The following is a 72,089-nucleotide window of genomic DNA, read 5'->3' as shown; positions in this document are numbered from 1 at the left end:
ATGAAACCCTAGATATTGGCACTTATTTTGTATGGTCTGGTGAATATTTACATTTTCAGAGAATAAAAATATCTTGTAAGGGTTCTAGCTCATAATCTATTATTATTAATGCAAAATCCTTAAACATTTCTTTAAAAAAAAACGTGTTCCTTTATTTCACATGGGGATTTGGATTGGTAGTGAATGGGTGTTTTGTTAAGGCACTCCATACAAAAAGGTCTCTGACTCAAATCCCCCATGGGCTTTTTCCCCACAAAAAAATAATGATGTTCCTTTATTTGAAAAAAAAACTCTAGCAATTGTAATTACTATTTAGTATTACTGCTATAATGCCCAATGCAATGGCTACACATTATATAAATGATGCATATACACTCATAATGCAACTAGTAGATCACACAATTTCATGAAATGGATATTCAAATTATTCCATAGATGTTTATTTGGAAATTGACTAATATTTATTCCACTATGAAAGAATTTATCACAAAATTCGTTATTTATTAATAATTATGCATCACACAAATATTATTTATTTAAGATATGAAAATATAAATTTCACAAAATAAAATAATATATGACCTAAAATGTTTAGCATTTCAAGTTGGAAAATGAATTATTCACATCAAAAAACACCTATAAAATAATGAGTTGGACAAAAGATTGCAGTAGCTATAATAATTGGGGAACTTTATCTTATGATGCATTTCTAAGGTTTTTCCTAACATTAGTTGTTTCTTAGATCAATAACATGTGAATATTCAACCTTACAGTTGATCTATTATATAAATTACAACGTCGAGCATAAGAAAATATTTCAATTCATTTCAAACCCGTTCCACTTGGCAATCTAGGTGTAAAGATACTAAATATATACTAATAAGTTCTAACCCTTAGGGTACATTTTTACAAGAAAAAATCATATATGAAATTACTTCCATTACTACAAATTTACAGTAATAACCTTTCATTATTATCTCCAATGCGTTTTTCAGATATTTGAACAATCTTCGCTCTTCATATGTTAAATCGACATGAACAATAAGTGTAGGAAATTACCTATTTAAGAAGACAATGGAAGTAGAAAAAATAAAATATAAAACAATATAAGTAACTTCATATGTGTGTGTGTGTGTGTAATAATGGGAAACATGTACATATTTCAACTTTATCATAAAGCTATTATAATATTTCAAGCTCTCTAAAACCCTAGCTACACTAGTGTTGTAGCAACTACAACCCCCTCCAAATTTTTCCTACTTTCAAAATTCTTAACCTCCTATTGTAATTTGAAAGATTGTCACAATTTATTTAAGATGTTCCATTCATGATTATTATTCATTTTTTTCTAGCTGTTGAAGTTACTTTTCAAAAAAACTCGAAGTGCCATCTTTTCTTAGAAGTAGTCTCAGCACACCTTTAAGAGGTAGTTCTAGTGAAATATATTGCATAAGTTCATCTCATATCTCATAAAAGCATGCATTGGGTACACTTCCATGGCATAAAACACTTTCTCATTGTATTTGACACTTGTGTTGTAAAGTCATGTACTGTAACTCTCACACTTCGAGATAAGTGTCGTTTTATTTTGTTTCAATGAATACATGTTGATTTTGGGTATTGGGAATTTTTATTTCATGTGTTTGAGGGTGTATGTGTGTGTGATAATGTTAAGTACTTTTTGTATGCTCTTACTCTTACACACTTGTCTCACTGGTCTCACACTTAGTGAAATCATTGGAGCTTTTCCCTGTCCTCTCATCTTGTGCAAGTTGGAAGCACACATATTTCTCACAGGTAATGAGCGCACTGTGCACTCCTAATATTTAGTGATGACACCCTTACCTCCTAGAATTTCATACTATTTCATCTTGAGGATAACCTCCTTGTGCATTGAGAAACATTAGAGCATAGACACTCAAACCTTACCTTCTACACTTGCACACTATGCAACCCTTGATCAACTTTGTCTTGTATTTTTCATTGTGCATTATTAATGTACAATAGGGTCATATATATATGCTTCAAGTGTTAACCTACACAATCCCTAGATGTTCCTCCTTAGTCATTGTGCATTGTGCAGTTACAATGCCTAATATTATCACTCTTACTACTTGTAATCGCCCTATCTGCAATGCCTTGACTAACCTTGCCTTCACTATGAACTACACAATTTTAGTGGATAGTAGGGCCATCCTTCAACCCTTGTGTTGGTAAACTACATAGTACCTAGATCCTCCTCCTCAAGAACTATGCATTGTGCATTCCTAGTGGGAAACCCTATCATCCCTGCATCCTGAAACTATGTACTATGCCTAAGCATGGATCCTCCTCCCTTGCCATTGTGCACTGCACACTCGTAGTGCCTAATCCTTCACTTCTTTCCTTTAGATCCTATGCATTCTGCACTAGAAATCCTATTTCTCTTAGACCTTGCACATTTTCCCATCACATCCAATATCTTGCATGAACATAAGGTAGAATAGGTGATTTTAGGACTGATATTCTCTTTCCATGAGTGAGCTCCATTTTTAGTTACTTTCATCCTAACATGGTAGATAATGTTCAAGGAGGTCATCAAGGAAATATGCTAATACAACACTTAGGGAGTTGAAACATAAATATAACATCATACAAAAGATAGAGGAACTCTAAACTACGACAGATGTATAGTGACTCATGATGATGTAGAATGTCTCAATACCATGCCGAGACCCTTTGAGGGTGAAGATAAAATAAATTTTAGATCCATCATGAGGATTCAAAGACACATCAATCGAGAAGATAACTTGACATCGACACATTACAACAAAGTCTCATGTCACATGTCACCAAATGACCATTGACATAAACCACATTTTAGTGGAATGTAATTTTGTAATTATCAAAATAAGAAAAGTTTAAATGTCTGGAAACCCAAGGGTCACACATGGAATGTAAAGAGTTATTAGGAAGTCCAAGATTCATGTAGGAACTCAAAAGTCACATGGGAACTCAAGAGTCATGAGGGAGGTCAAGAGTCATAAGGGAGATAAAAGGTCACCTCATTTGTTATAAATAAACCCTCATAGCTCAAGCAAAGGACTTTTCACCTTGGATTCTCAAGGTAGGCATAAGTGAGAAGATTATCCTTAGTTTGAAGGAAGTAGTGGCTTAACATTCCACTCTTGGGGGTAGTGATGCATCGCTGTAATTGTGTATCTTGGAAATTTCAGTTAATGGTTTGAAGCTCTTAAAGCTGACACACTTTCATGCATATATTGTGAATGTTCTAAGACTATTGTTTCATTGTTTGTGGTGTATTTTTGTGTTTATATATACTAAGGGAAATGAAATATTTCATTGGCTTTAGTATACATCTTTGAATTGTGTATTTCTTTCTTTCATGGTCATTATTTCTTTGTGAACTATTTTACAAGATAATTAATGCTTTTTTTAGATAAATGTTTGTATATTTATTAGGATAGTACTATTACTCTTCTTCTAAATACTCACTATTACTATTACTATTACTATTGAAATTGGGTGCTTCACAAGGCTAACTTACCTGGCTATCTCAAAAGTATATGCATACTCATGTATGTTGTTTATTGTAGCAAAGACAAATATTTAAGATTATGGCAGTCAAGACTATGTCCTAAATGGGGCACCTACTCCAAATGGTGTCAGGTCCACTTGGGACTTCATATTAGTGAGACCACCTGTATGTTGGTGGTTTCCAATGATGTCAACATTTTGGCACTAGAAGGAGGGTCAATATTTGTATGGCTAATAACTCAACTCATTCACATGAATAAATTTCGATTCAAGGTAGTAATTCTCTGAACCTGACTCCAACCTATATATTTGAGAAAGCAAAGTCATCTCACTAAGGTCCAAAGCATGCTTATAGGGTTAATTACAAGAAATTTTGGAGGATTTGGCCTATCACCCGTCACTTTAATACAGTTTAATTAGATTACTCCTTGTTATGTATGTTCTTCCTCATAAGAAATATTCGAAAGAGACCACCCATTGTGATGTTCTAGTTTCTTTAGTTTCGGATTTGGTTACTGCTACCCTTGATGATTTAGCTAACTCACCTTAAGAATATAATCATCAAGGGGATATTCCACCACCTATTGGGGAAAATATAGAAGGAGATAGGGAGAACATTCATTTTTCATATGATGAACTGACGAGGGACAATTTTTCATATGATGAATTGAATAGTAAAGAGGAAGAGTCTTCATAATCAGATAGTGAGGAGGAAGAGAATGAAGACATGGCTAAGGACCAATCGAGAATATGATGACATGTCGTTGCCAACTTAGAAAAGGACAACAACTCATAGTAAGTAACAAAAGGCACATATTTCTTTTACATAATGAATGAAATTAATGGACATAATTTCCACTTACCTCGAGAAGACTGCACAAATCACACACCATAATACTCCACAACCACCATAAGCCTATGATGTGATCTACACCATCAGCCTATGATTTCATTATCCTAATTAAAATAATCCACCCCCAATGAACTATTCATTCAAACTTGTACCTAGTAAACTATATGAAATCTGAGCAAGAACAATGGGAGGTTCATTGAATCACATAAAGTCCATAAAATCCCTCTTTCTATAATATTACGACAATATTTCGGAAAATTTTCAGGCCATGGGATGGAGTAGGTATGTTGAGAGATTATAAGGGTATGTTGATGTTATTTCCCTTGAAATTGTGCTCAATTTGTAACATTCTAGGTCTATGGTAGTGGGAATAGTGGTCCAGGAAGATGAAGAAACCAGAGAAACAATATCTAGGCTACAACAAGTCAGAGAATGATGGAATTTTAGGAAGAATTTGAAGCCATAATTGATGGAGTAGTTTCTCATGTCAGAAGAGGGGTTGGTAAATAACTAGAGTGGATTGGACAAAAGATATCTACCAACACCCTAGATGTAGCTCTCATCATGTAGAGATAATTTACACATCAGGAGTTCCATGGGGTCATCTATTAGCACTGCTTGAGGCTATTAGATCACTTGAGGGATTAACAACTAGTTAACATACCCTTCTTCCTATGGAAGACACTCCAATATATGGCCACAAAAATTTAAAACTCTAGATGGCTAAAGGGCTCCCTTTCACATCATGGCTCAATCAAATTAATTATGGAGCATGCACTCCAAAGAGAATGTTTCATATGGAATGATGTTTTGGAAGCACCAAGGTTGGAATTTGAAGCATCACTAGCAGAAGAAAAAGTTGTTGCAACTCCATTAGAAGTTGCAACTATTACAACTCCACTAAAATATGCAGCTACTACAATCCCTAAGGAGGTACCTACTGCAACTCTTAAAGTAGGAGAAGTTGCTAAGTTGCAAGCACAGGAAGAAAAATTCAAAGGAGGTCATGATAGTGATCTAGAGATTATTAGAAGCCAACCTCCAACAAGGAGACTAAGTAGAATGACTAAGAGACCTACACTTAGCAAAAAATACCAAAAAATAAGAGTATAAGGTAAAAAAAGGACATGGAACTAGCTTCTATAAAATAGGTCGAAACCATTGTTGCAACACAAGAAGAAGCACCAGAGGAAACATAAGAAGAGATACCTCCTACAACACAAATATATTTAGAAGAGGTGCATGTTGTAGCATGGCTTGAAGAAAACAATCTTGTCCCACAAAAGACTAAAGAAGAAGTGTACGTGGTTACACAGATTGATAAAGTAGTAACCCTTGCTAAAACAAAAGAGCTTGTAGGGGAAATTGAAAAATCCAAAGATTGTATTGAGCCACAAAAGGTAGTAGGGATGGAGGAAGGAGAAAGTGAAGACTCCACTACAAGGCAAGAACCAACATATGAAAAATGTAGGGATTTTTTTCTAAAACATAAGAGGGAGGAAGGGTTATAACACTAAGTGTGGACGAAAAAATATAAGAAGAAATAATAACTCCCTAGGCCACTAATATTTTTTAGAGCTCGGGGAAGATATAAAGGACCAAAAAGAAGAATAAACCTGTAGGTACTCTATACTTCACTTCTTTACATTCATTTATTTTCTAGAACAATAAATATTGTTGGAATAAGGAATTGCTGAGAGGGGGGATGAATCAGTAATTTACCATATTCTTTTATTTTTCTAGTATTCTTATAGTTGTTGGAAACAAAAGATAATACTGAGAGGGGAGCTGAATTAGTAATTTATGAGATTATTTTATTTTTATAGTATTCTTACAGCTGCTGGAAACAAATGATAATACTGAGAGGGGGGGTGAATCAGTATTAAGGCTAATTTTAAATTTTTATGCCAATTTACTTTTCTGATTCATACTTGGAAACCATCCATATAATGAGCAGCAATATAAAATCAACATACAAACACACACCATGAACATCACACACATGGTTTTACATGGAAACGCTTTCAGGAAAAAACCACCAAAGCTTGTTGTTTTTATTGATGTAAATAAGAGCACCTACTCTATTACATCAATCTGTTTTGTGAGCACCCACTCACAAGAAGCACAAACTCCCTTTGATTGTTTGCTAGCACTGACTAGCAGAAAGCACCAACTCCCTCTTTTTGTAGACACTTGTCGAGCTTACCAGAAAACCATGTGAGGCACTAACCTCAATGATTTTTTGCAAGAACCAAATTGTAGCTCCTTGGATTTTTGCAAGCAAAATTGCAGGGGGCACAAAACCCCAAGCCTTCTTAAGCACCCACTAGAGATGTGTCAGGCGGAAAGAGTCGATAGTGCGGACACAACCAACCTCCCTAGGAGCCTAAGACTCTCTAGTGACAAACAAGACAAACAAGAGAAATCCTTCTCTACACATGCATTTACTATATAAGAAATCAAGTGTTTAGATCCTACCTGTAATCCAACGTTGTTGTAGTAGTCCAGCCTCACTGATCCAGATGAGCTCCTCCTTCACTTTGAAACCTGCATCCACTAACAATCAAACGATTAAATAGCACTTGATAATCTCATAGAATAAAACATATTTAACACATAGAGCAAGGAGTACATGAAACAACTCATAAAGAACAAGTTATTGAGAAGAATGGACTCATTTGCATTAATAGGAAACAAAAGGAACAATTACAACCTGAGCCTTGGTGTTGTGCAAGTCCCTCCCAGGGTCCATCAAGAGTTCTCCTTTACTTTGACAAAGCTCACCCACTTCCAAATAGAACAAGCAAAGATGGCAATCTCTCCTCACAAGCTTCTAAATGGGAGTCCTAATTCCTGCAGCATCTACCCTTAGAAATGTTTAGCTTCCAACCTCCCCTCCTTCTGGCCCAATGCCTGTATTTATAGTGCTCAAGAGGAAGTTAATCAGGTCCACCATCAATGGGATAATCCCCTCTTTGGATGGGATAGCTCCCTCATTGATGGGATAAGTTCCTCTTTGGTAGGGGTACATGAACCATCTGGAGGCGCTCAATACATGTCGAACAACCTTCTAGAATGCTCTAGAAATGACTACAAGTAACTTTTTAAAGATGAAACTTGTGCATTTTGACCTTTACAGGGGGACGCACCTGCCCCTTTACATACAGAGCGTACAAGTACGCAGTTTTTGTGAAAATTGGGTGCGTACCTGCAGGTAAGGTTGAGAGAACCTGCGTACCCAGAGATAAATACATTTATAAAGACTTTCTCTCTTTTTGGAGTTTGACATGGAGAGCAGAGGCATAAGACTTGCCTAAGAGGATAGCATGACTGTTGATAGAGCCATACTAACTGTAAATAGTCATGGTGACATTTTTTAGTGTAACAGATTGCCCCCTAAAGTGCGAAGCCTGTAATAGATTAGGGTTTTGTATTATCTAGGAAGGGTGAAGCGCTTTATCATTTCAAGGATTATCTCGTGGAGAGCCTGGTCAGAACCTGCAATTTTCAACACAAAATACATGTATAAGATTATATCATTACTGAGGTAGGCATTCCCATACTCAGATCAAAACTTTAACTAACTAACTAACTACTCTGATACAGGAATGATCTTGCAGTACATCATAATTATAGACTTTTGTAGACACAGTATGGGCGCAACCATCTATTTATGATTAGTCTACTTAGATAATGAATACAAAACTCCTTGCAGCCTGGATGGTGGAAACTAGATCCAGGGTCTTCATTTCTACTTCCCGAAATGGTACGATTCTAGCCATGTGAATAAATGAGTTGATTTCGAACATGGTAGAAACCACTTGATTACCAGTCGATGATGTAAACTATTAACAAGTGTGAGAGAGACCTCCAGTAATGTCAATGGTTCTCAAAGTACCCAGTACAATCCATGAGATGTGAATGAATGAGTTGATGTCGAACATTTCACGGAATCCTTTGATCGAAAGTCAATGATGTAAACTGACCTCAAAGGCGAGAAACCTGCCATTGATGCATGCAGACTTCAAGGTACTGACGATTTCTAAGTCATCTCTCTAGATAATGTGTTGATGTCGATAGAAAGCGTCCCGTTGTAGGCAAGCCCACAACACGAAATCATTTGTTCAAGTTGAAGAAATATTGTTGTAAGGACTGACTCAGGGATGGTCAAATGGATGACAAGTATTTTGCAGATGAAAGTTTTGTTTGCAGACCTCTTGAACACATAACGACACGACAGATGGCTTGGTGATGAATGACTCAAAGTTAATCCCCGGAACCCGGCGGAAGTCTTTCAAAGTGGTTTGATCAACTGTGAGGTAAAGGATTTCCCAACCCAGGTGAATGAAAAGTGTCGTGTCCAACCGTGGTAATAAAGTTTCTTCTGAGACAAAAGATAACAAATAGGCTCATTCTTCTCTCTTTTCCCCCACCATTTCTGGCACGTACCTCTTTATTTTTAACAAGCTTGAGGAGGATAACATATGCTTGATTATAAGCTCATCCTTCCGATGAGTCCAACCTAGTTTTGATTCGAACCCTAGGAAGGAGTGGTTCGTTCCTGTTTGTAATTGAACAGGTCCTTTACTGTGAAATGTTTAACGAGCCCAGTATAGGAGAAACTCGGCGTTTTTCAATTTTAGAGGGTCTGAAAAACTTAAGAAGACTCCAAGTTGAACTTTTTCGTAGATTTGTGTCCCTCAAGCCCGAAAAAGTATAAAATAATACCTGGGGGAACCGCTTGATCTTGCGACCAAGGAGTACTTTCATAATTAGTGTCACTGACCTGAAAAGTAAAAAGCGATCAAGGACACATCGTTTTATTTCCAGTATCGAGTTTGAAACGACAAAAACCCGGCAACCTTTTCCTGTTTTTATGGTCAGAAAAGGGCTATAAGGGGACCGTCTTTTAATTCCATTTTAACGAGTGTAAAAGAAACGCTCGGAAATCTTTTCATATTTTAGGAGTCAGAAAAGAGCTTAAAAGATGACTCTGATATTTTGGTTCGTGAAAAAATGACAATTTTCCCTCTAAATCCCTTTGTCCTGCACAAAAAACGACACATTACTCATACCTGTTTAAGATAGGCAAAAATACATTGAAAAATATCCTCCCATGGTGAAAAATAAACAAACCTAGCATTCATTCATCCAAAAAACCTATAAAAAGACTTTTTACCATGTCATTTTTACCATTTTACTGTTGAGGTTGAGAAAAGGGCTTTTGGCAAGAAACTTCCCGTGGTCATTGCGGAGAATCCGACCGTCAGAATCGAACGCCGTCTCTTCTAGGTATTTCACAACATCCTCCTCTTCAATTTCATCCGATTAAAATTTTGTTTTAGGTTTTAGTTTTGGTTTTTGGGGGGTTTTAGGTTTTAAAATCCGCTCTGCGGGGTACGCAGGTGCCCTAAGGGTGACCTGCGTCCCCCGACCTTTTCCCACACAGGAAAAAGGTCGGGGTACGCAGCCCACCTTCAGGCCAGCTGCGTCCCGGCGCTCTGTGTCCTAAACGCGGGGTGCGTCTCCCGCGAAGGGCGGAATTTGAAACCCCAAACCCCAAAAATAACCATTTAAAGTTTCCCAAACTAATTCTAATCTTTATTTCTTGGTGTGTAGGGCACTCACCATGTTGGATTGGAGAGAAAGAGAGCACGAGGACATTGATTTAGCCGCAATTAATCATCAACCTTCCATTGATGCCCTAAAAGCATGCAGACTATATAAATACTGGGCCATACCTGGCATGAGGGCTCAGGTGAGATTCTTGGAGTGGCTGGTTGAGAGATGGAACATTCATGAGCAATGCTTTTACATCGGAGGGCACCAGCTCGAGATAGAGCCCTCTGACATATACTTTCTCACTGGCTTGCCAAATAGGGGCGAGCAACTCAATCTAGCCGGGACTAGGCCGGGTGGCCAATCCCTTGCTAGTCTCCAGGCAGACTGGTGCATACCCAATCAAAACCATGCGAAAGGCGTAGAAATAAAATACATCTCTCGGCGTGAACTCAAGGTTATAGCTTTCACGGTTACCAGAATTTGCGGTGCAGCCGCTTTACATATTGCCACCGGGTCCCAAATGCGGATGGCGATTGACTGTTTCCGAGGCACCATCTTCAACTGGTGCGATGCTGTGTCGGCCAATATGAAGGGCCAACTGACTAGGGCAAAGAACGGACAACTGAAGACCTTTGGATATGGGCCTCTAGTTGTGAGCTTTGCCTTAGAGAGAGTTCCGATGCTGATCCCTCAGCAACTCAATGTTGATATCTTGGGTCCTCGGGAGCCAAAGTTGATACGATGGGTTACGGTGATGGCCCGGCATCCTAACGAGGGCGCAGCAGTTGTTCGATTCCCTGATGGTTATTTTCACTGGTTAGAGGACCAGGTCTTTGCTATTCAGGACTTTCTGTATGCCGGATTAGATTTTCGAGGTGATCCGGACATGGTTCTTCCACAGGGAGAACAATGGGACGACAGAGGTACTTTATTTTTCAAAAGTTTTCAAATTATATATTTTTTTTTGTTTTTTATATATATCGTCTCAAAACTGACAGTAAAAATTTTCAAAATGCAGATGTTGGTCCACAGCGCCCAGCCAACCTCCGGCCTTTTGAGACGAGAGTACCAGTTGTACCAGCACCACCCCCACAGGATGCGGCCGCAGAGACCTTAGCCGAGCTGGAACAGGATCTAGAGCGTCTGACGGCGGATATACCAGAGACCACCATAGATGACATTCCCATTCGACTTCAGCGCTATGTGGTCGCAGTCCCAGGACCTTTTAGGAGGTTCTTGTGTAGGGTAGCGCGGGCAGTGGTTTCGTATAGAGAGCACCACCAGTGATTGGCTAGTCACTTTTGTAGACACATATGACATTTTTGGCTTTTTGTACTTATCATTTTTGCCGATCATAAGGTGTTTTTCAACCTATGATCGAGGACGATGTATATTTTTTGACACACTCCTATCTATATATATATCATTATTACCGGCTTATCTTGTTTAACATATGTGATGAAATGTTTTTAAATTTACTTGCATGATTATCGTAAATGTCTGTCCAACATTCGAGAAGCAATTGTATCTGCTAATGTATTTAAAGACCTTGGAATATGTTGATATTCAATGTAATCAAATTCACGTTCCAAGAGACGCACTCTCAAAAACAACCTTAATAACACAGGATTTCTAATGGCATATACTCTATTAAGATGTAATACAACAAGTTCAGAATCTAACCTCACTATCAAACGTCGAATTCCAAATGAAATAGATTCAGATAATAATTCAACCACTGCACTGTATTCTGCAATGTTGTTCGTTGTTTGACCGAGGCTTACCCCATGCATAGAAACTAACTCGTCAGAGGGCGAATAGATAACCCAAGCTGCGGAAGAGATATTCCGTGTACTACGACAAGCACCATCAGCAAATCCGATGTATGTTTGGAGAGGCATCGTCATCTGCAATATCAAGAGTAAAACCAAGATAAGCTAGAATAACGACGAAAAACACACTCTCTAAGCTAAGCACACTAACTAAACTAACAAACATACTAGCTAGAAAGAAAACCTAACCTAACTAAAAATTCTCCATACCCACCATTTAAGCATAATACCTCTTTTAGGTAAAGTCCATTTATGGGTTTACCAAAAGAGTCCCCATCAAAATCTACCAGCTCATAAGCCCCTTTTGCTAGCTTTCGCTTTACAATGTAGGGTCCATGCCACATAGGAACGAATTTTCCAGCACCTAGCTTATCGTTAGCTTGATCATATAATAGCACTAGGTCTCCCTCCGAAAAACTTCGAGGGGTCACATTTCTATCATACTGAGCTTTCATTCGCTTCGCGTGAGTCTCGATTGCCAATGTAGTGTCACGTCGAGTCTCATCTAGTTTAGCTAAGTATAATAAACGCTTCTCCTCTTCGGAAGTAGCTGGAAGTAATTCGACAGCCATTTGAAGTGATGGGATTTCGCATTCAATGGGTAACACAGCTTCCAAGCCATAAACTAGCTGGAAAGGAGTGAACCCTGTTGAAGTTTTCACTGACGTTCGGTATGCCCATAGCGCTGAAAATAACATGTTGTGCCAATTCAACCGATGAATACCAATGGTTCGTCGGATCATGATAACCAGAACTTTGTTGATAGACTCAACCAAACCGTTGGCTTGCGGATAATAAGGAGTAGAGCTATCGTGGCACAAACCAAGCTGGCTTGTAAGCTCAGTCATCATGATGTTTCGAAAATGGCTCCCATGGTCAGTGATGATTTCTTGTGGGACACCAAACCTAGTTATAATATGATTGAATACGAAAACTGCAGCGGTTTTGCCGCTTGCGTCGAATGTAGGCATCGCCTCGGCCCATTTAGTAAAATAATCAACCGCAAGGATGATATACGCATGCCCCCCGGCCGAGTGAGGGTTACAAGTAATAAAATCGATACCCCATTTGGCGAATGGACCAACGACAATTATAGGGTGGAGAGGAGCAGGTGGTGTGCGCATCTTGCGATCAAACACTTGACAGTTGTGGCACTTCCGGACTGCAATGATACAATCTTTAAACATAGACGGCCAGAAATAGCCAGCGCGCAACACCTTCTGAGCTGTGGCATACCCAGACATATGACCGCCACATGCTCCAGAGTGACAATCATTCAAAACCCTCTCAGCCTCTTCGTGAGTTAAACAACGTCGAAAAACTAAGTCTGCCCCCTGGCGATAAAGTGTATCTCCAATAATCTTGTATTGCTGGGATTGAAACCGAATTTTTCGACGTTTCGACTTTGAAGCTTCAGGCCGAAAGGTTTGGGTTTGGAGATAGATGATTATATCCCCGTACCACGGATCTAAAGTACTGATAAGAAACAAAGATTCGTCCGCAATGGACTCCTCTGCCACAGTTTCTGTGTCAGCATGCGGGAAATCACACATCAAATCCGCAAAAACTAAGGATTTCTTAGACTTGGACTTCTCAAACTCCAAGTCGAACTCTTGCAGGATAACGATCCATTTAGAGTACTTGCCCCCTAGCAATTGTTTTGTCAAAATATAAATCATAGGGTTGCAATCCGAAATGACTGTAGTTTTACGGAGAAGAATGTAGTGACGAAAACGCTGGACAGCTTGAACGGCTACCAGGGCCAATTTCTCCACATGCGAATATTTTAGCTCAGTGGGATTTAAGGTCCTACTAAGATAATATATCACATGTTCCGCTCCGAATTCATCTTCTTGAACTAACACCATTCCAATAGTGGAATGCGATGCTGCAAGGTATAAGAAGTAGTCCTGGTTGTAGTTGGGAGGATGCAACAACGGTGCATGGGTCAACGCGTGTTTAAGTGCATCAAAAGATTGTTGGGCAATCTCATCCCAAAAGAATTGAGCGTTCTGTTTCAACAACCGTGTAAAACCTTTAGTGACCTCGGCGTAGTTTGGAATGAATCGGCGTAAAAAGTTCGCTTTCCCTTGCAAACTTTGGAGTTGGCGCAAACTCGAAGGAGGAGGCAATTTGATGATAGCTTCGACCTTCGAGGGATCGATGCGAATGCCGGCTTTTGAAACAACAAATCCCAGCAATCGACCCGTCTCTATACAGAACACACACTTGTGGGGATTCAACCGAATTCGATAATGCCTACACCTCATAAAGATTGCTCGTAAGTGGACAAGGTGATCAGCTCGGTGTAAAGAATGAGCAGGAAAATCATCGAGGTACGGTTGCACAATGTGCTTGATGTCATGAAATGCGTAAGACATCGCCCGTTGAAAAGTGGCTCCGACATTCTTAAGTCCAAAAGGTAATTTGCAATAAGCAAATGTCCCCCATGGGCAAATGAATGCCGTTTTTGGTTGGTCGGCAGGTAGAATATTGATTTGATTATAGCCCGAAAAACCATCCATGAAGGAAAACATTTCACTTCCGACACAATCATCAATAATTTGATCGATATAAGGCGTAGGATAGTTGTCTTTTGGACAAGCTCAATTTATATCCCTATAGTCGATACAGATTCTTATTGTTCCTTGTTTCTTGTTGACCGGAACAATATTCGATACCCAATCCGTTAACGGGATTGGATAAATGAAACCTACTTTCAACAGCTTCTCGACTTCTGCTTTAATCGCAACCGCTTTCCGAGGGTGAATCTGACGCAACCGTTGCCTGACGGGTTTAGCATCCGGGTAGGTCTTTATTTCATGAACAACAATGGCAGGGCCGATTCCTGGCATTTCCTCGTAAGACCAGGCAAACACATCACGGAATTCTTGGAATAGGGCCTTGTAAGTTTGGATTTCATCTTCTGTACATGAGGCACCTATATGAATGTTTTCCTCAATTCCGGGCTTCACTGAAATATCAATGGGAATAGTGCGAGAAATATTCCCTAAATTCAACTCTGAATCAGAATGTTTCGTTGGATTCTGAGCGTCTTTGACATATTCAGCGGTAAAGATAGATGAAAAATCATTTTCAAAAGCATCATCCTTAGGTAAAAACGAAGATCTGTGATGGAGATCTTCCCATGGTAGATCGTCTACACTTAGGATTTCGCGAAGTTGTTCGTCAGATGACATGACTTCAGGAAACGCTATCCGTTCTAAGGTTGATGTGAAAAGTGATTCTTCACTGACCACATTCATTTGGTCGATTTGGGTTGAACGCGAGTCGGTAAAAGACATGACGGCTTCATAAGCAATCTCATATGGACTCAAAGGCATAGCATCACCGAATGAGTCTATCTCAGATTCAGATGGGACAATCCAAGGATCATCATAAATAATGTTGTCTGATGTAATCATATGAATTGATGCAAATGAAGGGTCTGCTTTGATTGGAGGGAAAGGAAAAGTTCCCAGTAAACCAGAATCTTTAACTAAACCTACGCCAACGTCCCTATAAGGGATTGTCGTCTTACCGACATGTTGGATACTTTCTGAAGAGGCTGGGTCGGATGAAAAGTATGTCAACTGATCAATAGTCACGATCTTACCGTTATATGGAAACTTAATTACTCTGAAGACCGATGAAACGACCGCTGTCATAGCATATGACCAACTTCGACCCAAAAGAAGGTTGTAGTCTAGAGGGGCATCAACCACCTCCACATCCAGACTAACGGTTTTACCTTCTGCCCCTATAGGCAATTCCTGTAGAATACCAAACGGACGGAACCCACGGCCATCAAAGGCCTTAAGGATGGTCGGGGATTGGTTCAACGAAGGAGAACCAAGCGATCTCCAACATTGAATCGACATAATACACGTAGAAGCTCCCTCATCAATCACAGTCCGATGAATAGGCATGTTTTTTACTATCACTGGAATTTGGAAAGCCATTTGATGGGGTAGACGCGGTGTACTATTTTCTAGATCGAAGATTATCAGATTCGGGTCCTGAACATCAACAGCTCCGATAGCCGACAAAAGTAATTTTCGTTGTGCTGGGCATGATTGCAGCACTTCTAAAGCCGACATTGCTGAGGGTGAAACAGCTAAGTCCTCAACAATGTTGTAATTCTGGGCTGCTCTCGCATGTGGATTGAAAGCAGACCTTCGAAGTACACCCTTGGCGGGCGGTTTGATTACTAAGTCCGGGTTAGGTTTTTCGATCTGTAGTGGATCAGAACCAGGAGCTTAGGTTGATGGATTAGAATGAGAAGATTCTGCTTCCTTACCATCAACAAGATTCTTACTACCATAATCTTGCGATCGAGTCACAATCCTCACATGAAACATCATCAAAATGGGTTCTTCGCTGGCACTCGAGGAAGAACCTATCATCTTACTCTCCTGCTTTGGAAATGGATCTTTTAACACAGCAGGAGTGGGAGAACCTTTGACTATTTTCACAACCTCGGCCCAATGAGGGCAATCTCTCGTAAAATGATCCTCTTCACAAATAAGACAAGGATATCGAGGTTTGCGCTTTTCGTCATTGGTTTCCGACTTTTCCGTTTTCTCCTTCGGAGCCTTGTCTGCTTTAGCCTTCTTCTTTCCACCATTTTTTGATTTGGCCGTAGATGACTCTACAGCGTGAATATCGGCGGAAAGTTCAGGAGAAGACTCTCCTGTAGGGGAATCGGGCAAAGTGATTATAGGAGTAGTTGAAGCCTTGGAAGACTTCTTCTTGCTCTTTGTATTCACGATACCAATCATACCATCAGCGGCATGAGATCCCGAAGGAGCAGCAGCGATTTGATTCGACTTTGGAAGATCTGGAATCTTCTCGTGTAATGTACCCGACTGAGTATAAACTAAGTCAAGGTGTTGCGCCTGAGCAATGACTTGCTCCTTAGTAACTACTCCGGCCTTAGCTACATCTTCAGTAATCTTCGGTAATAATGATTTAACAAACCATTCAGCTAAGATTTGGTCCGGGATAAAAACTTTCACTAACCTTCTTCGACGTCTCCACTCATGAATGTGATCAGAAATATACGTGGACGTTGATTGTTTTAGTGAAGTTAATAGTTCCGTGCCGTTATCGTATCTGACCGGCAACTGAAAATGAGTTAAGAACGAGGTAGCTAACTGGCTGAAATTGTAAAAAGAGGCACGTGGTAACTCAATGTACCACTTAGCCGCGAGACCAATGAGTGTACGCTGGAAAAGACGTAAGCGGATCGAATCATCCGAGATAGAATTTGAAGCACACCAGAGGTGGTAAGTCATCACATGATTGGACGGATCCTCTCCAGACTTACCTTCGAACTTGGGTATATCACTGGGCAACTTATTTGGCATTGGCGGCCAGAACTGAAGATATTGAATTGGATCATTCGTTAGGCGCGTCAAGTCTGGTAAATCCAAAGTTGCGATAAACAGTAACTGCCGGTTAGGATCTCTAAAACTCTGGGTCACAAGACCAGTCCCAGGAGGAGGATATCCAGGATAACTAGGAACAGGAGTCGCATTAGGGATATTATATCCTCCTGGAAAACCAGGATTAACCGGACCGTACTGGGGTTGTTGAGGTTGTTGATAAGTGTACCCAGGATACGATTGATACTGGTAAACCGGCTGTTGGACAGCTTGCCCATGTTGGTATTGTCCCTGGTACGGTTGTTGAACAAATTGAGGTTGAGTAGTGACAACCGTACTTATACCAGGCTGACCTGTAGGCATCTGGACCGTGGTTTGAATCATAGATCTAGACAACGGTAAAGATGTCTGAGGAGTGGTTGCAGAGACAGTAGAAACCGGAGCTGTCGATACTCCAGAAGTAAGTGTGGCAGATGTAGCGGTAGTTGCAGCAGCCGTTTGAGATGGGGTACTAGGTGCAATTGGCGGCTGAGTAACTACCGAAGTTACAGAAGTTTGAACATTTGACTGGACAGGTTGCGGTTGCTGGGGTGGACCAGAAACTACGGGTTGTCCAGCTTGAGGTACTAACTGTAAGCTTGGCTGCAACACCTGTTGACCCTGTGATGGATCCCATACTAACATTCCGGGGTATTGACCCGTAACAGGTTGAGGATACTGAGATCCATAACCAGATTGAGGATAGGATTGATAATTGAAAGGTGCAGTTCCCATACCTGGAACATATGACTGACCTTGAGGTGGTTGATAACCTTGACTCGAGTATTGACCTTGAGGTTGATAACCTTGAGGTAAATACGGATACTGGGGTTGACCTTGACCTTGAGGTTGATACCCTTGAGGTTGCCATCCTTGAGGTTGCCATTGATACTGAGGTTGACCCTGGGGTACATATTGAGGCTGGGGTTGACCTTGAGGCATGTATTGCACCATAGGTACATACTGACCTTGAGGTTGCCCCCCAGACACGATTTGTGTACCTTTAGGTTGCCCCCCAGGCGTTAACTGAGGCTGCCCCCCAGGCGGTAATTGGCCACCTTGAGGTTGGGAAACGGGAACTGAACCTGACATCATGTAAATGTCTCCTACACCCAATGGCATATTACCATTGTTTCCAGCTAATAACCCATGATCAACGGGTTGAGGAGATGCCCCCGCAAAGGTACCAGAAAGTGATTGATACCCTGTGGGAACAGAAGGACCGCCGTGTAAAAAAGATTCAGGAGTTTGAGTAAACACGGACGACTGACCAGACATATTTACAGGAGTATAAATACCTCCAGGTGGAAAGGGAGTACGAGGTGTAGAAAAACCTACCCCTGAGTTGTCTAAATAATTGGTTAACGAAAGGTACCAAGTAGTACTTCTAGGAGGACTGTAAAAGATGGATTCACACTCCCTTAGATCAATAGTAATTTGATCTTCAAGGTTAGAGACACCTATTTCTTCTTCTGGAGCAAGTTCTTCGATAGCAATCAGACCAGTAGGAAGATTTTCGGTGATAACTCGTTCTATTCTTGGTGAATCTGGAACACTAGAAGTCGGAGTAACAGGTTCAGATATTTCAGGTTCTTCAGCTGTATCACTAGCAGACGAAAAACTACCAACAAGCTCAGAAACTGTAACAACTTCGGGATTATAACCTGTCTCTAAACCTTGGTAATCTGAATGGACTACCAAGGAAGATTCTCCTTCTTCAGGTGAACCTACTCTACTGCTACTATGAGGAGTTACAAGGACCTTCAAACCTTCTAGATTACTGGGGTCATCTTGAGGAGGTTCACCCCTAAGTCTACGGGATCTTCTCAACAATTCGGCCACAGAAACAACTTCAGGAGACTGGCCCCGAAGTCTACGGGACTGTCTTTGTAATTCCGCCACAGCTAAAAACTTTTAACTACTACACACGAAAACAAAGTAAAATCTCAAATCAAACCACCTAAAGTCTCTAAAGAACCAAAAAAATTTGAATCACACGCCTAAAGAATCTAGGGCGTCAAACGAAGCACAAATAGTAGCCTTCCAGACCGAAAACGCTAGTTGGAGATGAAACCCAACATCGTCGGATTCAGTACAGAAGTGGCGGGTGGAACAGTTACCCCGGCAACCTGCTTAATGAATAGATCGGCACAAGTTCCTCCACTTTAACCGTCTCGAGTGAAGTGAACCCCCCAGAAAATCCAAGTGAGTCTAGCCGACGTCTACTCCAGGTACAGTGGGATCTTCCCTCCACCGTCACCTCGGTAGAATCCTAAAGATAATGGTCACTAAGGTTACCAACCGCAACAAATGCACCTGGGGGAACAGTCTACACTCCGACAGCACGCAAGGGCAGAGTATCAAGCTCAATCTCCTTGCCGGTTCCTTGACAATAATCCAAGGTTTACTGACAAGTGACCCCTGGCTCCTCGACAATGGTTAATCCGAGGTTTACCGTTTGTAATACGTGCGTGTCAGGTGTCGTTCCCAACGAGGGGGGATTGATCCCCTCACTGGTTCGGACACGAGCTCGTGCTTCTCCTTTAAGAGGAGCTTTCCCAGAGTACAAATGAGACAATTGGATTTATTCTATCACAAGATAAGCTACTTGTTTGGTTTTGTTGTCTTGGAGAGTTAATTACTCTCCTACTCCAAGACACTAGCCTGATCTAAATTGGTGTTTCAGAGCCCTAGTAAATAAAAGTTACTACGTTGATTTTACTTTAAGCGTTAATTTTATGGTTTTTCTTAAAGACAAAAGGTAGCGGAAGTGAAACCAATGGTGTGTAGACTCGACTCAAACCACTACAAAGATGCACCTAATATGATTTACGCTATTTTTCTCTTTCAATGAAATTCCTAACTAAGAGAGTTGAGAAATGCAAATTTTATAGAAAACAACTTTCTTAGTAAAGACAATCAAAGAAACAATTCTCTTTATCTTTTCAAGCATACAAACATGACCACTCCTTACGTGCACGAAAAACTCTTTTTCTTTCAAAATGCCTCAAAGCTACTTGAAACAAAACTTTTCAAAGGAGATGTTTTTGTATTTTCTCTTTTTTAAGAAAGCATATAAATCTATTTTAACGAAAATCAATCTCAAAAGCTAATAAAATCTATGAAAACTTGACTCACAAGCAAATCAAAAAGAAATTTACTCTAAGCAAACCTAACGAGGCAAAAGCCTACAAAGATGATTCTAGGTTGTTTTACTTGACCAAAATCAAGTCAAGGACCAGCTAATGCAAAATCAAAAGACTAGTAAAAAAAAAACTCAAATCTTTTTGTTCTTTTTGTAAAATGGAATTCAATACTCAATCAACAAGCACTTCAAAATTTGCCAAAGAGACAACTCAAAGGTAATTTGCTCTCACAGGTAGACTTTATGACAGGTCTGACTTCTAAGAATGCTGACAAAACCAGAGTGATCTAAGGCTTGACAACTTCTACCGCCAGAGTCACTACAAGACCTACTCAAAAATCAAACCCTAGGGCTTAAACTTCTATGAAATCCACTAAAACACTCAATGCTATCGAAACAAGTTCAGGTGAAGATCTTTGACAAGAGACTAATGGATCTAGGCAGTAAAAACTAAGAAAAAACAAAATCTAAGAGAAAAAATGCAAAAAATGGAATTTTCTTAAATTTTAGCAGGGGACGCAGGCAACCAGTTAAGCCAGGTGCGGGCCCGCTCTGTGCACACAGCAACAGTGCGTACAAGGACGCACTGTGCAATACTCAGAGGGTGCATCCTACTGGAAAATTCAAGAAAAACTAAATTGAATCTAACCCTAAGCTAACCCACCCAAAAACAAAGTCACAGAGCCAAAAACCAGAAAATAAATGACTTTTCTCAGATCAAAGTTGCATACAAAGGAAAAGACTTTCACATCAATGGATTCCCCAGTGGAGTCGCCAATTTGTCAGGCGGAAAGAATCGATAGTGCGGACACAACCAACCTCCCTAGGAGCCTAAGACTCTCTAGTGACAAACAAGACAAACAAGAGCAATCCTTCTCTACACATGCATTTACTATATAAGAAATCAAGTGTTTAGATCCTACCTGTAATCCAACGCTGTTGTAGTAGTCCAGCCTCACTGATCCGGATGAGCTCCTCCTTCACTTTGAAACCTGCATCCACTAACAATCAAACGATTAAATAGCACTTGATAATCTCATAGAATAAAACATATTTAACACATAGACCAAGGAGTACATGAAACAACTCATAAATAACAAGTTATTGAGAAGAATGGACTCATTTGCATTAATAGGAAACAAAAGGAACAATTACAACCTGAGCCTTGGTGTTGTGCAAGTCCCTCCCAGGGTCCATCAAGAGTTCTCCTTTACTTTGACAAAGCTCACCCACTTCCAAATAGAACAAGCAAAGATGGCAATCTCTCCTCACAAGCTTCTAAATGGGAGTCCTAATTCCTGCAGCATCTACCCTTAGAAATGTTTAGCTTCCAACCTCCCCTCCTTCTGGCCCAATGCCTGTATTTATAGTGCTCAAGAGGAAGTTAATCAGGTCCACCATCAATGGGATAATCCCCTCTTTGGATGGGATAGCTCCCTCATTGATGGGATAAGTTCCTCTTTGGTAGGGGTACATGAACCATCTGGAGGCGCTCAATACACGTCAAACAACCTTCTAGAATGCTCTAGAAATGACTACAAGTAACTTTTTAAAGATGAAACTTGCGCATTTTGACCTTTACAGGGGGACGCACCTGCCCCTTTACATACAGAGCGTACAAGTACGCAGTTTTTGTGAACATTGGGTGCGTACCCGCAGGTAAGGTTGAGAGAACCTCGTACCCAGAGATAAATACATTTATAAAGACTTTCTCTCTTTTTGGAGTTTGACATGGAGAGCAGAGGCATAAGACTTGCCTAAGAGGATAGCATGACTGTTGATAGAGCCATACTAACTGTAAATAGTCATGGTGACATTTTTTAGTGTAACAAGATGGAAATACCAAATTCCTATATGCAGGCACCAATTCACAGTCAAATAGGAATTATATGTTCTCTATAATTGGCAACCACTCTGCCTGATTTCATCTTTGTTCTTTGCTCACTCTGTAGTAGCCCATTGATCTGCACAACAACAATCACTCATCGTAGTCCATGCAACTTTATTCTATGCTCTTCATCAACAGTCACTTATCTCTTGGCCTTTTTCTCTCCATAACATAGGCTTAGCTCCTGGCCTTCTTTCTTTGCACAGGAACCTTCAGCCTTTCTTGGAGCACAAGAACTTTCGTCCTTTCACCAGGGCATAGGAAACTTTGGCTTTACACACAACGCATGAAAAATTTAGCCTTACTCATAATAGCGCAACTCTTGGGGTCTCTTGCCTCTGCATAGGCACTCTCATCATTTCTTTGTAGAACAAACTCTCTCTCATCCTTACACAATAGTGTAGTCACCTAGATATTTTCTTCTTAGCTCTTTGGAAACTATGATGCTTCCCCCCACATCACTCATCTGATCTCCTGGGTTTTGTTCCTCTGCTGCCCCTCGATTGATGATGCAACTTTGTCTTACATTCACACTCCGTGAGTATACCTCAACATGGCCCTTCCATTCTGTTGTTGCATATGAATTGGTCTCTACCACTAAATTAACCATGAGAATGTTCACTTGACTATTTTCTCCATATTCAGAATTAATTATCAATCCACTTGCACACTCAAATCAAGCACGATCCTCTCTGTGAATAAATCTCCTATCGCTCAGGCTCTCCATGCTTATTCATGGTTTCATAGTACTTCGGCATGGCTTTTCTGTGGATCATTGTCCTTGTTGCCTTGTCTCAGAGTTTTTTGTTGATCCATATGACTCAATGAACCAACTCTTCCGATCTGCATCTGTTCTATGGTGGTTGACTCATTCATCCAGATAACTCTCTGAGACATGCATCGGAGCACAGAGATATCTTGTCTCACCTCAAGGCAGACCCAACACTCTTTTTCGAAGATTTTGATCCTTGTTGCCTTGAGCCAACGATATTTGAAAGTCGTCATTAATCATGATACCAAATCCTCTACTCCTGCATTCAACTTCATAGTTGTCGAACCATACACTCTTTAAATCCTTGTACAGTGGTGCAATATTCTAATCTTCCGATCGCCAACCTTTGGTATGATGAGCTCCTTTCGCTTATCCCTTCTCGCATTTCTCACCATAGGACCGAGGGTTGTGACCTACCACTTAGCCTTGAGGTGTTAGAGAATTTTTATCCTACCAGGGGCTATTTTCCCTTTGTTAAGTGCTTAACACCCTTGGTTCTTTAATTTCTTGACCATGGAATAGCCAAATATTGGAGCCCCTCTCATCAAAAGCTTTGAATCAGGGATTTAACTTTGGAGTTGCGATATTCCCACTTCCGATATAGCCCATAGCTCTTAGTGCTCGACTCTAGTTCTGTGCCTTTAGTTCTTTGAGTCTTTACGACCATGGTGCCAACCCAATATCGGAGCCCCCTTATTAGAACCTTTTCAATAACCAGCTATTCTAAAGTTTTGATATCCTTAATCCTTCGATTTCCAACTTCGGATATGATGTCATCACTTCCATGTGGCGACTACTTAGAGGTGACACATGTCACTCGGTTATTTCCCATTAGACCACCCATTATGTTTGAATATGTTTGCCACGTGTCCTGTTGTACTGCCACATCATGTTGACATCAGTTGCCACTTGTCCCTTGTTGGAGGCAATAAGATCCTAATGTATCCTTATCAAAGCCAATCACATGTTGCCATGTGTCCTTGTCAGAGCCAATCATATCCTACCATGTGTTATGCTAGAGGAGAGAGAAAATGGCTTGCCCACCTTTGGTTTTGTGATGAAATCCTTTGTTAATCCTTTATCGGCATTCCCGATGACTTTTAACGCTATCGACACTTCACCCATATCATAACTTTTAACAGGTTCTCATGTTTAGAAGTTATGATTATTTGATCGCTAATGTGCCAATATGCTGACCTTCGATCATCGATGTGCTGATATGCTCATGTTCGATCTTACGATTTATGATATGTTCGATCTTCGATATCTAATATGTTGATATTCCTTCCTGCATAAGGCTTCAAATCCCCAAACTTTAGTAGGCCATAACTTTTGAACTAGGAATCCATTTCTGGACTTCCACATATCATTGGAAAGCTCTTCTAGAGAGCTTTCCAATTGAGAGGGTCTAATATAGGCTTTGAGCCCATCTACTACGTCAAATATAGCTCCAAAATCTCTTCCACTCTTTTTCTCCTTGACGCTCCGGACATTTGAAATCACACTTAACATGGTGGTCCTTTGCATGAAGCCTACAACTATCATGTACTTTCATCTGGTCCATCATTGTAATCATAATTTTATGGATTCTCTAATAATCCTACTATTGTGATGATTCTCTACATGAATCTTATAGCTACCATGAGATTCCTCTTGGGCCATCACTGCCAAGATCTGCTACAAAAAGCATCTAAGCTAGTCTAGTTGACACTAATGCCAACACTCATGCCAATAGTTAGGCAATATCAACTACCCAACACATCTCCCCAACATGATTGTTGTCATCAATGCCAACACACTTGAAAATTCCTTCGCTAGACCATTGGCGATCTAGACAATGCTAATTGTCCAACAATCCCCCCCTTTAGCATTTTGACAACACTCCATCCTTCTCTTCATGTGATGGCCAAACCTCATGCTGCTTCCACACATCTCATTACATGAGACACCAATGGCTTGCTTTCTTCTGCATAGGCCATCACAACTTCTTGAAAAATTCTCTACCCTTTTGACATCAATGGTAAGGGGCTACAATCTGTCTTTCTCTTCCCATGCAACCACTTGGTTGTGAAGACCAGAGTCTAGCTGTTGAGATGTGGATACTGCTGCTCCAAAAGATAGGCATATTTGATATGCTCCCCCTGAAAATATACTGCCTCTTTGTTTTCCTTCCAATTTTGGACACCTTATGGCTTCTTGTTGAGCAATCCCTTCACTAATTCATCTTTTGTATCATAAATATTGATACCCATTCAACTACTCATGGTGTTGTTGTTGTTGCAAATACAAATTAATGATGATGCATTTAAGCTCACACTTCTTCTTTGATGTCGTTGCTTCCGAGACTGTTCTCACATTTTTTAGCATCTCCACTTCTCCCCTTGAGATCATTCTCATACAATAGGGACTTCCTCTTGTACCAATTGCACCAAAGGAAATGATACAAATGGTGCAATGTACAAAGAAAACTCTAATATTTCTTTTGTTAGAAAGAAATGTCCATTTGCAGGCAAGGTTACTCAACATGATCCCTACACAACCAATTGACATATTGATACCAATTGAGAGTTAAGGGACATGAAAATCTTGCACCAATTGTGTTTCATGAACACAAGATTGCTATGCATAATTAAACTTACAAATTAAATGAAATAAGGATACTTCACCAAAGATGCAAACCTTTCATTTGCTCAAAAATATTCCTTTCTGACGCTGTTAATTGTTGCCTGCCACTCCTTATCAAACCAACTCCCCTTAAACCAATGCTCTTTTATCTTCCACAACGTCTTTCTTGCCTCTTGCGTGGGGACTAATCAAGTGGGCCTAAATTGACTGTAAGATTCCAGTCATTCCATTTCACCCCATCTTCTTCCCATAACATAATATATTGTTATGTAATCCTCATGTTGGTTTCACTCTTCCTTTTAAATGTTGATACGTTCAAAATAAATCAAATTATTCTTGTAGTCAGCAAGAAAACACAACCATACCTTCATCAATCAGATGCACATTTATGTTCATTCCTTTTAGCTTCCTGCATCTAACTTATTTGGCCTCCCTTGAGTCCATTATCTTCCTTCACTGAACAGAAACAGAGGATGTACTCCCCCTGAGTAGATCATTCGCCTTCTTCTTCCAGACCTTTAATGGTCAGGTCCTAACAGAAGCATTACTCTCCAGCTTCTTCTTTCCCCATATTTGGGATTCTTTTCGACTGCACATGAATAGAGGAATATTCTATTTCACCTCCTCGTTCTTCACCCAAATCCTCTTGAATCCTTTTTGCCTTATAGAAGGGTCCATCACACGAGGAAGAGGATCATTCTTCTGATTTCTTACTCCTCTTTTAATCTTGATCTTTTGACACATAGCAGTGAAGACAAGTCTATATTTCTCAAATCCATTCTTTCTCTTTGTTTTCAAATCCCAAGTTGCTACATTTGCATGCATATGCTAAGAAGCATTCCATTTATTCTCATTTCTGCAGCAAGCTCTCTTGTGCCCAAATTTTCCACAATTGTAGCATTTGATTTGGCCTAAGAATGAGGCAAAGGAGTTACTCTTTTTGAAAACATTCTTTCCAAAACTCCTATTGCGGCCATCATGCCTTCTTATAGCCATTTTGTGCATTCTTGGGTTGTTTCTACCTAGCACATCTTGTTTCCTTGCATGCCATCTATAGTCTATGGCTTTATGATGTTATAAAGAAAGCAAGGATCCCCTCCTTGTCCTTGAAGAAGTTCATCCAAGGAAGAAGCAAATCATCCTCATTAAAAGAAGAAACCTTTCCTATTGAAGAAATGATCTTTTATCTGGAAGAAGATCATCCAAGAGGGTGCACTAATACATCTTCTTCAACCATCATCAACGTAATCAAGATGAATATTTCATCTTCACTTGTCAAGCAAGTATATTTCATTATTTAATCAAAACAATATCAAGTATCTTGGTTTTTGCAAGAAAAACAATATCTATGAAAAGGATTTTGATTACAGAGGTTACCTTTTATTTGTAGGCTTTGTCCTTGAGTAGGAAAGGAACTTTGTTGGCTCTTCATGTGCCTCCCATGATAGTTTTCATTACTGCCTTTCAATATTTCTTTCAGCTGCCTAGCCCTCTTTTGTTGTACTACCAACTTCCTAGCCTTCTGCTATTGCATTTCCTTCTCTTATTGCTTCTGATTTCCATTCTGTTGTTGTTTTCCAACAAACTTTCTTTCTTTTTTGTTATTGGAACCTTGGAATCCCTTTACCTGGGAAGTTGATCCTTCAACCTTTGCATTATTGGAGCTAGGTTTTTCTTTGAAACCCAAACTTGTCTTGATGAGAGGGGATATTTTCTTACCACACATATCATCCAAGACTTTATTGCTCCACTCAAGATTATGATAATTAGAAAACCCTTTATTTGACTTTTCTAATTCATGTCTCAATAAGACTACTTCATTTTGTAGTCTCTCACAGTAAGCTTCCTTCTCGCTTAGTTGATTGGTTAACTTTCTATTCATTCTGCTAACCTCTTCTTGTTGAGCATTTAGATCAACTAATGGTTTTTCTCAACCTTCCATTCTCAAGATCATAAATTTTTAGTTTCTCCTCTTGCTTGCAGTTTACCTCTAATAGGTCCTTGAGCTCCTTTAGAACAATGATCAACTTCTTTCTAAAAAATATCCTTTATTTTAGATCCTTTTCTTCACTATCAAAGGTGTTAGCTGAGTTACTGTGGAGATCTAAAACCATTTATGTGTCCATGGAGCCTTCCACGGGTCTAAGGGTTATACATTCCTTGTCACTACCTAGAGTATTATTGTTTTCTCCTATGGATGAGCACACCAGAAATATCTCTTCTTCCTCTAGGGATTCCTCATTTGCTTATGCTACTAAAGTGGGTCTATCTTCATTACAATTACTAGATGCGTAGCTATATTTATCTTCAATTGATACACATGTACATCTAGATAATGAAGGACCTATCTCTTTTCATTTATCACACAGTAATAACTTACCTTCTGAGCAGCATGATCTCCCTTCTAAGACTTCTTCACCATCAACCCGAGCATGATGAGAAACAACTTCTACATGTTCTAACTCATTGCTAGAGCAACAAGGTTCTTCATCCTTCTCTTGAGCCACATGGATATCTCCTTCATATAGACATTTTAGTTTGTCCAACATTTCCTTTGTTGATTCACAATTACTCACTTTATCAGCATCCGACTTAGATATCCCTTTCATGACAATCTTATGGGCTTCTTCATTATTCTCACTCTTTTCTCCATTCAATATGGAGAGCCATATATCAACATCCAAGGCCATTAAATAGGCTACCATTCTAACCTTCTAGAGCTCATAGTCTGATCCATTTAAAAAAGGAACTCCTTCTGCTGTTAGGCAGACTCGATCAACCATTTTTTCCTTTTGATCTACCTTCTAGTGATTAAGATATTCCTAAAGGAACGTGGCTCTGATACCAATTGTTAGAAACAAATGATAATACTAAGACGGGGGGCGGGGGGGAAAATCAATATTAAGGCTACTTTTAACTTTTTATGCCAATTTTATTTTATGATTCATACTTGGAAACCATCGATATAATGAGCAGCAATATAAAATAAACATACAAGCACACACCATGAGAATCATACACATGATACACAAGGTTTTATGTGGAAACCCTTTCAGTAAAAAGCCACCAAAGAATGTTGTTGTTATTTATGTAAATAAGATCACCTACTCTATTACATCCATATGTTTTGTGAACACCCACTCACAGGAAGCACCAACTCCCTTTGATTTGTTTTTTAGCAACCACTAGCAAGAAGCACCAACTCCCTCTTTTTGTAGACACCTATCTAGCTTACTAGAAGCACCATGTGAGGCACTCACCTCACGTATTTTTTGCAAGCACCAACTTGAATCTCCTTAGATTTTTGCAAGCCATCTTGCAGGAGGCACCAACCCCCAAGCCTTCTCAAGAACCCATTATAGATGGAAGCACCAAATTCATGTATGCAGGCACCAACCCACACTCAAATAGGAATTGTATGTTCTATGTAATTGGAAACCACTCTTCCTGATCTCAGCTTTGTTCTTTGCTCACTCTGCACACTTTGCAACGACCCACTGATCTGCTCAACATCATTCACTCATCACAGTCCACATAGCTCTGTTCTCTGCTCTTCATCAGTAGTCACTCATCTCTTGGCCTTTTTCTCTCCATAGCACAGGTTCACCTCTTGGCCTTCCTTATCTACACAGGCACCTTTGACCTTTCTCACAACACAAGCCCTTTCAACCTTTCACATAGTGCATAGGTAACTTTGGCCTTACACACAATGCACAGGAAAATTCAGCCTTACTCACAACAACGCAATTGTCAAGGTCTAGTACCTCTACATAGGCATTCTCGAACTCTCTATATAGCATGATCTCTCTCTGCCTTACACAATAGTGTACTCACATAGAGCTTTTCTTCTTTGCTGTCTAGAAACTATGCTTGTTTCCCCCACATCACTCATCTGAGCTCCTAGGTTTTGCTCCTCTGTTACCCCCTGATCGATGCTGCCACTCTGTCCTTCATTCACACTGTGTGATTATACCTCGGCATGGCCCTTCCATTATAATGTTTTGTCTAACTTGGTCTCTGCCACTGCGTTAACCATGAGAATGGTCACTTGACTTTTTTCTCCATACTGATAATTAGTTCTCATTCCCCCTGCACACTCCAACCAGGCTTAGTCTTCTCTGTGAACAACTCTCCTATCACTGAGGCTCTACATGCTTATTCATGGTTTCACAATACTTCAACATTCCTTCAATATGGATCATTGTCCTCATTCCCTTGTCTTATATTTTTTTGTTGATCCATCTGACTCCATGAAACAACTCTGTCGATCTGAATCTATTTTATGGTAGCTAACCCATTCATCCACATAAATCACTAAGATGTGCATCAGAGAATAGAGATATCTTGTCTCACATCAAGGTAGACCCAACACTCTTTCTCAAAGATCATGGTCCTTTCTGCCTTGACCCAATGAACTTTAACATTAGCCATTAACTCGGAGACCAACTCCTTTGCTCCTGCATTCAACTTTGCAACTGTCAACCCATACGCTCTTTAAATGCTTGTACTTCCTTATCGTAGTTATTCTATATCATAATCTTTATAGCAGTATAGTATTCTAGCATTTTGATTGCTAACCTTTGATATGAAAAACTCCTTCAGCTTAGCCCTTCCTGCATTTCTCACCATAAGACAGAGGTTCGTGACCTGTTGCTCAGCCTTGAGGTGCTAGAGCATTTTGTATCCTGTCAGGGGCTATTTTTCCATGTTAAGTGCTTAATGCCCTTGGTTCTTTAAGTTATTCTTGACCATGTGCTAGATAAATATTGGAGCCACTCTGATCGGATGTTTCGAATCAGGGATTTAACTTTGGAGTTGCGATGTTCTCACTTCCAATATAGCCCATAGCTCTCGTTACTTGTCCCAAGCTCCACATCTTTGGTTCTTTGACTCATTGTGACGATGGTGCAAGCCCAACATTGGAGCCCCTTATTAGAAAATTTTCAATAACCAATTGTTCTAAAGTTTTGATATCCTCAATCCATTGATTGCCAACTTCTGATATGACATCATCACTTCCACGTGGCAACTCCTTAAAGGTGATACGTGTCATCCGCATATGGACCATTAGACCACCCAATGTGGTTGAATATTCCTACCATGTGTCCTATCATATTGACACGTCATGTTGATGTCAATTGCCATTTGTCCCTTATCGGAGCCAACCACATACTGCCATGTGTCCTTATCAAATCCAATCATATCCTACCATGTGTCCTACTAGAGGAGAGAGAAAATGGCTCACCCACCTTTGGTTTTGCGATGAAATCCTTTTTTAATACTTTATTGGCATTCCTAGAGACTTTTAACTCTATCGATGATTCACCCATATCACAACTTTTAAAAAGTTCTCACGTTCTGAAATTTTGATTCTTCAATCGCTGATATGCCTGATCTCTGATAGTTGATGCTCTGATATACTGACTTTCGATTTTTGATGCGCTAATATTTTAACCTCTAATCTTCTAATCTCTGATATGCTGGATTGCCAATCTCCAATATGCCGATATTACTTCTTGCCTAAGGCTTCAAATCCCTAAACTTCAGCAGACCATAACTTTTGAACCAGGAATCCATTTCTGGACTTCCACATATCATTGGAAACCTCTTCTAGATCACTTTCCAATGAAGAGGGTATGATGTAGGCTTTGAGCCCATATTCTACCTCTAATATGGCTCCAAACACTCTACCACTCTTCTTTACCTTGACTCTTTGGACAACTAAAATCACACCCACCATGCTGGTCCATTGCATAAAGCCTACAGCTATAACGGACTTCCATCTAGTCCATTACTATGATCATCATTTTATGGCTTCTCTAATAAGCTTGCTGTTGTGATGATTTTCTACATGAAGCCTACAGCTACCATGAGATTCCTCCTGGGCCATCATTGCCAACACCTGCTACAACAAACATCCAAGCTAGTCTGGTTGTCATCAATGCCAACACTCCTGCCAACATTTAGGCAATGCCAAATTACCAATACATCTCCCCAGCATGACTATTATCATCAATTCCAACACACTTGCAAATGCCTTCACTAGGCCACTAGCCATCGAGACAATGCCAACTATCCAACAACAGTCCCTTTTTATATTTTGTTACTTGTGGGAGCATTCATTCATAGAGGAAGTTAACAGCAAGTTTAAACTTACATGTTCATATAACAATCACATGATCAACACACACATTCGACACAGTATTTTTCACGTGGAAACCCAAAGGGAAAAAACCCACCAAATTTGTTGTTTGTTTATGTTGTACTTTAAGCATCTAATTAAGTAAATTTGTTTATTTGTGAGAACCCACTCAAAGGAGGCATTGACCCCCTTTGTTTAGCAAGCACCAACTTTCTGAGAAGCACAAACCTCTTCCGAATGCAGGCGTCAACCTTCTCTTGCCACAATTATATTATTTCATTCAATTTTCAAACTGAAAACAAGGGCATATACATTACAAGTAAAATACCAAAATGATTGGTTTCAGACTCAACTTGTGCTCTCTATCCTCGGTTGTTCCATTGAATCCATTTGGTCTCATGCAACTATTCTTTACTCATTTCTCACAGCAACATCTCCTCAACATTATGCCTTCTCTTGCACAGACTCTTTGTTGCAACTAGCTCAGTTCAACTCACACTATTCTTTTTGTTATCACTTAGGGAAAACCCTAGCTGCGGGAAAAACCCTAAGATAACATTAAACCTCTTTTAGGTTGAAATTTGGCCCTTCAACATGGAGTGGGATCTCTCCGTAAAACTCAACTACTCTATGGTCATGGTAGTAGAAGGTTTTTTGCAATTGAGTTTAGCTGGCCATATTTAGATCTAGGGATGAAATTGGTTGGGTGGTTTTCAAAAAATATCATTGGGCTTGGAGTCTAGTTATTAAAGAAATGAAATTACAGATCCAATGAGCAAGTTGTAAAAAGCATGAAAGGAACAATTCCTTTGACTGTTCGGGAAATTAGAAGAAAGAGGAACAAGAAGGAAAAATAGTTTATAAATAACTGGAACAACAAATACTAATGATTGATAATAATAGAGAGGAACATAAATGAAATCCTTAGAAACTAACATTCTTAGAGTCCATGGAAGAAAGTTTGCATAATAAAGAAGTACTGATAGGGAAATGCAACACATGAGTTTCCTACAAACTGCTCATTAAAAACTATAAATATATTCAAGATTTCTCAAACATATCAAACTCAAAATATGTTTTTCAATTAAATTCCAACACTTCTTCATTCTTCATAAACTTTTATATAAGACTTACATAATTTTTTTCACAATAGTAGTCACCATATTAATTACAATAATATGAGATATCTGAAATATCTTTCAAGTTCATGCATGTAAAATATAAAACAAAACAAAACAAAAATGTCTTTCCTAGAATAAATAAAGGAAAATATGTTGATGTTTAGGTAAAGCAAAATATCTTGTTAAAATACCTCCCATGGAAATGTAATAGGTCCCTAAATGGTAGCTCTGCATCCTAGCTAGAAAAATAGGTCCCTCTACAAATCAGGCCCAAAACTCCTCCAAAAACTACTTTTTTGTTCATCCTGGTTTTATTCAGCTCTTATAAAAAAATGTTGATAATGTATATGTCAAATTTATTGGTTTTTGATTGCAACTTTCGCTAACAGACTAACTGTCAGCATTTTCGTGTTTTCCTATTTTCAAAATCGCTAACAACCAGGAGGTCAACATTTTCGCTTGTTTGAATATTGCTGACAACAGAGATGTTAGTGCTCCTTCTTTTCTCCCAAATTTCTGACAAGAATACTATCGGCCTTTTCCCTGTATCATTTTTCCATCAACCGACACACGTAATTTTCACCCCAAAATTGCTGACAGTGGCTCTGTCAACCTTATCAAAAATTATGACAATGGGAATTTCAACTCTCCCAAATATTATGCTGCATGCAAAATCTAAAAGGTTGACTCTCACTGATAAAGTAAAAACTCTTCTTCATAAGATAGGTAGGAAAACAATCTAAGTTTAATACCCAAGCATCTTAGTTGAGGGTACTAGCAATCTTGAGCAATACATTTACCTTCTCCAATCTCTTACTTTTACTCTGCCTTGTCTCCATGGGTCCCTTTTTCATAGTTTCTCTACTTTGGCTCTTCCTAGAACCTATAGACTTCTTCTTCATGTTAATAATAAGGTCTTTCAATGGCGTGTTTTCAATGTTAATCACCTCCTTAGCCAACTCCGGGTTATTTCTGAGTTTGATATTGTATCTTAACTGATTAGTTGGCTTGGTATGTATATTGCATGCTTCAATACATTAAGCAATGGCTCCTCCTCTTTGCTTTCCACATTTGGTTCTTTTCACTTAGGGTCCTCTGTTTTAGCTGTGTCTACTGGGGAAGTTTTGAAGGGTGGAGTTGCAGCATGGGAACAATCAACAGCTATTGGTGGTTTCACATGGGGTACAAGTTTTGGTTTATAATGACGGGAACTTTTCCTCTGGTAAACCTTAGGGATATTTAGACCAGATGAGGTAGATGGAACTCCTAGGTTTTCTTGGCTGGGAGGGGGCTCAATAGGAGCTTGAATTTTTGCTTTCTTCCCCTTTTTGGCAGTCTGTGGTTTGCCTCTTCTTCTCTTAATGGGTTGAGGTTGAAAACCTCCCTAGAAAATGAAATGACTCCAAGTCCTTCCTATCTTGGCTAGTTGGTTTTCTATTATCAATTTTATTAGGGTTTTTTGGTATATAAAATGAGAGGAAGTATTAGTATGGGCCCTAAACCTAGCTACCATATGTTTAAGGTTGTCTAACAGATAAAAACATGGATTGATCCTAATTTGACCAGCAAGATGAGCGAGAAAGTAAAAATGGTAAAGGTTTACTCGATTATATTGACCTTCGCATGTAAAATATTGATGACATAGGAATAGGGGAATGTGCCATTGGTCCTACAACCACTCCTTTCAAACTCCAGCCCTGCAATTTTTCCCTCTGAATTATTCTTTTAAGAAGCAGGGGATATTAACCCATGTTGTCATGTGACAGTGAAATATTTTCTCACCATCCACTAGTAAGGTCGTGGCCTCAAATATGGTTTTCTTTGTAACTACAAAATACAAACCTCCCACCTCCACATGGTTCCCATTGAACTCCTATGCAAAATACTGAGCCACAAGGTTGTGGTAGTTAGAACAATAGTGGACGAATTCGCTCCATCCTACCTACTGAAACAACTGAAGAATCTTGGGATAAATGTCCAACAAATATGATTCTTTGGGCTCAGACAGGTTCATTTTAACCCCTCTCCCCATTTTCCTACATGGTGTTCCCTGGATTTGATCTCGAAACCTATAAACAAAGCATCTCCCAATGCCAAGTGTAAAGGATCCTGAACTAACATCAACCAATTACTTATGGGACTAGTCGAGATAACTTAACATATGGTTCAGGTAAAACAGGTGGCGAGTGAATAATCACATCATTCCAGGTTATTATTATGAATAAAATTTGTATCATGTGATAATATTATGTTAAACTACCTTTCAATGATTACAACAAATGAAACAATGATTAACCCGACACTTTGACCCTTTCAAAATAGTTGTAGGCATGTTTAATCGAAAATGGTAACACTGAAGTGGTCAACATAATCATCACCTTCTAAATTTTAAAACTATTTTTGGTGTTGACAATTGGCCTGTTAGCCAAAATGAAAAATTTTTCTACCCTTGTTCTCAGCGAATTCCTTTGCATGACCATATTGGATTTACAAAACACTGATAACCCCGCTATAAAAAAATTTCCCTATTTATTACAATTTAAATGCTGACACTGCAACTGTCAACAATTTTTTTTTTTTAATGAAGTTTATTGTGATAACAACTCGCTCCACGGGGATGTTGTCAATCAATGATTGCAGCAATAACTCCCCATAGACCATTTCCCTCATCCATTACAAACACTATTTTAAAACAAAATTGACTCAGAAATAAGGACTTCATCATTTTAAGAGATGATTTTACAAACTATGAACTTGAAAAAACATAACTGTTTCTAGAAAAAAAATAAAAATATGATGAATATTAACAGAACCTCGGGGCCTTCACTTTGGGCTTCTAGTCCTTTAGAATATTCATCCACACCTATAATCTATTTTTCTAAATATATGGATATGTACAATTAAAGTTGAAAATCATGATGTGTTTAGGAGATATAATGCTTCAGGAAATGTCCATTGACTTGACCTCCTGGCAAAAATTCTCTTTGTGGACCTCCTAAGATGAAACTATTTTTACCCAAAAAGTTGCAATTCTTTTGGTCCTTTCCAAATGTTCTCAAACTTCTCATGTTTACCCTTATCCTCAATGCAGTCATCCCATTTTAAAACTAGGTCTTGGAATTTGAAGTCATCTTATTTAGTTTTCCTGTCAAAAACTTTCTTAATCTTATCTTGTACTTCATGAGATTTTTCATACACCCTTTCTCTGGTTTCTTACACTTCAATTCGCTGATTTATCCTTCCTTGTAGTTGATTTGGTTCTTCTCCTAACTCTTGCAAATATTGTTGGGAAAAATACTAAGAGGTGGGTGGGGGGCGGGGCGGGGGTGTGAGGCGCTAAATCTATATTTTCAAATCATAAACTTTTCAATTTCATTTCCTGATTTTTGTACATGACTTTACTGAAGGGAACCCGCGTGTGTACGTGATTGTTCTTAAGAAAACTAGCGTATATCTAGAAAACTTATGTTTCAGTTAATTCAACATCTATCTATCTTGAGCTAGTGCATCAGTTCTTTATTAAACATTAGATAGACAATAACCATTTGCAGTAAGAACAAAATAAACAATCACATATAAGCAACACACATGAGCACCAAGATTTAAGGCAGAAACCCAATGTAGGAAAAAACCACATGCTATTGTTGTCTCTATCTTCTTTTTAATATAAATAAAAGATTTTACAATCTTGTACTGGCACAGACTCATAATTTTGGCTTGATGGGGCCTCACCTAGGTTCAATGTTAGCTACGCCAACCAACAAAACCCTAACAGTTGGCCCTTTCACCAACAACCCACCATGGGAATAAATCCCCTTTGACTCTGACTAGATTTTCACTCAGCTTCCAAATTTCACGGAGACTTTACATCTTTACAAAAAGAAATTAAAAAATTTATCAAAATTTACCCCAGGGACCCCTTCCCAACAGGCCCTCAACATAATTTGGTGAATCATCCTCAAGTCACTCACCTGGTGCTGCAATATTGTCCTGGAGTTTCCGGAACTCCATCTTCAAAACCCGCAAATCGGTTGTGCCCTACATAGCTGCCTGATGTACTTCCTTGAAGAGCTTCTCTGTAGTGGCATTCCACTACGAGGCCCATTCTCATTTGTGTTTGTTGGATTCCCTTTAACTTATTCTGAATGGAAAGAGTGATCTGGTTAGCTTCCTCAATCAAGGTTGTGTTTTGGACCTTAGGATGGCCTCTTTTCAGCGCATCTCTTCAATTTTCATCTGTAGTTGATTGCCTTCCTGTAAGCATGCGAACTGCTGGACTGGCACCAAAGTCCACGCAGTCAGCCTTATTTCATCAAACTACTATTGCTTCTTCCTAAGGTCAATGATGATCTTCTGCAGCGTGGGGTCCTCCTGCATAGATGTCCAAAACTCCATGGCATTCTCAAATAATTTGGTGCATTCCTTGACCGTTGCATATAATGTGGTCATTCCTTCCTTAATCGTTGCTCCACATTGCTCCTAGACCTCTAGCGCAGTTTTTGGTTGGAGCTTCAATCACAACTTTCAAATATGCAACTGTAGTTCAAATTGGACTCAATTGATTTCATCCTTTGACTCCCTGACATTCATATACAACTTTTGCATTTTTTCTACTGATTCTGCTTCTGTTGGAATGTTGAGCTCTAGCAGAGAATCACATGCCTATGTAATCGCTTCTCCCAGGTGCTTGTTACACATGGACATTTCTTCTTTCTCCTTCAGCGCCCGCACCTTCTCTGTGAAGATTTTCTGGTTGTTGGTTTTGACTTCAATAGCGCGCACTACTCCCTAACCCTTAGCTCATCGAATACACCTTGATGCAATTTGTGGAGGGTCTGGATAGGGAGTGTTATGAGATTGACACCTAGATCCTTGATCTGTGATAGTTGGGTGTTTTCTTCCTCTGACTAGGCACGTAGGGCCCCCTTTGACAACTGAATCATTCAGAGATCCAAAGTTCTATCAGTGTCGAGGACTGTCGCACTTTCTTTCTATAGTCTCGCCCGACCAGCACTCGCTTTTAGTCACCATGTAGGGTTCTCAACTCTATCGTTATATCTTAGAATCGGTCTCCAATCTCATCTAATCACCCCTCAGTGAGTATTATCGGATCCACCTGGGAGAATCTCGTGGACTTCTACTTCTTTCGCAGCTCGGAGGTTTTCTACTCCATTCTTTTTCTGACCACAAAGGGGGTTTCCTACTCTGTGCCTCCACCTCCTTTGATCTCTGACTCCTCCTAGTCCTGAGTATGCTGGGAGTCAGAATCCTCAACCTCTATTGCAGTTTCGTTGTCCACCCATTCTTTGTCAGCAGTTGCCTTAGCAGCAGCTTCCTTGGAAAGTTTCTTACTTCTCCTACGCATCTTTCTCCCGAGCTGCAGCCTGCTCTGCCTCCTTTTGTTTTTTTGCTACTGTGGTCTGCGAAGGTACTTTCCCTGACCTTTCTTGTTTCTGCGCCTAGATCTGATGGAACTAGCCAGTTCCCTGGCCATTTAGAAATGATGTCCTGTACATCTTCCTCACTCATAAGGTATGGAAACTTATACCATGCCTTCTTTGGATCCTGTCTCACGTGGATAGAAACATTGTGAAAATTCACCTCAAATTTAGCTTAAGGCTCTAATTTTTCATATAGAGTTGGTGACAGTCACGTTCTTTGTCTGATCACCATGTGGAGATCTATCTCCACAAGCACCCAAAACTTCTTGGTATCCATGACCCGCGCTGCATCTTTGGTCGCCCAGAGTGAAGTGAACTTCACTACCTCTGGAAGTTCTGGGTCTTATGGAGGAAACTAGCTATCCTCCAACATCCGCCATGCTACCAACACTATCAACAATAATAACCAGGCATAATGGAATGCCTTGCCCTCATCCTAGCCTTCGCGACAGTTTACCAAAAAATATTTAGAGAGGTACTGAGCCCAAATGTACTTGACTCCTTTAGCACATTGTGCAGCTAATGAAATCATCGATGTTGGAACCTCATCCATGTGACACTTCCACATAGTATTGCAGGCCAAGATCTGCACAATGAACTGTATTGCTTTATCCGCAAGTTTTTTTCCTTTGATTTACCTCCAAATGCCTCTGTTAGATACTCACCTTGATAGGGCAGCATGGTAATCCGGTGGATCAACATGTCAATAATAGGGATGGGTTCTCCTAGCCATAGACACCCATCATTCACCGGTGTGAGTAATTGTCTAACACATATGATGTTAATGATTATTCGGCTAAAACACGACACCCAAAGCATGTTAAACAGGCCCATTTTCTCAACTCCCGTGATCCCCTTCATCGACTCCATTTGCATTACTTTGGTATCCTCACAGTAGATTTTTTCCAAATATTTATTCTGCGCAAGATGAGGGAACTTATCATGGTCTTCCAAGTCCCAATCCTCTATCTTGAGCAATAGAATGGGCCCAAATCATGCGCCCTCAAGCACCACCTTCTCTGGCAACAGTGGTGTAGAGACCATGAATTTGGTGTTGTTCGTATCTTTAGGCGCCTTGGCTTTGCCCTTCCGCAATGGGATGTACTTTGGGAGCTGAGTCATAGGCTTACCCTCTTTGGCATCCATCTCCTGAAAGCCTCCGTGAAGTTCCTCTTCATTTAAGTCAAGGGGATCATGCGACTGCTATGGTTTTTCCATTTTCTCCTTCTCGTGAATCTCTATGGGGATTTTTCGTGGCGACTGCCTCACCAGAGCTTGCTACGTCTTCTTTTTTCTTTTTATCAGTAGCATAAGGCTTAGGTCTGGGAGACCTAGGCACCAAGACTCTTGTAGGAACAAGGGGTGGTACTTTAGTGGAGGGTGTAGCTTTAGATGGCCTGTCTACTGTTTTGGGGGGAGTGGTTGTCATTCTCTCAAAGATGATCTCTCAGCACCACTCAGGTAAGCTGGCGAATTCTAGTCATGCTAAAATGTATTCCCAAATCTTCTGAGACATACATCAATCTCTCTGGTAGCAAGGATTAAGGAAAATTAATTGAAAGAAAAGTGTTCGAATGTTGGTAAAACTGCCAGATTTATAGGTGAATTTGAATTCAAATCCAACCATTCCCTCCAACTTTCTATCATTAATGCATATTTGGTGGCAGATTTCCAAAGATTTTACACATAAATTTGCCCTCCCCTCTCCTCCTAACAGAAAGTTTTCCATCTAATCAGCTACAGTGCACCCAAAAGCTACTTTTCAACCCAATTGTGCAACACCAACCTCCATGGCACAACTCCCCTTGGCGCCCTACTTTCTTCCATTGCACAACCTCCTTACTACGTCTTTCCAATTTTCGAGCAGTGTAGTTTATAGTCCCGTACTTCCTTGCAGCTTCTTGGAGTACTAAGACTATCCGACCATCATATAGTCATTGTGTAGGGGTGGGATCCCCCTTGTACAACTTCAATCAACTACCATTGACTCTTCCCAGAAACGATTCCCCATTCAGCGTTGCGAGCTACACAGTGCCACCATGTTTAATTTCCCTTACCACATAGCGTCGCAGCCATTGCATCTTAAAATTTCTCAGAAATTTCGTAAACTTGCTACCATATAACAAGACTAAATCATTGAGCTTGAAGGTGTGCTACTTTATATGTCGATCGTGCCATGCCTTTTCGCGCACTTTTTGCACCTGTTGGTGAAATCCTACCAAGAACCGATCCTCTTCCAACTCCATCAGCTACACGAGGCACTCCTCCATAGTCTTGCGGTTAGCCATATTAGCCAGTGCCACAATGCACAGACTCGACACAATATATTCCATGGGCATCATCTCTTCCTACCCATAAACCAATCTGAAAGGGGTTTGGCCTATAATTTTTTTACACATAGTTCTATATGCCCACAGGACTACTGGTATGTGTACATCCTAGTCATTTCGCTTCGCATTCCAAACCTTTGTTAGAGCGATCTCTAGAATTTTGTTGAAGGCTTCAACCATATTATTAGCTTGAGGATGATAGGGTGTACTTTTCTGATGATAGACTTGGAATTATTCAAGAAGCATGACAATCATTTCATTTAAGAAGTTCGTACCCCTATCGCTCATTGATATCCTAGGACAGCCAGTTTGGGATAGAATATACTCAAAGATAAACTTCACAGTGGTGGCTGTGCTACAGTCCTTTACAAGCTACACTTACGCCCATTGCGTTAAGTATTCATTTTTTGTAATAATATATTGTGCTCTAGTCTTTTCTCCTAGTGGCTAGATCGGACCTACAAAATCAATTTCCCACTTATCAGATGCCTGTAAAGTGGTATGTGGATTCAAGGCAATGCATCCCTCCATGATGGTCTCCCCTTCCTTTGGAAAGCATTGCACACCCTACAATATTCTTTTGCATCCTTATGCACCGTTGGCCACCAAAGTCTTGCACATAGGAGCTTCTACATGATCTCTCTTCCTACATAGTGGCCTCCTTCCACTCCTCCATGTGCTTCTACGAGGATGCTCGATCATTCAAACTTTGGGACATATTGGCATGGTATCTCATCGTAGTCCATTTTATATAGGTGTCTAGCAATCACAAAAAAATTAGCCACATGGACAACCAACTCCTTCTTTTGTTGCATAGAATATCCTTCCGAGGTTGTACTAGTTGTTAAAAATTGGATTATGTCATCAAAGTGATTGTTTGTGACATGAACAAGAAAGAGTTGTGCATTAGGCAACCCTTCTTCCAAACTAGTAGGCTCTTCGCCAGATTCAATCCAGGAGAAATGATTCAGACCAACATTCAATTGTCCAGGCTTCACAGTTACCTCAAAATCATACTCCTGAAGGAGAAACAACCATCTGCATATCTTCCCCCCCAACACAGGCTTATTGACCAAGTATTTTAGATCGGAATGATCTGTATACATCTTAAAGTGCATGTCTAATAGATAGTGTCGGAACTTTTGTAGCACATATACCATAGCTATTCCTTTGTGCTCTGTAGTCCAGTAGTTATTCTCCACCTTAGACAACTTCCTTCTCAAGAATGTTATAGGATGATCAATATCACCTTCACTTGGCTAGGTGAGCACCGCACCTAGTGCAATATAAGAAGCATCCACATGCACATGAAACTCCTTTTTCCAATCAAGGAATACCAGAATGGGCATGGTGACCATTTTGTTCTTCAAAATATCTAAATTGTTCTAACACTCTTCATCCTAGCAAAACATTGCGCCTTTCTTCAACAGTTTCTCCATTGGCACAGTGATTTTCACATATGCCTTAATAAACTTTCTATAATATCCCGTATGGCCCAGTGTCACACACAGTTGTTTTACATTTTTCAGGGCATCCAAATTGACAATAACTACTATCTTTGTAGGATCTACCATCAATCCCTGCTTGCAAACCACATGACCTAGCAATATTCCATAAGGGACACAGAAAATGCATTTCTTCAAATTCAGGGCTATCTGATGTCTGCGACAAGTATCCAACATAAGGTGCAGACTTGCAACATGGCACTTTACCAACCCAAATATAGTCCAATCATCAAAGTATACTTCTAAGAACTTATGGATCAATTCCTTAAAAGTTGCAATTACTACTCATGAGAAGATCGCAAGTGCATTCTTTAGTCCAAATGGCATTATCGTATATTGAAAACATCACCACTTCATTGTGAAGGTGGTCTTGTTGTGATCCTCCAGCGTGATCTTAATATGATGGTACCCCAAGAACCCATCAATGAACTAATAGGCTTCCTTCCCTCCAATATTCTCCAAGAGTTCATCTGTAAATGGTGTTGGAAACGGGTCATGAACGCACGCATCATTGAGCTTCCTCAAATCTATGCATATCCAGATTTCATCATGTTTATTTTTCTCTTGAACTATCATAGAACTTACCCAGTCTCATTCCTCCACTAACTCAATGATCCTTTCTTTGATCATCTTGTCCAACTCTTTGTGCACCTTCTCCTTATATTCGGGATTCAAATAGTAGGGTCATTGTTTTACAGGCTTCACATATGGCTTCAAAGTAATCTTCATCATGCCAAGATCTCCTACTATCCCCTTTATATTTGAGAACTTGATGGGAAAAAAGTCATGGTATTCGCTTAGCATTTCTGCGACCTTATCAATTATATCCTCATCCTAGTAGTCACCTATATTCGTGAACTTTGGCTACGCATCCAACCAAATGTTTACATGTCTAGTCTTCAGAGGATCTTCTACGTCAGGGATTGCCACTTTGGGTCCTTCAACCTTGCATTGTCCCTCAGACTCTGGAATGCTAATATTTCTAGGATCATATTCTTATTCATCTGCGGTCACATTATAGCATTCCAGCGCATGGGGCAACTGCATATCCCAATATGGTTTAATTGAGTCTACCGGTTTCGTAGGCATTCTAAAGTTCGCAGCCCTAATTTCTTGGAGTGCTTCATCAATACATTCAAAGGCATCCTCAAAGTTGAAGGTTAATAAGAAACTCTCCCTGAGGATATCCCATTTAGATGTACCATGGCGTAGCTCTGTTTCTAGGTACCAGTTCATCGTAATGGTATCCAAAGTGTGAAAAAATATGTGCACCCATTCAGGCTGAGGTTCCTCTCCCCAAAATTTAGTCCACTACGCTAGATGTTCAAATGGATCATCTTTTCCAGTGTATTTCTTTGTCATATGGTTGTTACCATACCCAAACCTGAGCTTCATCATTCTCCTATATTCTTTCCAATCAGTGAAGTTGTCCTTATGCATACCCCACCAACGGGCAGGCATAGCGTGCAACGCTAGATCTAGTGCCTGGAATCAATGTGCTTATGGCACCTCCCTTTCAAATTTATCCAAAAACAAATTAACATAATGTAAGCCATCATAATGAGGAATATTTATTACCTCCGTGGATACACATCAAAGTGTTTTGGTCAACATGTTGCAGAGCAATGAAGAGACTTTATGTAATCTATTTTGCCAATGTTCAAGCTCTTTGGCAGAATATGAGGTGCAGGAACTATCTCTATCCCATGTAATTCACCCATCTATTGTAGGATTGATGTAGTCCTCATCATGTGTAGTGATCTTATATATCTGATCTAGATCGTCCTCCTCTTCATAATCGTGGACTGGTTCCATCTATCGCGCACCTTTAGATGGATCTAAGGGAACAATTACCTGGAGTTCTTTCCTCTCAAATATCATTATGCATTTCTTAAGATTAATGACTACATCCATATCAAAGGCCCAATCAATGCTTAACAATGCAGGGTAAGGATTAATGTATCGTCCACTATCTCGATCACTTCAAAATTGGCCAAAGCACTTGCTCCTCCAATATCCACCATTACCCCATACAAGTACCCCATATGAATGATTTTCTATTGATTGGCCATGCAAAGCTAGATAGGATACCACTCCAGTACAAGTCTCGCCATTCTTTCCCACGTTTGTTTAGGGAGTACATTTGCATCTGATCCTAGATCAAGAATTACCTTCTCCATTTCATACTCTCCAATCTGCGTTGTTAGCTTCATATCACAGCATGTTTGTTACTATATTTTGCCCATTTTTCTTACAATGCGCTATTCTGGAGGAGGCTTGACCTTGCCTGTACAATTATCAATTAACTCTTGAAGCCCTTCTATCACCTTTATATCCTGTAATAACTTCATACATGTCTTCAGGAAGGTAGCTAATAGTGAAGGATCTACGTCCTGTGCTTCATTGGTTCCGCCAGACTTCTCCTAACTTTCTCAGGTAGAGGCTTTAGTGAAGCTCTTTTTAGCTTCCATAAATGTTTATTTAGCGTGGTTTAGGTCGAATCTAACTTCCTTCTCCGTAGCCTTGCATACCCATCCTTCAGTTTTCGACTGTTTCCCCTTATCTTCTCTTATGGTGATGCCACTGCGCGTTATTATGTTAATGCTAGGATCTTCTTCATGAGGTTTCGTGCTCATCATCTAAATGTTGCATCTTCTTCTCTTGCATCTTGGCTATTGGTACCAGGAAATCTGCGATAACATGATCAAACTGTCGACAATACTTGGAGGGATGTGTTGGGTTCTGACAGTCATGCACAAAATGGCTTACTTCTCCACAATTATAACATATGATTTGGCCGTGATCCCTTCTAGCCCCTCCTCCTCATCCTCTTCCTTGGCCTTGGAATCCCTAGTGCACTAAACCTGCGCCTTGATCCTGAGGTTGATTTTCCATCTGCATTCTATATGTAGGGGTTCGCTCCATCATCATTTCGTAGCTTTGGAAATTGTGTTCATCATGCCCAATCGATTTATAAAAAGTACAAAATAATTGTTGTGGTGTTTGCACAAATTTTTGTAGGAGATGACAGTTATCAGCACGCTTCCCAGCTACTTGACAGACAACACACCATAAGGGTACTTCTACGCTCAATCCAGCGATGTTTTCTTGTTTTTAGAGGAACATGACCTCCCCAAATGAGGTAGTTATGATAAACAGGACAATGGTTCTTGTCATGACCCTAGCCCTTACACTTCAAGCACCAATCTTTTGTGCACACCTCAGGATGCACTTCCTTTCCCTTCTTTAGGCTCTACAATTCCATGTCCAAGCTTGCCAGCTGCAACTAAATCTGTTGTACCCATGTGTTTGTATCCTGCACTAGCGAAGCTCCTAATCTCATAGAGATCTCCACTACTTCTGCTTTAATTGCTATTTTATGCTATAACAATGGCACTCTCAGATGTGGTAGGAGTGAACCAATATACTAGTCTCTATGCTGAGAATATGCAATTTTCATATTAGCCAGCTAAATTAGGAATTTTAATCTTTGAACAAAGTCCCATGCAGACTCATTTACCCTTTGTTGAATCTCCCTGAACTCTGTTACAGACTGATATTGGGATTTGGGCTTCTTCAATTCACTATTCAATGCTTGTTGGATCTCTATCATAGTCGTAGTGGGCCTATCTATGAAAAAATGATGTACCAACTTAGCGCTGTGACTAGCCTACACTTTCTTCATATTATCATCAGTGATTTGTTTTTCTGTCCATACGGCATCTGCAACAAACCAAAATTGTTCAGGGTCTTCAATTCCCACACCTTTAAACACAGGAAACTTCATTGTATTCTTCATATTAAAAGATGGGGGTAGGGATGGAGGCAGAGGCAAAGGTGGAGGTGGAGTGGATGGATGAGGTATACGTGTGAAACCATGAGTTACAAGCTATAGCGCACTTCACGATGTTCCCAGAATATTACCTTCTTTGTCACTATCAGAAGATCCTAATAGAAGACTGTATTCAGAGCCCGATTCTTCATTTTTATAAATGCTCTTCCACTTTGTGTAGTCCCAAACATCAATTTAAAGGCATAACCTGATTTTCACACAATAATATCTTAATCCAAGTCTTTAGAGATTTTAGGTACTTACTTCTTGGTCCTTTGAAGAACCTATGCTCTGCTTCACTATAACTGACGGATGTATCGATCATGAATTTAGTGATGAATCCTCCCAGAATATAATCGATCCAATGGTCAATGACTCCATGCAATTTTATTTTATGAAGCCTCCAAGTGCTTCACTAGTTCTGGTGCCCACACAATAGGGTTGTCAAGCTTCCACATACCTTGACTATCTACTAATTTGGACAGCCACTCATGCAATTCACATGGGAAAGAGAAGAATAATATTTCATGTTTGTTTGTATATAGGTATTTATTCAGCCACTCTTCCTTCCAAAAGCAAGGATTTTTGTTCTCCTGAGCTACAAATGCGTGCATTTTTTGATCGACCCACTTCCCAATTTCTTTCTTACTATGGAACAACTTATTAAACATCCCTTTAGCAAGATCACGGTCCCAGAAATATAACCATTTGTTGGCATGATGGGGCCTGACCCAGGTTCAACGTTAGCTACACCAACCAACAAACCCTAACTGATGCCCCTTTCGACAACAACCCACGTAGCGCGGGATGAATTCTCACCCCAAGCAGTATTGGGGGATGACAGAACTAGGGTTCTGAATCCAAAGGTCAATGTGATATGTTCCTGTGGTTCCCACAGCTTATTTCTATCTTTGTGAACCTTAACCCTTCCGAAATAGATAATTATAGTAATATACTTGAACAACTTCAAGATCTTCTTGAAGGATTTTAAACATTCATGACAGGCATAAATAGTATTGATCTATTACTTTCACGCATCATATACACATTAATTCATATAAGTTGCAACATAGCGTGAAAATACAGGAACTTGTAGAAGTAATAAATAATACACAAATGCACAAGAATTGGCTCAACACTATCTTTATTAGATATGATCATTCAATTACATACTTCCTTTCCTTGCGCACTTAGCTGCAGGGGCCCGCATACTCAGCATGCAGAATTACCAAGGTCTCTGCGCACTCAGCTTCAGGAGCCTTCCCCTTCGCTTAAGTACAGGAAATAGACATTTCCTACCTTAGCTCACTTTCCCTTACAAATATTTCCTTCCATTAGATTATCCCTTAGACTTGCTATGACTCTTCTACTTATAGATTTTCTTTTACAATACCATGGCCCGCGGATCATGGGCAGGTCTCAAAACCTTCCTATCACCTGCCCACCTAAGGGATTAAAGCCCCTTTTACTCTGACTAGCTTAACACTCTACATCCACATTTCATGACTTTACATCTTTACAAAACTAAATTACAAAATTTATCAAAATTTACGCGAGGGACCCCTTCCTAACACATACTAGTATTTGGGTACCCACCTATAGAAAGCTACAACCTTTGCTCATTCTCCAGCTCCTATTGGAAGGGAGCTCTGACCCCCTGAATCTTTTATTGTCGTAAACTCATACCAGTACACATGCACCAACCTGTATAAGGCTTCAACCTTCGCTCATTATCTAACTGCTATTGGAAGGGAGCTCCAACCCCCTGATGTGATTTAATAACTACCACTAGAAGGAAGCTCCAACTCCCTCATCTTTGAAGACCACGTTTCATAAATTTTCATAGTGGATCCACCTTCTACAAAAGATCATAACTTGTAGGCCACATTTCATCAAATTTTTAGACTAGACCCACTACCAACATTTAAGCTTAAAAACCAATCATCAAATTAAAACTTATCACTGTGACTCAATCATCAATATCTGACCCAACTAAAGCCAGCAACCAATCAACTATAATAGTTAGGTCATTGTAACTAGAATATTAAACAACATACTTCACATCACAGAAATTAGATCTTATTACTACAAACCCTGATCAACCATCTGTCAAAATATGTACGCTACCTTTCAGTAGAAAAACCACATGTGTATGCACCCTTCATGAAGAATACCCATGTATAGATCTTAAACCATTGAAACCTGAAAACTTGACCATTGTCACTTTGAAACAAACATTAAATCATACATAGATTTACTGCATCATTTTGAAAGAACCGCATAACCTTCACTAGTCTTTAACCACAATTAGTAAGTAACTTCAACATTCTTTAATCAATCAATCCATAATCAAAACATCATTTTTTAAGCCCATATCATCAAGAAGACTTCATTGGCAGACAAGAGAAACACTTCAAAATTGATTAAACTGATCAGACACCCTTTTTCATCAAAAACCTTACTTTTTGTGCATGAATTCCTCAAAGCATATCTGCATGTGTAGGCACTTTTCCAGAAACAAACCAGCATGTACACGACTTACTAGAAACACACTCACGCATGTATGTTCCTTGCACACTATAAAACCTATGTATAGGTTTGTAGTTTCAAAATCAAATCTTTGTTGCAACACAAAACTTTTGACATACCTAGGTCTCAGCATACACAAAATATCACACATTAAGACACTATCAATACAAATCAAATCATCTCATAATCAAGATTGTCATCTCAAATCTATTGGATCTAATTCATCATCAAAATATCAGGCGCATACTTAATTTTAGATCAAGAAAAGCATCAATAGCCCATTACATGCATATTTTCTTCATATCTAACTATTCCTAAGATTTCCATCACTTGCACACATACTACCACTTTGATCTTCATCACCTTATATAGCTTAGCCTTTATCAAATACCATAGGTCAAAACCATACTCTAGCTGATGGTTTTCTTAGATAGAATCAAAACATCTGTTACTAGGCTCAATACCATAGGGAAATACCATGGTAAAGATCCTTGACGTTTAGAATAACATGGTATGGAAACTTTACAGACCCTTGCTTCTTCATACTCGCATGTGTATGCCTCTTTTCTTAACATAACTCGTGTATACTTCTTAAACTTTCAACTTTATCATACCCCTGCCTATGAACTATTATTCCTTTGTCATATCTCTGTCACATATGTAAACACATCCTATTTATATCTTCAACAAGTATTTTTCCATCAAGAGACAACTCATCAAGTAGGTTTCCTTTCATCGGGTAGGTTTCCATCAATGACAACACATAATTCATAATGCCAACAATCGCCCCCTTTGGACTTGATGGCAACCACTTTGGTGTTTGGTAACCACAATCTGTAGATACCTGTAAAACACATCAAGCCAAGAACCAAGCCAAACTACTCTCCAAACACCAATTTACTCTCCCCCTTTGACATCAAGGGAAAAGGGTTTACCAATGCTAAATGAAGACTTTTGTATCTGGATTATTGAGTACGAAGATTGATCATGCTTCCCCTAAGCACATGCTGAAGTTTCTAATGGATGTACAATGAAGTACATGACACTATGCCTCATATGACTTGTCCTATCACCAAGGGCTCAAACTTACATCAATAACCCAATCATAGTGGGTTTACATATTTGATCATCATTATTACATCAATTTCAAACATATTGGGATTACAAATTGCATCACATGTCCTAAAGGACTTGACCACAATAGTCCATACATGATTGAATTTTACAATGATTACATCATAGGTCTTCACATGAACTTTACATCAAATGATAGATAAGACATTTATAACCAATATAAAGGACCTTAATAAGACCATGATAGTCATCAGAAACTATCATACACTGTATATGATCTATACCATAAGCATCTATGAGTAGAAACTCTTCATCAATATGTAAGATAGAACAATGTAACTTCAATATCATCAACCTGTGACCTGGTATGCAGCCAGAACATCATTGTATTTTTTAACCCCGTACAAAAATTACCCGCATACGAATTCTAAAACAAAAAATAAACAATGCGTGAGCATAACACATAAAACACATATACACAGAGATTTTCCCTGGATCCCAAAACCGGGACTACCAGCTTGATTTTTCATTATATTCCTTTCAATGTTACAATACATATTTATACATTCCGAAGCATCCAATACCATGGATCGAAAACCATCGCATCCAAAACCATCGACTAAAATCCATCGCGTCCAAAACCATGCACAAAACCATAGGTAGGTCTGCCCAACCTAATATAGGATAAAAAAAAAAAATCCTGGGGCACTACCCCAAAACCTGTAGAGGAGAGCTACCCGCCCCCCTCAAACTCCCCCGACAAGGGGGGCTACCGCCCCTATTGCGCAATTGGTGCAACAAAGTGGATGCTTCGCCCCCCATTTAACCCCCTGGTTAACTACGTCAACTAATCGTTGAAAGAATATAAGACAACCCAACATTCTCCAACTTGTTCTTTTCTTTCCACAGGGGGGCACAGGAGAGCTTAGTCATTTATCTAGCCTTGCAATAACCATTGTTTCTCTACACCAAGAGAACTTCTTAGAGCTCATAGATTTTGTCAATGCATCTACAGTATTCTTCAAAGTGTCCACCTTTACCAACAAATCCTTTTTGTCTTCTATCATATCCCTCACAAAGTGATACTGAATATCAATGTGTTTTGTCTTTGAATGATAAGTAGGGTTCTTTGCTGTCACAACCTATCCTTATAGCTCCCTGTACTAACCCCATACTTGAACACAATCTCTGCAACCAAATTTCTTCCTTGCTTGCATGAGTGGCTGCCACGTATTCTACATCTGTAGTTGATAGTGCCACTACATATTGTTTCTTACTCATCCAACTGACTGCACCTCCAAATAGGTTAAACACATACCCACTTGAAGATATTCTCTGATCCAAATCTCTAGCCCAGTTTGCATCAACAAAGACACGAATATCCAACACTCTGTCTAATCTTGGTCTTAGTAGCAAAAACCCTAATCACTAGTGCCATGCAAATACTTGAAAACCTGCTCTACTACTGTCCAGTTCTCCTTCCCTAGTTTTGACATAAACCTTCGTAATACTCCCACTGCATGTGCAATGTCTGGTCTAGTATAGACCATTGCGTACATCAGATTACCGACTACACTTGCATATGGAACATGGGACATGTCCTCTTCCTCTTCTTGTGTCTTGGGACACTGTTCGATAGATAAATTTACACCTACATGAATAGGAACCTTCGCCGGTTTACTATCCTGCATATTAAACCTCTGCAATATTGTCTTGACATACTTCCTCTGGTTTAACCAGAGCTTCCTCTTTGCCCAATATCTTTTAATTTCCATGCCCAGAATATAGTTTGCAGCACCAAGATCTTTCATTTCGAATTTGGAGGACAATTGGGTCTTCAAATACTGGATAATTTCTTTTTCATTTCCAACCAGTAACAAATCGTCCACATACAAGACTAGATAAATAACACGGTCACCAATTAATTTAAAATACACACAGTGATCTAGTTTTCTTCTGGTGAAGCCAAGTCCCCGTATAAATGTATCAAATTTCTGATACCACATCCTTGGTGACTGTTTTAACCCATACATAAACTTCTTTAACTTGCATACCATTTTTTTCTTATGCTTCACCGCAAATCCTTCAGGTTGCTTCATGTAGATCTCCTCTTCCAGATCCCCATGAAGAAATATTGTCTTCACATCCGTTTGTTCTACCTCAAAATCAAAAGTAGCAGCAACAGATAAAAGTAATCTAGTAGAAGCTACCTTGGAAATAGGAGAAAAAATATCACCAAAATCAATTCCCAGCACTTGGGAATAACCTTTTGCTACCAATCAAGCTTTGTATTTCTCCACCTTTCCTTCTACATTTGTCTTCTTCTTGAACACCCATTTTCTTCCAATGGGTTTCCTTCCAGCTGGCAACTCTACCAGATCCCATGCCTCATTTTTGTGAAAATATGCCATTTCATCGACCATGGCATCTTTCCAGAGTTTTCCATCCTCTAAATCTATGGCTTCCTTCACAGTTCTGAGATCATCATCAGTAATATATAAAGAAAAATTTGAACATAAATCAGACAGGCTATACCTTTCTAGCTGCCTTCTTTCTTGAACTAATCTTCTCACACCCAGATTTTGTGGCTCTTCATCTTCTAATTCCTCTTCTATTGTAGAGTTTGATACTTCCTCCTTAAGCTCAAACTCTATCTTCTTAGGTTCCTTTGATGAGACTTCATGTTTAATAACATCTTTCACCTCTCTAAATACCACATCTCGACTATACACAACCTTCCTTGTTACTAGGTTCCAAAGCTTATAACCTTTTAAACCATCCTTATACCCAATAAAGATGCACTTTTCAGATTTACTATCCAACTTGGTTCTTTTCTCCTTTGGAACATGCACATATGCATCACATCCAAATACCCTCAGCTGTGAAAGACGGGGTTTCTTACCAGTCCCTACTTCTTGTGGAGTCTTATCCTCCAACGCTGATGAAGGTGATCTGTTGACCAGGTAACATGTTGTCTCCACCGCCTCTATCCAGAATTCTTATCCTAACCCAGCACCACTGAGCATGCTTCTTGCCCTTTCCATCAACGTCTTGTTCATTCTTTCTGCAACTCCATTTTTCTCAGGTGTATATGGAGTAGTCTTCTGCCATGTTATACCAAACTTCTTACAGAATTATTCAAATTCCTTACTACAAAACTCTCCACCTTTATCGGTCCTCAGCACCTTTATCTTCTTCTCTGTCTAGTTTTCCACCAAAGCCTTAAATTTTTTAAACCTATCAAATAATTCATATTTCTTCTTAAGGAAATATATCAATGTATTCCTTGAGAAGTCATCTATAAATGATGCATAATACACAGACTTACTTAGTGATGGCACCTTCACAGGTCCAAACACATCACTGTGCATAAGATCTAATATCTATTTTTCCCTCTTACCACCAGAGGGGAAACTCACCTGATTCTGCTTCCCATATACACAATTTTCACAGAAATCAAAATCCAGAGAGATATTACTCATACCTTCTACCATACCTTTACCATGAAGTATTTAAAGGTCCTTATCTCCAATATGTCCAAGCCTTTGATGCCACAACATGGTCTTCTCTCCAGAGACCACTAGATTTTCTACTCCACTTTTAGGAACCACAGAACTGTTGCACCCATCAACAATAGTGCTACCTTGCAACTTTTACAGAGTTCAATCCTAACTCCCCGCATAAATACCAGTGCTGCCTGAACCATCTAGTAGGTATCCTTCTCGAACACTGTTTTTACACATGCATCATCAAGCTTTCTTACAGAAATCATATTTCTGGCTAATGCAAGAATATTGAGAACACCCAGAAGTGTTCTAACCCTTCCACCTTGCAACTTCAACTTTACTTTTCCATGACCAATGATTCTAGCCTTCCTATCATCCACTAAGAATACATCACCACCATCATATTTCTCATACTTGCAGAACCACTCTCTATGGGGAGTGAAGTGAAAGGATGCACCTGAGTCAATCAACCATACCTCATGATCCACATGTGTACTTGAAGAAGCCAAGTACACATCCCCACCTTCATCTGAGGTGGTTTTCACCTCTGTAGAAGGATCATCATCAGATCCCCTTCCTTTGTCAGAAGATTTAAATTTATAGTCCCATTTCTAGTGCCCTTCTTTTCCGCATTTCCAGCACACCACCTTTAAAGTTTTCCTGGAGATTTATATCTCCCTCTAGATTTAGATCTCCCACTCGATGATTTTTTTTTTTTTTGTTCAGGGATTGTCCTCGTATAGACAAGGCATCACCATTCTGGCGCTCCATATTTTTCTGTCTCATCTCCTCCGTTAGCAAGGATGAGACTATTTCATCAAACTACAAGGTAGTTGCATTGCTACCTATTTCAATAACTAGACTATCCCACGAATCTGGTAGAGAACACAACAAATTGATGCACTTATTTTCATCTGAAATTTTAATATCAATAGACAATAATTGACTTACCACAATATTAAATGCGTTCAGATGCTCTGTCACCGAGTCTTCATCTTTCATCCTCAGGTTATATAGCATTTTCAGCAGGAATAGCTTATTCACTAGAGACTTAGATTGGTACAAAGTCCCTAACATGTCCCACAAAGCCTTCACCGTAGCTTCCCCTGATACATTCAACAATACTAAATCTGAGACACACAATCGTATTGTGCTCTTTTCCTTCCAATCCAACTTCTTCCATTCTTCATCGGACACTCCCGTTGGTTTAGTACCCAGATCTACCATGGTCCACTGATCTTTATCCACCAACAAATCCTCCATCTTGAGTTTCCACAACTCAAAACTCTAACCATTAAATTTCTTGATCTCTATCTTTCCATTGCTCGCCATCTTCTTTCACCACTAGAATTGATCTCACAGATCTCCCACTGAACAGGGTCTACCACAGGCTCGAGTGAAACCCCTCAGCAACAAAGGCATCCCCTTGAAGCCAAAACAACTCTAATACCAAATGTAGGTTTTAACCCTTTACAGATATTACCTGCATACGAATTCTAAAACACAGAAAATAAACAATGCGATAGAATAACACATAAAACACATATACACAGAGATGTTCCCTTGGATCCCAAAACTAGGACTACCAGCTTGATTTTTCATTATATTCCTTTCAATGTTACAATACATATTTATACATTTCGAAGCATCCAATACCATGGACAGAAAACCATCGCGTTTAAAACCATGGACCGAAAACCATTGCATCCAAAACCATGTGGGAAAACCATGCACAAAACCATATGTAGGTTCGCCCAACCTAATATAGGGTCCAATTTTTTTTTCCCGGGGAGATGCCCCAAACCCCATAGAGGGGCGCTACCCGCCCCCCTCAAACCCCCTATGACCCCCCGCTACGCAATCGGCGCAATGAAGGGGGGGCTCTGCCCCCTCTCTAACCCCCTGGTTAACTACGTCAGCTAGTCATGGAAAGAATATAACAAAACCCAACAATCATAAGAGAGGACCAAGCATATCATCATAAATTAAGATAGGACAATGTAGCATCATTCTTCAATATGCCATGTTTCCAAGTATCATCCAAAAGAAGTAGCATATAACTATGTCTTCGCAACATCATTCTCTTGGCCTAAATTTTTCATAAGAATAATTATTACACCAACGCCACTTCATCGAGATTCCATCAATATGCAATTTAAGAAGTCATAATCAACTATTCATCATAGTATGTAATAACAAGTTCATCATTCAAGAAATTCATAAGCAACATCACCAAAGAATCATTATGTATGAACCAAACATAATGCCAACAATGCATTATTAGAAGCATAGAAAATGCTCCCCCTGAACCTATGCCAACTGTTCACTGTCAGATCTGATCATATCATTTCATATATCAGTAAGAATCATTAAAGCATTATCATCAACCAATCAGCCATCAAGACATCAACAATTTATGCAAGCCAAAATCACATTCAAATAGCATCAACAGACTATAACCATCAACCATCAGAACATAAAATCCAATTGATAATTCATTGAACCATATTAGACCCTTTTCCTGAGTTTTTCCCATTGTTTCTTCATCAAACCAAAACATATGTGACTATTCAGATCAGAACTCGTGTGCAAATGTGACTTTCCTTTATAATATCCACATAAAGAAAGTGAAATACTGAAATTTCACATCTTCAGCTCCCCCTTAAGTCTGTTATGTATGTACCTGTGCACTGTTACTACACCAAAGCCACTGTCAGTAGTATACATGGCATGAAAAAAAAAAAAAAAACCATGGGATTCATTATCAAGACAACGAATGTATTACTCCCCCTGAGATTACACATCACTAATCCTGAGGACCTAATAATTATCTTTCATTTTCATGAGGTCAGGTACCTCTCACCACTTATGTAGTCAATGTTATAAATATTCATTTAAGAATAATGGATTGTAATAGGAACCATATTATTTTACTCTAATTCTGAATCTTTCTCATATCTATGAGAATTCCATTCTTCAAACACATAATTTTTCTCGATTTCTATATCCTCTTATTATGACTTTTCTAGTTACTTCATTTATAACCTTATACTTGGTTGATGTAAACAAAATTATATTTCCCTTATTTGTCATTTGACCTACACTTATATTAGTCCTTGAACTAATAAAGCATCAGTTGTTTCTCTATTTTTATTAATTCTGGCTTTACCTTGTCTCAGTACCTTTGTTGAAACATTAGCTCCAAGAATAACATTACCATGTTGGTTTTTCCTTAGAGACGCCATTTTACTCTTATCTCCAATCATGTGATGAGAGCATCCATTATCTATGTATCGTTCATCTTCATCTTAAAATTAGAAGAGAGAAGCACCACACCTTATATGTTCTTCTTTTTCTTGCTTATTGGTGGATCCATATTTTTTAGGTCTTCTCACATTAATGTTCTTATCTGGTTGCTTACCATGTTGTCTGTGGTGATCCATAGATGTGCTCCTGCATTCTTTTGCTACATGCCCAAACTTGTTACAAGAATACCATCTTATATGTTTCATATTCCTTCTATTGCAATCAATGGCTTTATGACCAAACATATTGCAAGCAAAACAATATCCCTTAAAGTACCTGGAATCTTATGATCTTTCTGTGAGGTGGTTATTAGCTTGAAACATTTTACTTCTGCAATTGGCTATAACATGTCCATAATTATACATATAGAACATTCAACATTATTGATCATAAGAGAAAATCGATTAACACTTCTATATTATGAGTAAATGATTTCCTTTGAAAACTTTCTTTCCTTGGTTGTTGATGAGATTGACTTCTTATCTCCTTATTGAGCATTTCAGTTTTTCATGTTAAGTCCTTATCTCCTTATTCACCTTCAATGGTTTCATGAAAACCAAGATCGAATTTGATGGCAAGAGACCTTTGATTACTAAGTGTTAGAGTCGGTCTTAAGCCCTCCATCAGCGATCAAAACTCTTTGCATTTGCATATGTAGGTGTCTCATCAGTGTCAATTTTTGCATCCCGTTAGGCATGCCATAACCCTGATGGAGGAGCTGGTGTGTTGTACCCCTCTTGGCATTGCTGGTTCAGGTCATTTCAGTCATTAAGCTCTTTCAAGCTTGTCTTATCTTGTCTTGAGGTCAATTTCCTAGGTCTAGGGTTTTGGTCAAATATGTTTACAGGATCATGTGTCTGAAAAGTCAATGAGTATTCAGTAAGCCAGAGGGATGATTGTAAAAGTGTTTCTTCAAGATTTCTTATCTGGTACAGCTAATCTTCACCTTGGATTTAAAAACTCTGTTTTTAAAGCCAAGGTCATTTTCCAAGTTTTTGTAAATAAGTGATGAAATTTCAAAAGTCTTCAGTGAACAAAATGCAACCCTGGTCCCCTTGTCAAGATCCCTCAGATGATCTACCTGCAAAAAGAATCAAGTCAAAGCACTCAATGAGTCAAATTCAGGACAAAAGAAACCAAAAAGTCAGTGTTATAAAGTGGCAAACAGAAAACATTAGAAAGTGGGTTTGTGAATGAATTTTTTTCAAATGAAACTTATTAAAACCCCAAATTCCCTCCTATCACTCTCATTGTGCATCCTAGACGCTTGCAAGAGAGGTTTGAGAGAGTGATTGAGAGAAAGGAGCGAATACAGAGCGAGTTCGGGCATTGGACTGGTGCGCGACCCTCAGGCCAGGTGCGCGACCCGTCAGGTGCGCGCGACCCGTCAGAGGGTCTTCCACAGTGTAAAAATACAACAGGCGCGACCCGTCAGAGGTGCGCGACCCGTTGGGCGTGGTGCGCGACCCGTCGAGCTGTCTCCCTGCTAATCGATTTTAAACTTGCTCAAACGCTCTCCAAGCCATAAATTCGTTTGAGAGGTTGAGGTACAGAGGAGGCCTCGTAAGGGTGGTAAGGGTGGACATCATAAGCGAGAGGAGCCCACTTCTTTAGCAGAGTTACAGGCCTGTCCTATGGCAGTCACTTGTTTTCAGTACATGTCTTGTTATGAGTTCTGTGAGATGATTTCTCGGATTCAGCACCACAGAGAGTTGGCCCGCCTTTTTGTTTTACACCTCCATGATGGACATGTCAATCTTGCAGGGGTGAACTTTACATTGACACCCGAGGTGATCTCACATGCTACAGGGATACCTAATGTTGGTGAGGTGTGGAATAAGCGCAAGATGCTAGATACTGTTCACTTTGAGCCTTATGTCCGGCCACCATTCATGAGACATTTGGCGGGTGTTTTTCCATTTAGGTTTCTCCGGAGTGAGTATGCTCCCATCATGAGGCTTATTATGCATTATTTTACCTGTGAGGGCAGATTTTCACAGGTGTACTCATATCACATTCGCCTTTTGATGCACTTCACCCGAGTGAGGATGATGAACATCCCGGTTTTCTTCTTTCAGAACATTCAGAGGATGGTGCCCATGTTGCAGAGGAAGACCCCGGCACAGCAATACAGGAGCCTTCACCATTATGGTTTGATTCAGCTAGTAGTATTGCATCAGTTGACTCAGCAAGGCATCTCATGGGAGGAGTTCATCTCTCGTGAGTTTTTCACAGCGCCATCACAGCCACATCCTGAGGTTGTTCACGAGGAGAGAGGACCATCACACCGGCATCACATCCCTGTCACTAGACATGTCAGCTCCTCACCTCTGGTCACCTATCAGAAAGGCCCAAGGGCCTTATTTGCAGCAGCCAGGCGAGTACTATCTCCACAGCAAGAGGAAGGGGTCTCGCCTTCATCTTCAGCTCAGAGAGTGTTATCTCCACATCAGGTGGAAGGGGCCTCGCTTCCTTCACCAGCACAGGCAGCACAGAGGGGCAAACAGCCCATGATTCATGAGGGTCCATCAGGAGTTCCAGACATTGAGGTGATTGATCTTAAGGCCAGTTCTCCTAGCCGAGAGGCAAAGGAGATCATTCAGCATCTCAGAGCTGAAAATGATGCTTTGCAGAGGAGATTTGAAGGTGCCCAATGGACCATCACCTACCTAGAGCAGCGCAACAAACAGTTGGAGGAGGAGAAAGCACTTGATGAGCTATGGAGGATTCGTAGTGACCGAACCTTGAACCGTAGAAGACCTGGTGACCCATTGCCTGCTGACCGAGAGTCTATGCTCATCTAGGAGAACACACACTTGGAGAGGCTGTTGGCTAAGGCCAACCAAGAGAATATATTGTTGAGGAACATGAAAAACCATTACTGGGCAAGAATGCATGTGTGCAAGGCCAAAATGAAGATGTTTCAAAGGCGGTTGACCGAGGCTCTAAAACGGAGAAAGAGGCCAAATCCCCTCCGTATCTTGGCTGAGGCTTCACTCAAAGATCATGGCACTCAATAGCCTAGCCACAGCTCAAATCCCAAAAAAATTTGAGAATTTTGGGTAATTTTGGCATTTTTTGGTAATTTACAGGTTTTGGCTCTTTAACGGGTCTCACCCCCCGCGCGACCCTTCATCAAGGCAACTCCTTTTCACAAAAACTCATCATTTCCTGATTTTTCATGCAAAGTTACATATTCCCATGGATGGACTTGAGTTTTTATGGAGTTTTGGGCCTCCAGAAGGTCAAAATACATGCAAAATTTGACTTTCTGCCACTTTTTTGAACTGCAGAAAGCTATCTTGGGAGAATTGGTTTTTGACAGGGCAAATGAACTCCAAATTCAAAAATTCCAATTGGGTTGGAAAGTAGACTCACAGAACTTTCCAACAAGCCCACTTTTTCTCAATTTGGCCACCTTCAAGTACCCCAAACAGAGCTCCAAAGGGACGCGACCCGTCAGGCAGGGGGCGCGACCCGTCAGGCAGATTTGTCCAAAAATGCACTGTACAGCCCAGAAAACGCAGATTTGACTCAGTTTGACTTTTTGAGGTTAATGATGGTCCTCTTTGATGTAATTGTGACACTTTTTAGACACTTTTACCCTTTTTTAACTCTTCTAGAAGATTCATTTATGAAAAGGGTAAAAATTAAATGTATGAATTGGTTTCCAAGTTTATAGAGGCAAGTTGTTTTGACTGCCTAGTTTGTAGTGCTTAGTTTAGAATTAGTTGAAACAGCTCCTAGAAGGATGAGCTCGACCCCTAGAGGCAAGGGAAGAGGTTGGCTTGCCTATATTATGTATTTTCTTAATCATTTTCAGAGGTTGGAAGGTTGGACTCTTGAGGGAGAAGCTATCATTGTATTATTCACTGTATCTCTGCAATTTTTGGCTAAGGAAGACCAGGGTTTTGCAGTCCTTTTTGGGATTCTTGTGGTTTCATGTATTGATGGAGTGCTTCTTAATGTTCTTGTAAGTGTGTTATGTGATTCATCTCCTTTCTTTCCTTCTGCATATTAAACAAATGAAGTGTTAAAGTAAGAATTCATGTTTGCCATGCTCTGCTTTTAAGTTTGTTTAATTTCAATGTTTTCTTCTGTCTAAAGAGAATTCAAAGTAATTGTTTGCTCTCTTTAGCTCCTCATCTTTCATTCCTGACCATTCACTTCAGTTAAAGGCATCAACGCTGTCTCCTACCTCGCCCCAAAGAACCCCCTGCAGAAACTGTGTCCAATCCCCACACCCAAAATTGCCCTCTCCTCAATTTGCCACCAAAAAACCCAAAAACCCCAAAATCAATCTTTCTGATCAGTTTACTAGCCTAATATTAGTGATACCTTATTGGTCATCTCATTTATTGGAGATTTTGCGAGATAGACCGAAGAGAGCCTTCTCCTACCCCGTAGGGCTAGCTACGAGGCTAAATGGTTTAATGTTGCCTTGAGGTTTACCTTTCTCAGCCTGAGGTGAAATTTCAAGCGCTAACACTAATAATATTATCCAAAGTCTTAGTATTATCTTGAAATCATAAATGTTCTTCTAATTTAGATTTTAAGATATTTACCTCAACCTGATATTTCTTTTCCTGCCTCCTCATAATTTCTTCAATATTTCTTCCTTCCTCCATTAGCTGTTTTAATTTGAGAATCTCTTATTTCAACCCATTTTCTTGTTCCTCAAATTCTTGAAGAGTCTCCTCATATTGTTTGTTTGATTTTTCAAGATCAGATTTGAGAGAAATGGTTTATGCTTCAAGTCCTTCACAATAATTAGTTCTTTCTTTAAGTTCCTTGGTTGTTGTATACTTTTCATTCACTTGATTTCTTAATGAAGTTACTTCATCCTACAGCCTTTGACATTGATCTTCATTTTCCTTGTAGTCCTTCTTTATTTTGTTTTCTTCGTGCAACTGAGTCTTTAACCTGGTAATCTCTTCTTTGTAGGCACATTCCCTTTTATCATATAGATTTTTTTGATCTCTAATTTTATCTGCAAGCTTTTTAATCTCTACTTCTAGGGCCATTAGATTTCTTTCACTTTTACCCATAAGAGAAAATTTGGTTGATTCATTGTCATATTCACTATCTCCAATATTACATGAACATGGAAATGGATCACAAGTGGAACAAAAATCAGTACCTGATAATTCTCTTGTCTGATCATCTTCATTTTGATTAATACAGAGTGAGGTGATTCTAAATCTAAATATTTTCTTGCATCCAATAGACAATCTTCACTGTCACTATTTCTTTGATATTTCTTCCTATTTTGAGTTTCTTTCTTCTTTTGCTTCTTACCCATTGTCTTGATGGATCTCCTTCAAGAGATCAAGCTTCTCTCGAAGGACCTACTCTGATACAAATTGTTGGGAAAAATATTGGGGGGGGGTGAATCAGTATTTTCAAATCATAAGCTTTTCAATTTCATTTCCTGATTTCTGTATGCAACTTTACTGAAGGGAACTTGCGTATGTATGCAACTTCTCCTAAAACAACTAGTATATATCCATAAAACTTATGTTTCAGTTAAATCATCATATGCTTATCTTGAGCCAGTGCATCATTACTTTATTAAACATTAGATATAAAATAACCATGTGAAGTAAAAAAAATAAAAAATCATCACACATATGAACACCGAGATGTAAGGTGGAAACCCAATGTAGGAAAAAACCACATGTTGTTGTCATCTTTGTCTTCCTTTTAATATAAAGAAAATCTTTTACAATCTTGTACTGGTGCAGGCTCATACCAGTACGTAGGCACCCACCTGCAGAATGATGCAACCTTCTCTCGTTCTCCAGCTCCTTCTAGAAGGGAGCTCCAATCCCCTGAATCTTATACTGGTGTAAACTCATACCAGTTCACAAGCACCAACCTCCAGAAGGCTTCAACCTTCGCTCATTCTCCAGCTACTACTGGAAGGGAGATCCAACCCCCTAATATGATTTACCAGCTACCACTGGAAGGAATCTCCAACTCCCTCATCTTCGAGGACCACGTTTCATAAATTTTCATACTAGATCCACCTACTACACAACATCATAAATTGTAGGCCATGTTTCATCAAATTTTCTGACTGGACCCACTACCAACATTTAATCTCAAAAACCAATCATCAAAGTAAAACTTATCACTTTAACTCAAAAATCAATCTCCGACCCAACTAAAGCAACCAATCATTGAATCAACTTAAAACTCAACCAATCAACTAGAACAGTCAGATCACTGTAACCACACTATCAAACAACATATTGCACAAATCTAGTTACTACAAACCTTGATCAACCATCTGTCAAAATATGTATGCTACATTTCAGTAGCAAACCCACTTGTGTATGAACCTTTCATGAAGAATACATGCGTACAGACCTTAAACCACTGAAACCTGAAAACTAGACCATTGTCACTTTGAAACAAACAATGAATCATACACAAATTTGTTGCATCATTATGAAAGAACCACAAAACCTTCACTGATATTTAATCACAATACGTAAGTAACTTAAAAATTGCTCAATGAATCAATCCATAATCAAAACATCATTGTGTAAGCCTAGATAATCAAGAAGACTTCATTTACAGACAACAGAAACACATCAAAACTGATTAGACACTGTTTCTCATAAAAAAACTTACTTTATGTATGTGCTTTCCTCAAAGCATATCCACATGTGTACATGCTCTTCAACAAGCAAACTAGCGTGTACGTGGCTTACCAAAAACACACTCGCATGTGCATGCTCCTTGTGGGCTATAAAACATGTGTACCAATTTGTAGTTTCAAAATCAAATCTTTGCTGCAACATAGAAGTTCAAACATACCCAGATCTCAGCATATAGAAAAAATCACGTGTTAAAACACTATTAATACAAATCAAATCATCTCATAATCATGATTGTCATCTCATATGTATTGGATCTAATCCATCATTAAACTCATGGGTGCATACTTAGTTTAGATCAAGTAAAGGATCAATAGCCCATTACACACATATTTGCTTCATATCTAACAATTCATAAGATTTCCATCACTTGCAAACATACTACCAATTTCATCTTCATCACCTTATATAACTTAGCATTTATCCAATACCACAGGTCAAAACCATACTCTAGCCAATGGTTTTCTTAGACAAAATCAAAAAATCCATTACTGGGCTCAATACCATATGGAAATACCATGTTAAGAACCCTTGGTATTTAGAATACCATGATGCATAAATTGTAAATGACCTTGCTTCTTCATACTCTCATGTGTACATGGCTTTTCTTAACAGAACCTATGTATACTTCTTGACCTTTCAACCTTATCATACCTCTACCTCTAAATTGCTATGCGTTTGTCATATCTTTGTCACATATGTAAAAAAATCATGTTTATATCTTCAAAAAGTAAGTTTCCATAAAGAGACAAATCATAAATTAGGTTTCCAATCATCAGGTAAGTTTCCATCGAGGACAACACATAATTCATAATGCTAACAAATATTTCATAACAAGCATTCCAATTGAAACATGAAACAATGCATCAACACCATACACCAACTGGAAAGGAGAAGTGTTGATTGATCTCTTAGTACTAACTCTATCTACCCATAAGGAAAACTTGAGTTTTGTGTGTCAAGCATTTGTGTTATCTTCTAACAAATTTTAATAATTCTGACTAAACTCTTATTGGAGGATTCTGCAAGTCCATTACCTTGAGGGTAATAGGTTGTATAATGGTTGAGCATGATATGGTAGTATTCAAATAATTTTACTAACCTCTTAGACTTAAAATACTCTGCATTATCAGTAATTACGCTCTTCAAGCAACCAAATCTAGAAAGAATTTTTCTAAGAATTGAATAACCATGAGATCGATAGATTTCCTACTCGAAAGTGCTTCAATCAACTTTGTGAAGTAATCTATCCCTATCAAGATTGATCTATGTTGTGTTGATGATGCCCGATGAATTTCACCTATGAATTCAAGGCCCCAATGCTGGAAAGGTGCCTCCACAAAGATAGGTTTCAAAGGTAAAGACATTAGTTTTGACCTACCCTCAAACAACTAACATTTGTGACAAGATACTACTTCTTTTCTAATATCAGAAAATAGAGTAGGCCAATAAAATCCAACTCTCAAGTTTTTATCTATCGTGGATTTCCAATAATTATGTCCCCCACATCCTCCTTCATGAAAATCTTTACTCATTTTCTTAGCTTCGTCTTCTAGTAGGAAATTCAACAAAATACCCTGAGGATCTTTCTAGTATAGATAACCATTCAAAAGACAATATTTAACATATTTCAATCTAGAAAATCTGGCCCGTGTCTTATCTATTCTTGGTCGTACTTGTAAATTCTACAGAATGTAAACAACTTTGGCATACCACAGACATTATCTGAAACAATCTTCAGCTTTAACCATTGATTGTTCACTTGGTAGATCTGATAATTCAAAAATAGAATTTATACCAATGACATCGAGATTTGATTCAGTCATTAGTCTATCCATACCCAGTCCTTTAATCAACTTGGTAGGTTTAATTTCCAAGTCGAACTCCAACATTTTAGCGATCCATGCCCCTCTTCTACCATCATTGTCTGGTTGTACTAAAATACTCTTTATTGCAGCATCTGGCACATACACAGTCACATGAGAATCCAAAATAAAAACTCTAAAATATTTTAGTGCTTTGATCAAAACATATGCCTATTTATCTATAATATTGTACTTCAATTCAATATCCCTTAACACCCTCCTAAAAAAGGAGATGGGATATTCTTGACCTACCTCATTCTTCTAAAGAAACACACCAGAGATACTAAGCTTGGAGGCGAAAGAGAAAATCCTGAAATATTTTGAAAAAAACAGACTAATGAGTAAAGTTGCTTGGCCTAAGGTTCTCTTAATATCATTAAAATAATTATTTGGTTGCTCAATCCACTTAATTCCACTCCTTTTCCTCAAGTAAACTTGTTATTACTTTTAAAATTTCTACAAAATTAGGAATAAAATGACGCAGAAGGTTTACTTTACCTAAGAAAGATTGCACTTCCTTCTTGTTTCTTGCACTAGTACAAAATGGCTAATTAGTTACTAAAAAAACGACTAAAGTTTGCATATAAAAGACTATTTTTCAGTCGGTGATCAGTAGTAGCTAATTTACAGTATCTTATAACACGATCAACTTTTAGTTGTCTTTAGCTTAGTCATTAATTGGTTGTCTCAATTTTATTGTCTAGCAGTATATTTAGTCATTAATTTAGACATTGATTTAGTCATTAATTTAGTCATTGATTTTGTCATTAATTTAGGCATTGATTTGGTCATTGATTTAATCATTGATTTGGTCATTAATTGTCACAATTAATGACCAAATATACAACAAAATATATTACTAAATGATCACCCAGAAAACCAATTAATGACCAAAGAAATATGACCAAAATGTTGGTCGTGTTATAAGATACTGTAAATTAGCTAGTAATAGTCATATATATGCAAATTTTAGTCATTGTTTGAAACCAATTAATGGTCAAAGATATATGACTAAATTTTACTCGTGTTATAAGATACTGCAAATTAGCTACTAATAGTCGTATATATGCAAAATTTAGTTATCATTTGTAATCACAAATTTATCATTTGCATTAGTCATTTATATTTCTTGGTAGTATCATATTCATTATATAAATTACTCCTTTAGTAGTTTATATTCATTTCATTTATTTACATTAAAAATCGTTATAAGAAACTAATTTAGTCGTATATTCATTTTATGTGTTCATCATTAATAAACATAAACTAATAATTTAGTAATTTTAAATTGATTTTATGTTTTCATTATTAATCAACGTAAATGAATTAGTATGATTTTGCAACTAAATTAAAAAAAATTAGCATACAATGTACATGTTCGCATAATATGAAAATGCAAAGGTACATATGTTAATTACAATACTAAGTAATATCAAGTGCAACTATAAATAATTCCAACAACATAAATTATATTATATAAAATGTCAAGTATTACAATATGAGTTTCCAACTAAATATGGGTTAGAGCACAATTTTCACATGAAATAGTGTTTCATCACTTCAAAACATTATCATTGTGTTGTCAAGGAATTGTAGGTGAATTCACCAATTCTGAAGACTTGACCATTAGTCTTTATGTGTGTGCCTTATGCGGGATATTGACTCTATGGTACCAGTAGACCAATTCTCCTCTCTTTCTCTTTAATTTTCATTTTGTCGGTCTAGTGTTATTGTTCTCCTCTTTCTTCAATCCCTGCTTCTTACTATCAATATTGAGTTCATTTCCTGAAAAAAGAAATACAATACAAAGTATAAGACATGAAAGTCGATGAACACTGGAATATAAACTAAAGTAGACTATAAAAGATTTATATGATATATACCTCAACATCAGCAATATTGTTAATGTCATTTTCCCCATAAAAGCAAGAAACTCGAACAAGTTTTCTTTAGTTGGGCAATAGTGGCTAGATGACCTATATAAACAAAGCAAATAAAACGTCACCATAGAATAAATTGTGTACCTGATATGTTCTCAGTGTACAACATTTGTTCATGAAGTGTTATCTTTAACTAAAGTAATAAATGAAACTATACACACACATTTCTATCCCAATATTTTGAATTCCCGTGTTTATGGTACATTGCAATTTTTATTTTATCCAACATAATCAAACACATCGAAGCTAGCACTTTATATTAAGAATGTCTCATGCTCCACTTTTGTAGCTGTATCTTTTCCTCTAGTTATCTTTAAGAAACAATGACACTTCAACAATAAAACTGATTAGTAGAAATCTAATGGGTGGAGCAAAGTATTGTTGATACAAGATTACAACAAGAAACTAAAAAAAATAAGACAAGACTTTGTAAATTGCGATACTAACCAGGAATATAGCTTCAACATAGTAATCTTCAATTGTCAACGTACTATTCCGAGGGAATAGGAATCCAATTCCCAGAAGCCAACAAATTATGTATGCCCCTTGTTTTCCCTGTAATTAATTGAGCAAGATTAACACATGTAATTTCCATTTAGAATCTATGAAATGATTCTATAAATATTCAAAGCAAACTTAATGTTACTCATTCATTTTTCTCTAATGTAGACAAAACTAAATATGCTAACTTGTTTTTGAGCTGGAGAATTATGTAATTCATTGTGTCCAAAATCATTGCTTATTGTCATGACTGTTTTTTTTAATGATCAAGCAATGGACCTATATTTGATCGGAAAACATATTTTTCAGAATATATTCCATTTTTCTAATTCAAATCTAAATTTCCTTCCAGTTTATGACGTTCAAACAAACCAATTTTTTTTTCCTTTATTGTCGAAGTTGAGCTTCGACTCCATCTAATCTGCATAGATTTAGATCCCAGCCGAGTCAGACTAGCCAAGTAAGCTCAGTTGAATCTGGTAACTATGGCAATAAGTATCTTTACCAGTTAAGGTAATAATGGCCCAAATGTGATATGAAAAATAAATACAATGTGATGAATCATTTCTTATGATTTAGGATTGATACATTTCAGATTGTTGAAATGTTATGTTGTCATGTATGGATAGGGTTAACAAGGATATGGTGAAATTTTCAACGGCTGCAGGCTGTCACATATATGTAGGTTCTAACCCCATATAGAAATTACCTGCATATGAATTGTAAAACACAGAAAATAAAAAATGCGAGAGCATAACACATAAAACACATATACACAGAGATTTTCCCCTGGATCCCAAAACTGGGACTACCATCTTGATTTTTCATTATGTTCCTTTCAATGTTACAATACATATTTATGCATGCCGAAGCATCCAATACCATGGACAAAAAACCATCGTGTCCAAAACCATGGACCGAAAACCATCACGTCCAAAACCATATGCAAAAACCATGCATGAAACCATAGGTAGGTATGCCCAACCTAATATAGGGTCCAAAAAAAATTTCCCCGGGGCACTGTCCTGGACCCTGTAGAGGGGCACTACCTACCCCCCTCAAACCCCAAGGATAGGGGGGATTCCATCCCCCCTATGAGCCCCCCATTGCGCAGTTAGCGTGTTATGAAACCAGCTCAAGAAAAGATAGATCAACGCCTTAAAATTCAGCCTGAGGGGGTAACCTCCTTTACATTACATAAATGAACAATTATTGGATGATACAAATGAAAAGACCTCCTTTCTATATATAGGAGTCTAAGGCGCCATAACATAATCAGAGCCGACATAACAATAATAATGTAAGGGCACAATAATAACAATAGTGGGCTTCTATGGGGCACAATAGTAACAATATGGGCACTACATGGGTACATCAATATAATAAGTGGGTTATACTAATAAAAATAAGGGGTTACACTAGTAGTATAGGGGCCTAACATGCCCCTCTCCTTCAAAAAGCGTTGTCCTCAACGCTTGAATAGTTCTTGATGCTTCTCTATAAAATTCTTGTCCTCCCATGTGGAATATTCAGCAGGTAAGTTCTTCCACTTGATGAGATACTCTAAAATTGATCGATTTCGTAGCTGTCGGGTTCTTGTTTCTGTGACTGCTCCAGGTTCCAATATGATTTTTCCTTCCTCTTTAATTTCTGGCAATATTGTTTGAATTGGGATCTTTTGCAACTTTTGAATAAGTGGCCATACTTCTTCGTCCTTCTTCCATTCATCCCTTGCTTCATTTATCCAATCTGGTTAGATAATATAAATAGCACAAAACAATGCTTCCACATCCTCATCCTTGAAGAGTCTTCCCATTCGGTAAGGTCGCCATTTTTTAAGTGCCTGTTGTTTCGTTTGATTTTGCACCGAAGTGGCGTTATCCTTTAAAAGTTGGAGAACTTGTTGTTGATGCTCGATGTGATCTTTCACTGCTTGAACCTTTTTCTTTTTGATATGTCCTTCTATCTCTAGAGTTTGAGGAGTGGTAATTTCTTCCAATCCTTTACAAGATATGGTCAGATTTATTTTTTGATGCTCGATGTGATCTTTCACTTCTTGAACATTTTTCTTCTTTATATGTCCTTCTATCTTGATAGTTTGAGGAGTAGTAATTTCGAACAATGAATTACAAGATATGGTTGGATTCATTTCTTCTTTCTCGATGTGATCTTTCACTTCTTGCACCTTTTTCTTCTTGATATGTCCTTCTATCTTGAGAGTTTGAGGAGTGGTAATTCTTGCCAATGTTTTATAAGATATGGTCTGATTCATTTCTTCTTTCTCTGGGGTGGGATCCTGGCGTATATCTTCTTCTTTTGTTGTTTCTTGATCCTTTTCTTCCTCCTCTTCATATTCTATGTAAAATAATTTCTTCTCAGCACACTTATGACCTTTAGTGCATTTGTTATCACAATTGTAACAAAGCCCTTTTTCTCTTTTTTCTTCCAATTGTTGTGGTGTAACCCTTGTAGGTTGTGGAAGGCTAGGAGAAACAACACTTCCATCTTTATAGTTTTGAGGGGTACACTTCCAGGTTTCCATAATTTTACTTTCCACTATGTCACAAAGCCCTTTTACTCTTTCCAATTGTTGTGGTGTTGCTCTAAAGAAGGTGTTGCTCTTTGTATCCTCATAATGTGCTATCATTTCCTCCATGAAAATTGACCAATAAATACCTTTTGTAACAGTTGTACACCATGTATATCAAAATATTGCTCCATCTGAAGTATCCAATTTACCGGATCCTTGCCATCAAACTTCCTCATCTTGCTTTTTCTTGATTTTAGGAGCTCTACCTTGAAACGACTGTAACTCTGTACTTTCGAATCTTTAAGTTCTGAAATTGTGACCTGTAGTAGCACTCTGTGTCCTCTTTCCAATGCCAGAAGTCTGATCCAAATTGGATTCTCCAAGAAAGAGTTATGTACAATCTCCCAAGATGACCTAATTATAGACTAGTTCAGTAGAGCAAACTTGTACGACGTGCCACGAGTCACTGTTTCAACCTTTGGATTTGAAACATACATACAAGAAACTACAGTCCGTCCTCTTTCTGTACCTTGTTACAAAATTTCAATTTGATCCCTAGAGAGAAATTTATGATGATTTTCCCCAGGTCACCTGTTTTGAATGTAATTCAGGAGTCTGCAAAAAGACCAACTTCCTTAGATCATATCTCCGCAAATATCGTGTGAAAATCTCTGAAATTTAGACCCACGGTTCAGCGCGATTGCTTCTCAAATGGGTTTTTTTTACAACTTTTGAAACGTCATAGAAAAAAAGTTATAGCAAAAATTCCAAGATGACCTGTTTGGAGCAGCGAAACCCTAGAATCCAAAGCTCTGATACCAAATGTTATGAAACCAGCTCAAGAAAAGATAGATCAACGCCTTAGAATTTAGCCTCTTCGAGGGGGAAACCTCCTTTACATTACATAAATGAAAAATTATTGGATGATACAAATGAAAAGACCTCCTTTCTATATATAGGAGTCTAAGGGGCCATAACATAATCAGAGCCGACATAACAATAATAATGTAAGGGCACAATAATAACAATAGTGGGCTTCTATGGGGCACAATAGTAACAATATGGGCACTACATGGGTATATCAATATAATAAGTGGGTTATACTAATAACAATAAGGGGTTACACTAGTAATATAGGGTCCTAACATAACGCAATGAAGGGGGGTCTTTCCCCCCCTCTATCCCCCCAGTTAACTACGTAGGCTAGTCATGGAAAGAATATAACCCAACCCAACATTCTCCCACTTATTGTTTTATTCCCATAAGGGGGCCATAGGAAAGCTTAGTTATCTATCTAGCCCTGCAATGCCCATTGCTTCTCTGCATAAATAGAACTTCTTAGAGCTCATAGATTTTTTCAATGCATCTACAATATTCTTCAAAGTGTCCACCTTTACCAGCAACACCTTTTTGTCTTCTATCATATCCCTCACAAAGTGATACTGAACATCAATGTGCTTTGTCTTTGAATGATAAGCAGGGCTCTTTGCAAAGGAAATTGCACTTTCGTTGTCACAGTCTATCCTTATAGCTCCCTATACTGACCCCATACTTGAAAACAATCTCTGTAACAATTGCTTCCTTTCTTGCATGAGTGGCTGCCATGTATTCTGCCTTTGTAGTTGATAATGCCACTACATATTGTTTCTTACTCATCTAGCTGACTGCGCTTCTAAATAGGTTAAACACATACCCACTCGTAGATCTTCTCTCATCCAGATCTCCACACCATTCTGCATCAACAAAGCCATGGATATCCAAAACTCTGTCCAATCCTAGTCTTCCTTGGTAGCACAAACCATAATCACTAGTGCCACGCAAATACCTGAAAACTCGCTTCACTGTTGTCTAATGCTCCTTTCCTAGTTTTGACATAAACATGCTCAATACTTCCACTACGTGTGCAATGTTTTGTCTAATACAGACCATCGTATACATCAGGCTACCGACTACATTTGCATATGGAACACGGGACATGTCCTCTTCATCTTCTTGTGTTTTGGGACACTGTTCAACATATAACTTTACACCTACTGGAATAGGAACCTTCACCAGTTTACTATCTTGCATATTAAACCTATGAAATATTGTCTCGACATACTTCTTCTAGTTTAACCAAAGCTTCCTCTTTGCTCGATCTCTTTTAATTTCCATGCCCAAAA

Source organism: Pinus tabuliformis, chromosome 4_1 (genome assembly GCF_031772625.1).
Source record: "Pinus tabuliformis cultivar Carrire ecotype Pingquan chromosome 4_1, CPIR1, whole genome shotgun sequence".
Classification (NCBI taxonomy): Eukaryota; Viridiplantae; Streptophyta; class Pinopsida; order Pinales; family Pinaceae; genus Pinus; species Pinus tabuliformis.
The sequence above is the reverse complement of the archived record's forward strand: the minus strand, read 5'-3'. Positions refer to the sequence as shown.